A 72,089-nucleotide genomic window follows, 5' to 3' on the forward strand; every position below is an offset into this window, starting at 1 on the left:
ATCTGAATCGAATCAGGGGACCAATTAAAAGGTCTGAATCGATTTGAAGGTCTCCGAATTGATTCGGAGAGGTTCAGTGATTCGGACAGTCCCCATCCGCTGTGGCAGGGAGCTGGATCCAAACTCTGAGCTGGTAAGTAGGGGGTGGGGAGGGGGCTGCAGGAGGGGGAAGAGAACCATAGGGGTACCCCTGCCAGGCCCCATCCCCTTCCTGCTCCCCCAGCCCCCATGAGTGCCTCCTACCCCCACCTGCTCTTTTGTGAGCCCCCCAACCTCCACCTGCTCCCTCATCCCCCCCCCATGGCTGCTTTGCCCACCCCAGCTCCTGGCCCTTTAAGAAAAAAACCTCCAAAACATCTCAGACTCACCGACTCCTCCCATGTGGCCTCGGGGCTTCTGGGGGCTTGTGTAAAGACCCTATGCAGTGTGGGGCAGTGGGGATCACCCCCCCCCGCCAGGCAGGAGCCAGTGAGCCAGGGCTTTTTTTGTTTTTGCTATTGGTTTTTAAAGGGCCAGAGCTGGGGCAGGCAGGGCAGCCATAGAGGGGGGCCTGGGGGAGTGGGCGGGGCTCAGGGGGCTCACAGCAGAGCCCCCATGTGGTGTGGGGCAGCGGGGATTACCTCCCCCATTGGGCAGCAGCTGGTGAGTGGGGGCTTTTTTTTTTCAAAGTGCCAAAGCTGGGGTGGGCGGGGGCAGCCATTGAGAGTGGGCAGGGGTTGGGGCTTGTGTGATTTGGAGATTCGGCTAATTTGGCAGCAGTCGAATCTCCGAATCAGGTTTGGCTGAATCAGTTTGGGACAGAGATTCTTATCACAGAATCAAATCACCGTCCCCCAAATCAGCCAAATCTGAAGTAAATACTAGCTGCTTCGCACAGACCTACTAATTTATCATTTATGTACTCCCTCCCTAATATCTTACAAGTAGTTTACAGTTACTGACTTAAATGATATATTTGGCTGAGAGATTTCCACATGAGATGTTCTTTCTTGGGCCAGTCTTGCATTGCTTAAACAAATGCTTAAATGAGCTCTGCTTTGAAAAGAATGGCACTGGGGAAAAAAAGGCCCTAGTTCTGTTTTAATTAATCTGTCCTGGTATAATAGAATTTGGTCTATTGTACTAATTTATTTTTTAACATGGTCAATTCATCCTATGAGGAAACTGCATATCATTTGTATGATGTATAGTTATTTAACAGTTGAAGTTTTCTCCTCATGAGCTGAGAGAAACAGGGAAAGTTTTTAATTATAAATTCCAAATAATTAAGTTTATTCAGGATAATGTTCATGTTATTATTTATGTAATGCAATAAACAACTTTTGAGAGTTATTAAACGCCAAAGTGAACTGAGGCATTTAACTGAAAATTGTTTTTTACTGGAATTGTGGAATACAACAAATTCTCTGAATACAAACACAATTAATTTTTGCCATCTAAGGAGGAAAAATGTTAAAACTGTTTATTGGGGGCATAGTCAAATGCTATGGAAATTATTTATGTTATACAACGTAAAAAGAGCCAATATTAAGAAACCACAAAATAAAGCACAGTAAAACAGAAAACATGTTTTTCATACTACCAGTCTTTGAAAGTTATGCATTATTGCTTTCTTGGGGATAAAAATTCCCACCCCATGTTTTACCCTTTATGCAAGACAAAGTTACTGCAAAAAAGTGTCACAGATTGGCAGCACAAAAACATTTAATTCTTCTTTTCAGGAAAGAAGAGAGATTGGGATTTGTGGAGCACACCATGTAACTCTGCCTTCCAATTACCAGACATATTATATTAAAAATAGTACATGTTTATTGCTTTAAGCACAGTAGAAAAAAAGGTGGTTGTGTCTAGTGTTTGACCATTCAGTTAGTGTCATTTTAGGGAGACATTGCTTTAGCCCCTGCTGAGCAAAGTACTAAAAGGTATATTTAACTTTAGCCTCATGAAGCAAAGTATATCAAGATAATGGGTAATACCCCGCTCCACATTTACTCAGTATAGCTGAGATCAGCATTTGACCCTAATTTTTATAGCTATATTTGTTGAAGATTAAATATGGATAAACTTTTAGTCCTTCATTGACAATCTTGTGCAATGACTATCTCTCATATAGTTATAAAGTTGATGTGTGGAAAATAAATTACGGTTTGCAATTGAAACTATATAAGGGGATTAATATGCTTTCAGTAAATACTGTTTAGCATACAGTTACTGTACACCATGCAGTCATAGTGACCACCTACATTTCCAAGAAATAAAAGACAAAATGTATGAACAGTTCAGGACAATATTTTTTTTTGCTTTCCTTTTCCTCAAAAAATCTATAAATACATTTATATTTTGAAGACTATCAGTGCATAGAAGAAATAATTATTATGACGTACTATGACAATATGACAATAACACTAGGTCACGATGACAGTGTCTGGAGTAAGAGCTGAAACAAGAATAAAAAGTTTAATATTAATCAATACTATCAGTTTGATTATTAGATCAAAATTAAAGATGATAATGCTGTTATAGTAAAACAGTGTCTATATCCCAAATCATTTTGTTTCATTTCTTGTGTAAAAAATGCAGCCAAACCAATAACAAGCTATTATCAAAAACAGTCTTTCTTGATAAGCTTTCTCATTTTGGGAATATCCATTACTCTCTTGGAGCATGAGATATTCTTTTGATTATTTTCTTCCCAAATTCTGCTAGACTTCATGTTATCTATGGATAAGGGTCATCTTGTATGATGGAGTGGGTAGGTCTTTTTTATCACACTGCCCTTGTTTAATTAATAGTCAGATGAAACAGGCAGAGTTGTATGAAATTATGTTTTATTAACTATACTGTTGTTAAACTAATGTTAAATGTTTAGACTGTTGTTTTTGCCCATGTTATGTCCAGAAGCACCTCCTAACCTCTCATTGTTAGGACTCTAGACTCACATCCACTTAAACCTTCTGAAATTAATTTTCTCCAGTTCTACTTATAATAAGACAACCCTAAAGGAAGACCAGTGGATCTACTGGTAGTTTCTCAAGTGTTATAACCATTATAAAATTTAAAATAATTCCCTAGTATTCCTTTGCTTTGGGGCATCACAATGATATTTGGTATGTTTCTTAGGTTATATTGTTATATTCTTATGTTGTGTTACTATGGCAAAGGTACTTTGCATTCTATTCTCTTTCAAACAGTAATCTGATTCACATTTACTGACATTTTTTCAGAGTAAAGTGTTAGGTTCCACTGAAAAAGGACCAAATACTTTTCTTTTACCATTATGCCTATAGAAGTGCTGCACAACACATAAGGAATCTGTGGTCCCAGAGAACTTCCATATCTAAAGCATTTTCCAATTGTATTTATTCACCTATATGGTTATAGCTGTAAACTGGACATAAATGCTAGGAAAACAGGCCCTTCAAAGTATGTGATCTTGTGATCACACAGCTTAATCCATAATAAGGGGTTTCCTGTGTGTCCTCTTTTCCGTTTTTTTCTGAATGAATGTTTTTCATAGATAGTCCCCAAAGGAGGAAGCAATTTTGAAAAAGATCCCCTCGCTCCCTTACACTTTGAGAAATTACTCTGTTCACTTGTGTTTTTAAATATAACAGGGTAAAAAAAAATCTCTTATCAGTAAATAGAAGTCAGCTGATAAGTCTATACAAGTGGGCCAACACTCTCTCTCTCTCTCTCTCTCTCATGAATACACACACACACACTGAGCCTAACCTACAGTTCCATATTTCCAGATTGTAGACAGATGAATATATAGATTTGTGGTGGTGACAGAGAGGAACTGAACAGCTATTTTTGGAGTTATTACAAAATGATGCAATTGATTTTTGTCACATTTCCAAATTACTCAATAAAGCAAAATTATATGACTGCAAAATATCACAAAGTATGGGGTAACTTTTGTTAGATCTGATATAGAAACTCTGCAATTTTGTGTGTGTCTGCTGTAAATGAAGGTACATTCCTCCCATGTTTATCATGAAATAACAAGGGTAATGGCTACACAATTTATTGCATAGTTACCTGTTTGTCCTGCAGATAACATGTCACTATGTAGTTATCATGAAGTTCATGCATAATATTTGCTATCTTGTGTTATCTATGTAAATCAGCAGTTTGCATAGTTTTTCCTGCTTTAAAAGACAAAAATCTATTTTAAAAAATGACAAAAAAATTTAATTTGGATTTTTATATTATTATTTGGGAAAAGATGATGACAGATGAAGTATTTCACTTCAAAGGCATATCAACCTTTTTAATAACATGCCAGAAGTAACCTTCAAAATCAGTAAATGAAAAACATGTGAGGACTTTTAACTCTTCACCATTTGATTAATAACTAAGACACAGTGTGAAACCTTAATGTGTACCCTGAAAGGGTGAAAGGGGAAATATGACAGGTCTTGGCATCATCTTTGTTAGTTTATTATATAATTTGATTAGACAAAAAATAAACAAATCTTTGTTGCTAGTGACCAAACATCAATACCATTCTATGGCCACAATTTCCAAATTTGGGGCCTCAAACTAGACTTCTCAATGCATGTTTAGGCACTTCAGTACATTAGTTTTCCAGAAGCTTCCAAGCCTTGTGGCTCCTGCTGAAATCTCTCAGTGTTACTGATGCTCTGCTTCTCTGCAAATTCACAAGTTTGATTGGACACCTAGATTTAGAGTGTAACTACTAGAGCCTTAAGAGGACATGCTTAAGCTGCTTCCATCCTATGGTGGAGGTGCAAAACAAGGCAGAAGGAGAACACTGACACTCTCACAGATAGACTAGGTGGGATACCCTTATTACAATGCCTACAGCACTGAAGGCATATTTCACCAACCTGCACAGAGTGCTTCTTGTAGGCATACTTGGGGTTAGGGACAGTTGAACAGAGAAGTATGTGAAACAATGTAGAGTCCCCCAGATGTTCTTCCCAAGGGAGGAAATGGTCCCCTAAGGTTTCTACTATGGCATGATAATGGGGGGAAGCCCATTCAGGAGTGATTTGCTACTGAATGCCCAGTCATGCTGTATAATGTAAGTATCTGATGCCTAGTTAAGAGAGACAAACACCATTCTGGAATGATGATAAAGGAAAGGTTGCAGGAGGACTGAGCCCCATTGGTGACTGCAGATGTCACTTGGGAATTAAGACAAGGGACTTATGGTGGACCACTCAGTGGACTCTGGATCTAGTCTGCTAGTAGAGGGTAATAGAAGGCTGGAATTGGCACAGCTGTGACTGTGTGTATTTTTGTTCGGGTACAGAGGACACAGGGGAGGAGAAAAGCAATCTCACCAAGTCTATCTGCCAACTGGTGCACTGAATTCTATGGGCCCATCCAGATGAGCGAGCATATGCCTGTTGTGGCGTCTCAAAGCAGTTTGAGATGGCACGAGAGGCACGCTAGGAATGACAAAATGTTATGCCGCACGGACTCTAAATTTGATATTGGGAAATCCTGGTATAAAAAAAAGCATGCAAAAAAAGCACACTCCTGGAGCATGCCCTGAAGCAACCAGAGGCTAGGTCCTCCATAGAGATGCTCTAACACCTGCCAGAGCATCTCTATGGCTGCCCTGTGTCCCTGTTTCCCCAGCATGCCACCTCACTGTGCTGGAGCAACTAGGAGTGAGGCAAGGCTGCAGCAGTGGATCAGAACCAGTCTCTGCCCCAGGTACGTGTTGGGGTGGGGGGCTGTGGGGTTTGTGGGTGGCTATGGGGGGGATGTAGGGTGTGTGGCTGGGTATGGGGGGCTGTAGGGTTTGTGGGGGACCATGGGGGGTTGTGATGGGGGCTGCCACCCCCCCACCCCCTGTGGTGCATAGCCCCAGCATCGGCAGCAGTATCCAGCTGAGGCATTTGGGCACCCATGACCCACTACAGGCACAGCCCTGTGGCAGCATGATGCCACCTGACCTGGGGTCTGTACATGGTGAATGGACCCAGCCCAACCCAGTCTGGCCTGGCCTGTGCACCTTTAAACAGGAGCCGCAGGTTGTGGCAGGAGCTGTTCTGGTTTTGTCCAAAGATGCGAGCTAGCAGGGTGGGCCAGGCCATATTAGGTCGGCTCCATTTGCCATGTGCAGACCACAGGTCAGACAGCACCACACCACTGCGGGGCTGTGCCTGCAGTGGGTCATGGCACTCCAATGACCCAGCTGGCTCCTGCTGCCAGCACCGGGGGCTGTGAGCCACAGAGGGTGGGGGGGGGGTGTGGTGACCCCTTCAAACCCCACACCCACAAACCCCCAGAAACCCCAGAAACCACCCACATCCCCTCACCCCCAAGACATCTACCCACAAATCTCACATCCTCAACCCCCACACACCCATCCACAAACCCCACACTACTACCTACACAAAACTGTGGGTGCATCTACATGTGAAATTAATGTGCTTATTGCTTCAGAGTTTATTGCTTCCAAGTGCTGCATTTTCATGTGCACTTGGGACAGCAACACGTTGAGTTGAGTTGGAGCAGCCTTGGCTGGCAAGGGGTCCAGGTGGTCAGCCAGTCAACCTGGGGCTGCTTTTCTCAGCTTAACACGCTGTAGAGGGGCTGGCTGGGACACTAAGGTGATTCAGTGTGTGGCTAGCCAGCAGGCAGCCCTCACACTGAAGCACCCATATGCCCCAGCCAGACAGGGCAGCATCTATACATGCACTGCAGTGGAGTAAAAAACTCTGCAGCAGGACTGTATTCACATTTATAAATATGATCCTGTTGTGGAGTAAATTTACTTACTCTAGCCTAATAGGAGCACATGTGTAGATGCATGATGTTTACTGAAGTGCTAATTAGTCTACTGTGCAGTAAACATCTTGTACAGATGTGCACTGTGTAATTTAGATTTCACCTCTGGCTTTTTGAATGTCTGTACCTAGCCCATGTGACCCAGGAGTGGTTAACATGAGGTGAACCATCCTTCTTGATATCCTAAGTATATTCAATTTTGCTCACATCCTGAGCTTGAAACACCTGCATTTGTTGTCCAGTATAGACATAATCTCTTGTTAAGAGTAATTTTAACAACAATTGTTTCTCATATCCACAGATATAGAATATTTCATTCCACAAAATGTGTGTAATTTATCAGAAATATAGCCTACAACAAGTATAACTAATTGTCATTGTTTCCAACACATAAGTTAAAAACTATTTTACATCATTTTTCAGAGGGCAAATGGGTTAAAATATTAACATAATTAACATATGAGCAGGGTTTTTTCCAGTGTACGGGCAAGAATATCTAGGAGAGAACTGAATACAGAATACATACACTGTACTTCCTACAATTTGAACCCTACATTTAATGCCTGTATCCAGGGAATACCTAAAAAAAATGTTTTAATGAAGTAATTGAAACAATCTAGGTTTTCCTTGGACATAATGTAAAGCAATGGTCTCTGTTATCTGAATTAGCTTCTGTCTCAGAGCTTGTCGGTAGCTTTACTTTGAAGAGAGTATGCCCAAAACACTGGTCATCAAGAAATGAATCACTCATTGCTTTGAAGTTCTGCTATGTTGATATAATGGAAAAGCTTTTCAGAATAATTCTCCTGTACGAAAAGGTTGACAAATGTAACAAAGTTTCAAATTTAAAGAAAATCATGAAAACTTTTGATTTTGTCTTGTGTTCCAAATAAAAATTCTGGAAAGGGTAAATTCTGTCTCCGTATGTCTATAGTTTAAAGATATATGCTTAGATAAAGCCGCAACATTACTTAACAACATAATGGTTAGCTTATGTTGCTTCAAAATAATTTTGAAGAAGCCAAAAATGTGCCACCAAAATGTTGTAAAAGTGGGGTGTGAAAATTCAATTTGAATTGAAATGTGGAAAGAAAGTGAAGAAAAATACTTTGATGGATTATGTGAGAATGAAACATTGAATGATGCTGAAAGACATTTTAAAGATAATGTGTTGCATGGCTATTTGGATATATTTTAGCCTAGCTGTCAAATGATTGTTATAGTTTGGATCCAAGCATTACAAAGTCAAATGTTATTCTACTGATGACACTTGTGTCAGTAACTGATGAAAAGCTGTACAAAGAAGCTGAAAAATTAGTGAAACAATACAACAGGGACTTCTCTGTCACCGTGCCTTGACAACTGTTTGAATTTAGAGCATGTCTGAAATAAAAAATGTTGAAGTTACTTACAGTGGGATATTTGGCTAAGTTACTGATTGTTGATATCAATTCTTTGTCACCAAGTTTTCTGAAGTATGTACAATTGTGTTGTTTTTAATCATCATTGTCATAAAAATATCAAGGCTGAATGTTCCTTCTCAAAACTCAAAATAGTTAAGAATTACGTGTACATCACAATAGGAAAAGACAGGTTCCAAGAATTAGCCTATCAATACATTGTCTATTAAAAATGAGAGGACTAGGAAATAAATTGAGACCAGAGTATTGATGATTTTGCAGAGAATAAAGATCTAGTATAAAGATAAAGTTCCAGTAGCAGTAGGGAATGGAAAAGAAATTAAATATTTTTTACATGTGTATTAACGCATGTGTTGGTGCATTTTGTATCATTTTATCAGTGGCCCCAAAATTATGCTTTGACAAGGACTCATCATTCCTTAGTTCAGCTATTGGGTTAACAAGTGGCCCGTGAGCTCTGGAAGCTGCCTCTCATGCTGCTATACAGCAGGGAAGGACCTGGGGATCCACACACCTGCACAACCTACATGATCAGAGCTGAGGCCTGCTTGCTGCCAGTGCAGTCCATGCAGTGGGAGGGCAGGGGTTTGCATGTTAATGGTGGGGGTTGAGGGGACTCCTGGGGGGAGCTGCCCCTCACCGTGCAGCCCACATAATATGTGCTTCATGTGGTGTGTGGCCCAGCAGCTGAACGCTATCTCTGCATGCAGCCACCTGGCCATACTGAAGATGGACAGCTGTGGTCTAATGAACTGCCTAAAAAGATCAATTGTATGTCTTCTGGCATTGTTTGGTGTGTGTTGTCTAATGCTTCTTTGAACTTGCATTATTTGAAGAAATGTTCATAGTTTCATAGTAGCTAGGGTCAGGAGGGACCTGAACAGATAATCTAGCCTGACCCCCTGCCACAGGCAGGAATGAATGCTGGGTTCACAAGACCCCAGACAGCTGATCATCCAACCTCCTCTTGAATTTGCCCAAGGTAGGGGCGAGGACCACTTCCCTGGGAAGTTGGTTCCAGATTTTGGCCACCCTAACTGTAAAATATTGCCTTTTGATCTCTAACCTAAACCTGTTTTCCATCAGCTTATTACCATTGTTCCTCGTTACCCCAGGTGGTGCTGGGGAGAAAAGGGCTCTACCTATTTGTTGTTGATCTCCCCAAAGGAGCTTGTAGGCAGCCACCAGGTCCCCCCTCAACCTCCTCTTGCTGAGGCTGAACAGGTTCAGGTCCTTCAGTCTCTCCTCATAGGGCCTGTTCTGCTGCCCTCTCACCAAGTGGGTGGCCCTCCTCTGAACCCTCTCCAGGCTGGCCACATCCCTTTTGAAGTGCAGCGCCCAGTACTGGACACAGCAGTCCAACTGCGGCCTGACCAAAGTCGCATAGAGGGGGAGTATCACCTCTCTGGACTGGCTTGAGATGCACCTTTGGATGCATGACAAGGTATGGCTGGCCTTGCTGGCTGCAGTCTGGCATTGGTGGCTCATGTTCATCTTGGAGTTAATAATGACTCCAAGATCCCGTTTTCCCGCTGTGCTTTCAAGAGGGGAACTCCCCAGCCTGTATGTATGCTGCGGATTCCTTCTCCCAAGGTGCAGCACCCTGCATTTATTTATGTTGAACCCCATCCTATTCTCATCTGCCCACTTTTGTAGTCTGTCTAAATCTATTTGCAGCCTCACTTTCCCTTCAAGTGTGTCCACTTCGCCCCACAACTTAGTGTCATCAGCAAATTTGGACAGCGTGCTTTCTGCCCCCTCGTCCAAGTCGCTGATGAAGATGTTAAACAGTGCAGGCCCGAGGACCGAGCCCTGGGGTACCCCACTGCTCACATCTCGCTAGGTTGAGTACGACCCATCCACCACTACTGTCTGGGTGCGCCCCCATCAGCCAATTTTTTACCCATCCAACTGTGTAGGCATCAATGCCACAGTTGCTTAATTTATTGATGAGGATGGGGTGAGAGATAGTGTCAAAGACTACGTCCACAGTGACACCATCATCCAAGAATTTAGTTACTTGGTCATAAAAGGCAATCAGGTTGGTCTGGCAGGACCTGCTTTTGCTGAACCCATGCTGTTTGCCCCTGAGTATGATGATGATCCTCTCCAAGATCTTCCCAAGCACTGAGGTGAAGCTTATAGGCCTATAGTTACTTGGGTCCTCCTTCCTCCCTTTCTTGAAAATTGGGACCACATTAGCCAGTTTCCAATCCCCCGGCACCTGGCCAGATGACCACGAATGCTCATACAGCCGGGCCAAGGGCTCTGTGATGACCCCTGCCAGCTCCCCCAACACCCTTGGGTGGAGGGCATCTGGACTTGCAGATTTAAAAATGTTTAGCCCTTCCAGAAGATCCAGAAGATTTTGTTAATTTTATTTTAAAGTACAAGTCCAAGAGACTTTTAATTGGACTTTTAATTATATCAAACTCAAATTTTGGGGAATTATGAATTGATCACAAAATCAGATCAGGAAACTATTCAAAATATTAATTGTACATCATCATAATAAACACATTGGGTTCCCTGTTATTTAGAACCATCAAAAACTGCTCTTTAAATTGATTTATTTCATAATACTGATCTGCTGTCATACAGGTGCTATGAAGAATCAAGCCTTCTTTATTACCAGGGCTGATCTGGTATTATCTTATTTTCAGGATGCCATTAGGTGTCTCATGGGAAGATTGCAGTACAGTAAAATTACTAGGAATTAACTGAGCATCAAATCTTTTTGGGAGAAGAGAGAGAGAGAGAGAGAGAGAGAATTAATTTGTATGTAATTTACAACTTAGAAATACTGGTAAGAGACAGAATCTTATATGCAAATATTGATCTCTGATTAGCAGATTTTTGGATCCTTGAAACCAAATTATCCTGTATCCAAGCAGCTAAGAAATAATCTCTTTGTTTTGAAGGCATCCAAGTTCCTTTACTAAGGTTGACGCATACAATTGTTGCTTTATGTCTATAGCCAATAGCTTTTCCACTGAATGAAGGTTGAAGGCATTCCTGACATTCCAGGCTGCTGGTGAGATCCATCTATTGTGAATCTCTCCCCTAACAGTTATGCAATGAATGCCCCCATCTTTCTGCACAATTTCATCAGAAAGCTGAGCTCAGACTCTGACGTTACACAACAGCAGACTTCCATACCATTTATGGGAACACAGACTTCATTCTCTGCCAAGCATTAGGTGGGGTGGAATGCATTTAAACATTATTTTATAGGTTTCTAATGATGTAATCCAATGTGTCCATCTCTTGAGTTTGGCAGTGAAACCCACTGGGCTCTGATTTGCTTTTTAATTAAGATGGAAGTTATTTCAAGCTGCTTAAGAAATTCAGAATTTTAACATTTTTCTCCGAATTATAATCTGCTAGCATGGGGTTTTAAAAAGAGATGCCCTGGATCAATGCTGCAACTTTTGTTTCAATTATTTTTTTCAGACAATGCCATTATCCAGAAACAAACAAGCAAACAAAGAATAAAAACCTGCTTTCACAGTAAATAAGGAATTCTATCTTCTGAATACTCTAATGACATTACAAATAATTTGTGTTGTTTAGTATGTTAAGTTCTTTTCAGAATATTGTTTACAAATATGGCCTGCTAATAAAATGAGTCCTGATCCTGCAATGGAAATTTGTGCTTCTGTGTAAAGTCATGGATTTCAATGAGGGTTTGGAAAGTCATAAATGCCCAAGTGTGTGAATCCACTTACATGCATGTCACCTATTCCAGTTTAGAGAACTGAATATGGGTGCATGTAAAGATTCACTGATACCATTTTGTTTTGCTACTGCTGCACCAAAATGCACATAAAGCTGTTTACCAGCAAAGAGTACTTGACATTGAATAATACATATATATAGTCTTGCCCCATTTTGACCTGAGTGGTTAGCCTACTGGAAGGGTACATTTGTAATGCATCCAAATCCTTCTTTCATGTGATCCTTTTTATTTACAAAGACTGTACAAAATTCTATTTTTTTCTGAATGCAACAGAAATCCAACGACGAGAGTGCGTCTTTGCTGACATTCCCAGGCCCTTGTCCAATCAGTACATAGCCCAAAACCTCTCTCTCTCTGTCAGCTTTTTAAGAGTCACATTACAGGTACTTCTGTTCATTACTTTGTTTTTTTCTCCATTTCACTTCTCTGGTGTTTTCTTGTGCTTTTCTCTCACACATTCAGCAATAGCTACTAAAACTGCTCCATCCCAATTGACTTTCATAGGTTTAAGTTTTCAGTGGTGCTATGTTGTTTGTGTTTGAGCGGTAGGCCATTCTTTTTCGTACTGTCTGATTCCACAATGGAGCTTAAGGACTTCTTGCAGTTATCAAGAATGAAGGGCAATGGTTATACTCATTTCATAACAATACCTTCCAATCTTCAAACTGCCATTCATCTAAAATCACTTGTGGCATCATATGTGCAATCTTGAAAGATGACTTCAGACTTTGTGAAAGGACAAAACAGAATTATTGATAAGGAAAAAAAACTTTGTATGTGTCTGATTTCCTGCCAGCTGATAGCTCTACTGACTGGACCCTCTTACTAGCATGTCTATAGGTTGGCTCACAGGAGACTTAACTGAAAAAGAGCTTCCTCATAAAGGATTTATTAGCATCTAAAATATTTAATGCTACCTCCGCAAAAGTCAATGGCAGGATGTAAATTAGCTAAACATGAATTTAGTTTTTCAAGGCTACATGACACATTTAAAATTGTAATTTTACTTACAGACAAATTCTAGCAGTAAGTGCACAAAGATGCTGTTCAGCCCTAGGAGGATCTAGTCCTCTGCATTATTTTGGTAAATAGAGGGTTTGCATTTTTAAAAGGGATTTATAATGCTCCTAACATTAGGTTTAAGAATATAAACTAAAAAGGGCCACATTTCCTTGTGGTGTTTCCTTCCTATGACCTCAGAAAACGTATTCTGTCTTATAAAGAGAATTTATTAATTTCAGTGAGGAAGATACAAGACTGATAGTGACAAAGTATATTTAAGTGATGCTATGAGAAACAGATGTAAATTGTCTAATGAAAAATGCTGAAAACTCACTCAAAACACTTTAAATCTTTGACTATAAAATCCAGGTTTTGTTATGACATAAAGCATTTAGAATATTTTTAAAATAATGACTAAAAACAGATAAAATATATACTGTTTTTGAAATGATGTTTTGTCTTACTCTTATCTTGTACTCTGTCTGTTTCTTCATATCCATTTTTGTATTCATCTGTTGTCTCTTGCTTTAGATTGCATGATCCTCTGGGAAGGAATATTACTAAGTTCTGTTTAGTGCCCAGGAGGGCAGAACCATAGTCTGATAGGAGAGACCCTGGGTAACATGGTATTATAATGTTATAATATTATTATAAAACAAGTATGCACACATTATAATCATGTTTTAATTAAGAAGGTAAATGTACAGTTAGGCAATTTAATGGTAATATTTTCCTTTACCATGGCTTTATTAAATCTGTGTCCCATAGTTGTGTGTACATACAACATATAGACTTTAATGTGAGACAGCAGGCATAAACAATGAACAGAAGAACAAAATAAAAATGGAAGTATGCAAACCAATATGATAAATGAAAGCCACAAGGTGTTCTTCTTAGTCCATTTTTAGTTAATATGGTTCCTTGAGAACATATTTTTACTAAATGTAGCCTAATTGTGAGAACTGGGATATGTCTATACAAGATATGTTAATGCACCTTAGGCTAATTTATTGTGCAGTATAGGCACATGTCTAAACATGCAGGCCCTTACTGCATAGTGAAAATGGCTAATTGTGACTAAATTTGATACCTGCATATGCAATTTGATACCAAATACAGGTATCAAATTTAGTTGTGATTAATTAAAGCACAGTAATGCATGTGTAGATGCAAACTGGCACTAAATTTAATAATGCCAGGTCTGCCCTGCCACTGGGAGCCTCTCCTGGCCTAGGGCTGGGCTGCCTCTGTGGCACGCCCTAGCTTTAGGGTATAAAAGTCTGCAGCCATTTTATGCCCCATGGCACACTGCACAGGAGCCTGGGTGAGCCTATTCACTCCCCAGGAGCACTGTAGGCCCTGTGTGCCCCCCTGGACAGGACACAGGTTTCCTCTGCTTGTCCTGTCACCTATCCAGAGCTGCTGCTTGGCCACAGATGGGTGTTACAAAGGGCTGTAGCCTGCTGCACCCCCTTCCAGCCCTGATATCCCCCCACAGCTGCTGCCTGGATGTCTCTGGCAGCAGGGCCAGCACCTGCTCCCTGCTGCTGCTCACCCCCAGCAGTCTGTCCTGTGCTTGCAGGTGCTGTGCTGCATGGCTCCCATTCCTGTGCTGTTCTCTTGTGCTGGGTACTGTTGGGTGCTGTCCAGGGCTGGCAACAGTGAGACAACTGCATGGTGGCCCAGAGAGTTGACATGGGTTACTGTCATCCTCCTCCTCCCCATCAAGGTCTGGCCCTGCTTATGTGTCCATGCCTGTGCCATCCACCTGGGCCCCCAACTGGATCCAGGAGGAGGTAGGTGACCTTGTGACACTCTGGGGTGATGCAGAGGTGCTGAGGCAGTTTAAGCAGGATGGGTGCTCAAACTCCCACATTTGAGGCCCTGTTGCAGGAGTGCAGGCACTCCCAGTTAGTGTAGCAGTGCTGCATAAATGTCAAGGCCTTGTGAGCACCGTGGGTGACCAACCACAGTTGTAAGTCTGGTCGAACCCTCAAGACCATGCCCCTTATGTGGCAGCTGACCAGGATTCTGGCACTCTGGGACCCACACTGCAACCCTGCAGTGGTCACCAGCAGGGGTGGCCTGCCCAAGCTCCTGCCCTGCCCTGCCCTGCCCCCTCCAGTGACACATCACTGGAGGAGGGACCCTCAGGTGCTCAGTGCCCTGCTCTGCCCTGCCCTGCCCACTTCCCCAGCTGCTGTATGTACTAGCAGCTTGGGGAGCCCTGGCCAGAGGCTGCCTTACCAGCTTTGCAGCCCAAGACCCCACCACGAGGAGTGGCTGGCCATGACACCACCAAACACCAGCAGCACCAGCTCCTTCCCAGGGTGGCCCTGGTGGGGTGCTGGCCACCATGCACTGTGGGCTGTGGACACCAGGCACAGCTGGATGCTGTCACTGATGGGGAGGCCTGTGCTGAGCTGCTAGCCTCACCAGCCCCAGACACATGGTAAGTTCTGCACTGAGGGAAGGCCCACCTAGCCCGAGTCCCCCCGCCCTCCTGCCCCTCACTGCTGCCCCTGCCCTTGCCCCCCCTCCCCACCCAGCCTGCCCACACTCCCCTGGCCTGTGTCTGTGGAGTTGGGCAGGCAAGGGCATCTCATGCCGAGGAAGACATCAATACCGGCAGTTTTCCTCCTTAGCAGTGGGCAGCAGGGATGTATAGCACCGCTACAGGTAGCCCTCCAGGTGGTGGCAGAGATTGTGGGACAGCTCCCCCCCAAGCTGTCTTAGCTCCAGGTCCCAAACCAGAAGTGCAGGTATGCCCGGGGCACCAGGCAGATCAGCAGCAGCAGGGTGTAGTGGCTCGGGCATCCCTCAGCCAGCAGAAACAGGTCACCATGCACTGCACGGGCACACACAGCAGGGGCATGCTTGGGGCTCAGAGGTGGTGCACTAGGGAGCTGGCCCTGGGGCACCTCACCTCCCCAGAGAGGCCCCAGCAGGGAGGGTGGGGGCATGGCCCCCAAGCCTGGGCACCATGGGCTGGGAAGCAACACAGCAGAGTGGTTGGCTTGCAAGGGGTGTGAGAGGGAGCTGGGTCCGTAACCGCAGCAGCAGGTGCTGCCAGGAGCCTGGTCTGTCCTGCCTTGGGAAGGGGGCAGGGGAGGCAGGCTGCCCGCAACCAGCATCCAGTGTCCTGCCAGCTCCAGGGGAGAGCACGGGGATGGGGGGCTTGGCTGGCAGCCACCTGGGCCTACATGGCCCAACTTATCATGGTACCTGGGCACCCGTGCACAGCCAACCCCCAATCTGTGGCTCGGCAGCACACAGCCCTGGGTACAGACCATCTTATTTCTCAAATGTTGCAAACTCTCACAAAAGGCTTCTGTCTCTTGCCTCTGCAGAGCCAACATCTGGATGCAGGGGAGAGCCCACTGGCCTCAGTGGGTGTGCCACCTCCAGGTTGCTACCACCCAGCATTGGAGTCCATCGCATGCACCAGCTGCAACAACGGCACATGCAAAACAGGACCCTCCTGTTCCAGCACCTGGTGGCGCTGGCCAGGGCAGCCAGGAGGATCAGGGGACCTTATTCCTGGCTGCCAGGGCCAGGGGCTGAGGCAGCCATAGCTGAGGACTGCAGATGTATGAATGCTTTTATGAATAAAAGTGCTTAGTGTAATTTTCCCTGATTTGTGGAGTCCTATTGTTATAGTTGAACATTTTTCCTGCTGCCAGGCATTCCTGAAAAATGTCTGCTAATCATGCAAATTATTTGAATTTTACCTCAAATATTTGTCATTTGAAAATTCCTGCCAAGGATGCATTTAGACTATTTCAGTCATCCATCCAGACAACAGAAATAATATCACGTGATTTAGGTGACCAACTACAAAAATGACTATTGAGCCATCATTGTGAATAGTGACAGGCTGACAATTCTTCTACCAGAGTACCTAACAAATGATTCCAAATGTCAAGTTCATCTGAAGAAACTGGGAGAAATGCATAAATGATTTCTAACTGAGAAAGGGACTAACTCCATAGTGAATATTGATGCCTGCTTTTTTCTGACATCAGTGTCAGTCATCCCTGCTTAGTAGTCAGTGATTAGTAGCAGATGTCTGAGGCATTGCAGGTCAGCTTTCCAGTAGAGGAGAAATCAGTGATGTGGACTTTTGTGTATACCAAGTAGTTTACCTGCTTACATCAGTCTGAAAATGAGGAGGTCAGGCAGCATGCAGAGAAATCTTTTCTTCCAGGAATTTCAGCCCAAAACCAATACCTGGCTTCCAGGGAGCAGCACCACCTCAAAAATGAAGTCTAATCAAAGTCCAAGGCAGAGGGCAAACTCTCCTGCTGCTTGCATAAAATCCTCTTTCTTGAAGCTCTGTCTACACAAAATTCTTGCAAAAACCCCAAACAAACAATGCAGCCTATCTTCCCAAGAACCAAAATATGTTTGTGAACTGAGAAAAAGAATTTGAAAGATGATGCATAACAGTAACACCTGGTTATCCAAGGTTTTCATGAGAGAGCCACCACAGATGTTTTTCTAGAGGAAATCCTGTCCTGTCCTTGTGATGATACAATCCTGACTCAGTAAAGTTGCAGTCATTAAATACTTTTCTCCATGTTCCTGTCTAGTAAAGGTGAATGTGTAACAGGGAGAATCAATGGATATAGACAGAATGTTAAACCAACGTGCTAATACTGTGCCTCCACCTGTTTCCAAAATCAACAAAGGGTTAGTATCTTTGGGACGAATGGCCTGTTCCTCTTCTGAAATGGCTTCCAGGCCTTTCTCTACATTTCCATTTCTGGAACAATTCTGCCAAAGCATGACGTTAGGCCAGCCGTGAGGCTATATAATGAATGTTATTTTGTGACAGGCCTTTTTGTCATGTTAGACATGAAAACAGGCCTGGAAGAAGAACATTTAGGAGAAATTGTAAACAAATGAAAACAAGCTGTCTTTACTCAGTGATCTGGAATGCTTTGTCACTATATTTATCTCATTAAATTGGGTCATCCTGTATCATACATGAAACCGATTCTCACACAGTGTCTCTCTACATTGTGAGCCTGTGGAATTTGGAGAGCTTACCTTCTGTAAAGAAAGTCTTTCTCCCCATCCCCCACAGTTCATTCTATGTGAAAATTTACAATGGGTAACATGCTGATGGGAAGATCTTCCAGTGGGTACTCAGGGGTGAATAATGAAAAGTTCCTGCAGGGGGCAGTTCCAATAATGAAATCCATAGAGCGGAAATCCTTGTTAGTAACAAAAAAAAATCCCTCAAAGATTCTTACACCCACACAGTGTAAACCGTTTCAGAGTTACTGATTCATAGGTCCTCAGAAGAATGGTTATTTTACCACTATCATTAACACTATAGTTTTATCCCTACTCTTTTCATTGCTTCATTTCAATAGCCTCGTTATATTTTATTTTTATGCTTTATTTCTCACCAGCTGTGGGCATTTAATACTATGATGCTGTATACTAGGTTCAAATTGCTCCAAGTGGTATATTTATTTTTCATTGTGTGCCTGGAGCTATAGATCGATGTAATGCATTGTCTGCTTCTAAAAAGAGATTCAGTGATAACTCTTTGCCAAGCTCTTTATGTTTAAAGTAGACATTTTTACAGACCAAGACCAAATATACTACTCTCTGATCTGACATAGCCTTCTGATGCCAATAGAAGTCCTGAACACTCAGAACAAAACTCACATGAAAATCTTTGCATTCAGTTTCACAAAACTGAAAATTGGGCCTAGAATAATGAAAATGTTTTCTTGCTATCTTTGGCATGTGCCTGAGATGAATTTCAAGTCAGCCCAGATGTATTTTGAGTGAACATAGGCATATTTCTGATTTTGCATACAGTAATTTTCCTCCCAAACTGTACAAGATGTAAGTTTTCTGTTTATTTTCCAGTAAACATGAATGCAAAATTCAGAGGTTAAAACCTGTGAAAAGTGAAATAGAAAGTATAAAATTTTGATTCAGGCTGCAAACTGATACCACCAAGTTTTGCACAATTTTATTTTTTCCACCCTTTTCCCTCTTTTTTTTTGAATATGAACTGCAAGCAGCATGCCTAGAGAACACATACACTCACGCATATTGTGTCTTTGGAATAGGGAGGAGATAAAACATCGATAAAATACCCTGGAGTTAAAAAAAAGAAAGTGAAATTGTTCCATATACATTGGGCATACTTCAAAGCTCATTCCAGTTACAGTTACAGTGACATACCCTGATAATCAGGGTATTCCACATTTATATATAAGCAAGGTCTCTAAAAACTACAGTATTTTTACAATTAAATCATCATCTTTTTAAGTCCACTGAATCTCCATATTAAGCCAAATATACAATATGCTTAACTCTTAATATCATTGTGAGTTGAGTTATCTGGAAACTCCCACAGTAAGTTGTGTTCTGGTATTTATTCCTCCAGGATGGAATATGAAAGATGACAGGGACTACACACTTGTCAACAGGGCATGGTTCTGTATATAATGGGCATGCCTACATGTTCATTAATGCACCGTAGTTACGGTGCATTAAGTTTAGTACTTGGTTAACCACGTACTAAATCAATGTGCAGTAATTTGTGCTACTGCACAGTAGTGCCAGCTCACAGGTTTTTAGTGATGCTTACTGTGCAGTAGCCTAATACTACTGCGCAATTGCATATTAGCGCGGTTTTTGCGTGGCACAGTGTTATTAGGCTACTGCACTGTTAGTGTCTCATGTATATGTGCCCACCAGATCTGAAACTGAAGGCATTTTAATCCAGCAATCAAAAGCATAGCAAGATTCATTGGCTGGAAACTGACGTCTATAAAGTTCATATTGGAAATGAGATAATGACTTTTAATTGTGAAGGTAGTCAGTCATTGGCACTGATTATCCAAGGAATTGCTCAGCACTATATCACTTGGAGTCCTTAAATTAAGCCTAACTGCCATTCTAAAACACAGACTCCACTGTAAATTGTTGGATTTGATGTAGGAATCACTGGGTGAAACATCATGGCCTATCTTATGCAGGAGGTCAGAACTGATGACCATAATGGCTCTATGGCTTTGCAATGAAATCTATGATAATATAAATATAAATACTCAGTCCAGTATATAACAATTTCTTCAGGCCTTGGGCTCAACACTTTAAATTTTCTGTTCCCTTTTGAATTCCTAAGGTCATTTATATCAGGCCAACTTCTCATGATTACATGTATTTAAAGTTTGTCTGCCTGGTTGTCTTCGGTCACATGTCTAGGCTTTGCATTGCAGTTCAGTCCCCCTGAGAAATATTCATATTCATGTTTACCACCCTCTTCCTTCCTTTATAAGATCTTTCCATGAACCTGAAATTCAAAAACATCCCCCTCCTGCTCTCCACTGAAAGGTCACCACCACAAACCATCCATCACGACTTCAGTTCACCCCTTGAAAAGTTTTCTCTGCTGCTTTATAGAAGCCACGTTTTCAAGCAAACAGTTCAAGCTCCATTTCTCCCCATTTCCCAGGAGAGGTGGAAAATCTTGCCCCTCATCAAGTGTTCATTTACATTTTTCCTTGCTTCAGAAGCTGTGCAGAAAATGAGAGCTCAAAGAAACACCCTGTCCCACCCCTCTGACCCCCTTGTAGTCTCTCTTTGGTCATTTTTCACTGAGCTGCTCTCAAGCTATTTTGTTTCTTTGGGAACAGGCTGTATTGTGGCCAGATTCACCAGTCCTCTCCCTTGTCACACACCATTGTTCACCTGCTGCTTCAGACTTCAAAAAGGCTTTGTTTGTTTTTCTTTGTTCTTTCCCTGAGACAAGAAGCAGGACTCTTGGGCAGAGTGGATAGAAACATGTAATACCAGGCTCTGTTATATCCAGAAATACCGTGTGACTGCTTTTCTTTAAACGTTAGTTTAATAGGGATGTTAAATTTCACATTCCAAGCTCAGATCTGTTATACTGTAAACTGAACTTCATGATGGCAGGGATACAGTTACATTAATCCCATGTTTTGCAAATTAAGAATCTCATTCATAATGGAAATAGGTTACTTTAATCTACACTGTATACTTTAGTACACTTATACAGGGACTGATTCTGCAAACCCTTAACAATCGAACTAGTCTAAATAATTCTAGTGGGATTGCACATATGTGTAATGTCTATACAGATGGGTAGAGCTTGCAGATCAGTCCATTGGTTTTTATACCTCATAATTCTATTATGGTTTGAGTTCTAACATTGTAAAATTTTAATAAACTACACTGTATGATATATATATATATGATGAGTGGGAGATGGCAGAGTTTTTTCCCCAAATGTTTGGGAGGATCCCATTACTCATTGAGGCTTCTGCCAAAGAACAACATGCAGGTCAGTGCAGTACAAAAAGAAAAACCCCATGAATCACATGCCATTGGTTATGACATACCATTGTTCCCTAGAAACTACACAGAAAATCCTCAAACAATTGCAACACATATTAAAAGAGGACCCAATTCTTAAAGAGATCTCTCCAGAGCCACCTATGCTTGCCTTTAACCAAGCACCAAACCTCACCAATCACATCACCAGAAGCAAACTTCCTATGGCCCAAAGCATACTGAATGGATCCAGACCGTGCCATGACAAAAAATGTAAAACCTGCCAACACATCTCCACCACTCCCACAATAACTACACCCCACAACAGAACCATCACTGTTCCTGGGTCTTACACCTGCACCTCCAGAAATGTAATATATCTCATCCAGCGCACCACATGCCTTGATGGAAAATATGTAGGAGAAACCAAACAACAACTGTGTACCAGAATGAATACACATTGAAAATCTATCAAAGGCAAAAATATCCAAGTACCTGTGGGTGCTCACTTTCCACAAGAGAACAACTCTCTCAGTTCTAATCCTCAAAGGGAATCTACAAGACACCTTTTGTAGACAAGTCCACTAACTTCACTTTATAAATCTACTGGATACAAAAAATCATGGACTAACTATAGACATTGGATTTATGGCACATTATAACCTGCCTGCCATCTGATATTGCAGGTAACCTGTCTGCATTTTACCAGCTACATTCTATCACCAGGTCAACATTCTTCCCTCCCTTCCCACCTACCTGTCTCTCACCTCTTGTGTCCCATTCCCTCTGATCCTCACTGCCACACATTTGCATTTTCACAGACCTGCATTTTGTATATTGACTTCTATTCTACCCAGGAGAGCACACAAATACCAACAGACTCTCCCTATGCCTGAAGAAGGGTGTTTGTGCTTGCAAAGAACATTTTTTCCACCTATTTAGTTGGTCAAATAAAAGAACCTTGTGTGCCTACTTCCTTAGGCCAACATGGCTACAATCAACAACGCTTTCACGCAGCAATCATTATTAGTAATATTTCTCAGTGTTTAGAGGATTCCCACACCAGCACTCACCAAAGTGTTCAATATGCTGCACCCACCATTCCCTCTAAGATGTGTGGCATGCACGGTTGTGCAGGTGTGCCTGGCAGTGTAGCATGAGCATGCCTGTGAGGCTACGCATGCCGCACAGCTTAGAGGGGATGCTGCCTGCACCACAGGTTCATTACAAAACAAATACAAGTAGAGTATAATAAAAATACAGACTCTTAATCTTTCAAATGGTTAGGGTGATAAGGATTTCTTAGGGTGGTATCTTTTATTGGACCAACTGTTTTGTTGGGATAGAATTAGACAAGCTTTTGAACAACACCTTGCATTCAAGAATTGTCTAACACCATCCCAGCTATACAGTTGATTCAATAAAAGATATCACCCTAAGAAATCCTTGCTTCTCACAAATGAAAGACATAAAGGGGCCTAACACTATAATATTCAACAAAGGATGGAAGTAAATATAATAAATATAAATCCAGCAGTGATGATAATATGCTTAAATTTTTTTTGACATCCCCCTCTTAGGGCCTGCAATCAGTAGTGTTACTAGGGCACAGTGCCCGGGGCACCTACCCTTGGCGTGGACTTGGGGTAGGTGCAGAAAATAACTTACGTCACCATTGCCCCCATGTGTCACAGCCATCCTGGTCACCTGACTGCATTGCTATGCCTTTGTCTGCAATTCTCTATGAGGCTGAGGTGCAGAGATGAGGACTTTAAAACTTGGTGTAGGCATCCACCCAAAAGAGGCTTAGAGAGCAAGCAATGAAAAAATGTGAATGCCCCCTCCTACAAATCCTGTTCTTTGTTTGTGCCACATATAATCTATTAAATCTGTTTTCATCCTGAACAGAATGAAATGTCCAACTTTGTCACAGAACAGAGAGTTTAGAAAACTTCTGGTTCAAAAATGTCAGGATGTTTGGTTATCAACTAAAATTAAATGTTCAACATTACCAAATCCAAATGTTTGATTTTGTTTTATTTCAGTATTTTTCTGTGTCCCCTTGACAGGTTATGTGCTATGCGGGAGTTATAGTTTGGGTGCATTATGCCCCATTTCCTCCAACTAAATGGGCTAGATTCTGCATCAAGCCTGCCATTGTGTAGAAGAGCATCTCTGAAGCTAGAGTCAATATTTTTTATTCATTTTATGAAAGCTTTGGTTCTGGAGTACAGAATAAAACCACGGAGGAAAAATACTCATTCATCAACCCCCATCTAAACCCAGCAAAAATCAACTTGTTCCAATGATCAAAAGCTCAATAGTGGTAATAGATGGGTAACTCAAAAACTGAGGTAATGAGCGATGAGAAATGTTATTACTTCTGGGAAAAGAAGCAAATTTTCAGACCCAGCCTCTGAAAACAATTATTGGTATGTTCTACAGGTTTCACTCCTGGTCTGTGGTCTGAGCTCTGCTATGGGCCACATGAACTCTTCTTTATTCTGACAGGCATGTAAAGAATTTTTATTTTATGCTAACTACTCACTGCTTTAAAATACATAGTGGAAGAACAGCACTTTCATAATAATCTTTTAATAAGAGAGAAGTGTGGCTGTGTTATCATATAGATTTTATTAAAATGTATTTAAAATCCATTCTATTTGTTAAATCAAATTATGGAAGCAATTCTTGTTGGAGGATTGTTTATATTTCCCAAAGCATTCATAACTCACTGAATTCAGCCATCTACAAGTGTTTAATTACAGACTGTCTGTTTCACATAAGAAGTGCTTGCCAGAATCCTTTTGGCAGACTAAAGAGTGAACTTTGTAAGGGAAAACTGAGTTGCTCATCAGCACCAGTGGTGGGGAAAAGAACCTCCCTGGGGCTCCTTGTAGATTTTCAGTTACTGGTTTCTAACATGCTTTGGTTTATTAAATATGAATTCAGCTGGAATTGTGAAAATCTTGCACGGATATATATTGCTTCCATTTGTATGGCTAGGAATGCATGTGTACTTAAGTATGGTATCTCATATCTTAAGTTTATGAGTTTACCATCCTGCAACACACGAGCAGCATAAAGCAAGGCCAGAAAAGGCACTAAAATTTGGTTCAAGAAAAGAAGCTTTTGCTGTGTACTTTTCAAAGAAAAATATAAAGCATTAATATATTGTTAAAGTAAAGGTATATCTCCCACTTTGGGAACACAGAACTGAAAGGGGCCTCCTGAGTACCTGAACCTAGTCTGCAGTCATAACTAGTTTCCATGTGATCCAAAAAGACCTCACAAGAATATCCATTCTGGCTGTTCCTACCCACCACAGCCACAAAATGCCCCATAACAAAGACAAGGATTTTAGCACAAAAAGACAGAAAGAAAAAACCTCCTACAGTATGCAACAGCAAGAGAGCAGGAGAAACAGGGGTACCACCAAGATAACTGAAGGGAATTGCTTTACAGATGGTAAGAATACCATGTACAACAGAGCTGTTTGGAAAATGGAGGGGTTTTTTCCATAGAAAATTCCTGGGAATTTTTTTTTTCTTGTTTTCATTCAAGTTTTCCATAGAAAAACAGTGAATTTTCAATCAAGTTAAAAATAGAGAACCAAACATAATTGGTTATAGATTGATTATGGTGGAAAACTTTCAACAGAAACCTGAGTATTTTTAATGTTTCTATTTTGATTTGGAAATGGCTGCATGTGACCTTCTGGCAGATTCAACTTCAGTGTTCTTTCTGTGTGCTGAAATATGTGGCTGGACTCTGTCTGCTGCTACAAGCTCCTAGTTTTCCATCAAAAAGCACTTTATTCCAGTAGCTGAAAAATGTCTTTATCATTACCATGGACTTGGTGTTGCATTCCAGCACCACTCTCGCCTTGCTCTCACTTACATGTCTGAGTTTACTGATATCACTTCAAGAAAACTCATGCTCGTTTGTTGATAGGAGTTAAAAGTCATCAGAATATATGGAAGCTTATTTGAGGAATGGCACTATCTTATCTCTGTCTGGAAAAGGAAACATGGGATTTTTAGAGTTGTATTTACAAAGAAAGACTGAAAGGGAAAGCACGTCATCTTAACATTACATTTTAACTAAACTTGTGCATGGATCAGTGAGGAACCACCCTGCCCACACTGGCCCTGCTGAAGCACTGGCATGCCTGAAACAACCTCATGGAGATTCAGTTGGTAATCCTGGGGCAATCTGATAGATCCCTTTTCTCGCTGGTAGTCTGTGCCCTTTTCAGAGTGGCTACTGCTCCAAGGTGCGGTTTCATGAAGCAGTCCCTACATTCAGACAGGAGTGTGGGGACTGCAGCTCTGTCTCCAACCCATGTGAGGAAGCACTGAGACAAAGGTGAACTCTCCTTCACACTCCATCTCCAGCCAAAGACAAAGCACAAAGAAACTAGCAAGCACATACAGTGTCTGGTGTGTCTCCGAGAGCAGCATCAGAGGAAATGGGGCTCATGAAGTCTGCTGTTTAACAATCACATGTTCTCATCATTAAAGCACTAGAAAGGTCAAGAATGAGTAATCATGTTGGAACTACTACCTTACTATTGTTGTCTGGTGGATGTTCCCATAGGCTCACCTGGCTTGAGTTTATTGCTTGCTTGGCTGATTTCATATCAGTGACACCTCAGGGAGGGGAATGGCACCAATGACTTCTTACAACAGAATTTATCTTGTGCTCCAGAAAAAAAATGAGTCACCAGGAAACAGAATGGTAAAAAGATGCACAACATTCAAAAGTTGTGGCAAAATTTTTAAATGCATAACGTTTTATCCTATATGGTACTTCATGATTTATTGGCTGTGAATGTATAGCACTGTATGTGGATGGATGCAAACTGGAAAAACCTTATTAGGTGAAATCAGTTTCATACGAAAGACAAGTGACAAATGAATTTAGCATTACCGGAAAGAGTACTCTCTAAGGGTTAAATTATGACTGTTCAGTAAAGGGACAAGGCATTTGGCTTTTTTCCCTTGTGGCCGGGAACATTGACAACATGAGGAGCAAGAAAAAAATTCTGTGAAGCCACTCTCTCCCTTCCTGTGCATGGGGTTAGGAGACAGGTGGTATTGATCTTTTTTTACTTACAATGCACAATGTGTGAGTGCAAATGAGCAGGCATGAAGTGGCTCTAAATTCCTGTCTGATTTAATAATATTTTAGTAATAATTTACAGTGTTGTTTGGTATAAGTGACACTTTACACTTGCCTACATTTTCACTGATCTTATTTAGGAACATAAACAGAGGTAAGGTCTTTCATTAAATACTTGCTGGGTGCATGCTACATGTGCCCCTACAGTGCCGTTGTTACTGTGCTATCATTTAGTACTTCCAAAAGCACTTTTGGAAGTACTAAATGATGGTACAATAACAGCCCATGCTGCACCATGACAGTAGTGAAGTTATTTTAGCCCCTACATTGCCCTAGCATATTGCTGTGGCGGTGCAGCTGCAGCATGACAGTTTGCGCCCGCTGACGCTACGTTGCTGTAGTTCACTGCTATGGCAATGTAGTGTCACATGTAGACGTGCCTGCTTTAAAGTAATATGATACTTTAAAATCATCTTAACTTGTACTGTTAATGTCTTACTATTTATTATTTACAAATATAGTCTGATTGTTGCATGCATGATTCTGTGTGTGTCACGGCAATAATTTTAGAAGACAGATGTGTCTGACATTACTGACATTGTTTTATAATCATGAAGTCTATTATGGACAGTTTATCACTCTAGTGCCAGAAATATAGGAAATGGCCTGGAACAATTCATTTTCTCAGTTTCTTCTTGGAACATTGTTTTTCTTAATTTTTTTGTGTCTTTCATCGTTACATACTTTTCTTAGAATTGGTCCTTAGCATTCTGAAGATAAAAATGTGGAAGCCATAGCCAACAGAACTGGAAAACTCAGATATGGACTATAGAGTAAAAAAGATAAGGATGCTTTAGGGGTGCATACACAACAAAATGTAGGAGGTATCTATATGTTATATACATCTATTTATAAATATGTATACATGTACACAGACCAGACATGCCTGTAGGGGCTCATTTGTGTATGCATGTATTTCTATACTTATTTATCTGCAGTCATCACAAGTGCTACTTTAATCACTGTCTTCTGAGTCTTATTTAATGCAGACAGAAATAATGCTATCTGTGTAAGAATGCTTGGTTCCAGTCAGAGGAAGAGGATTTCACTGTTCAGTATTTTGCTATCAAAACCACAGGGATCCAATGGGATAAGAACTACTAATTTTGAAATTGGGGCTGGTCAGAGTGTTCCAAGCAGTCACTCTGCTTTTTGGCTTCTTTTCCTGTGTTTGTTTCTAAATGTATGTGAATGTTTCTGGGAATTTACATGCACTTAACCACAAAAACGTTGGAAATTACTCACTTTCAGGTACAAGTCAAGGCATTTATACCAATCATTAAGGGATTAATCCAAGGTCAGGTACAGACATTACACAAAACGTAGTCTAAGTGATAAGAAATTGATCTAAACCCATAACTATTCAGAAGTTTGACGCACACAGGGTGCAGCTACATGTGCGTTTACAGTTTTTAGGCTGGTGTCTACATGTGCATTTGTTAAAGCACAGTAACATTGTATGTGGACTGACTTGGGACTGAAGTTAGTCCCAAGTCAGTCAATACACACAGTGTCACTGCACAGTAAGTTGTCAACACATGCATTACTGTGCAGTAACTAATCAGGCATAAATTTGGTAACCCGCATCATGCAGGTTATCATATTTATATGCAAGTCAACTTAAGTCACCATATTTACTGTGCAGTAAGGGTGTGCATGTGTGTAGGTGTGCACCCTTACTGCACAGTATTTCAGTAAATATGGACATGTAGACGCACCCACAGACAGGTCTAAAAATGATGGAACCTGGGCTAAGATAGAACTGGTTTGATGTGCACTCAAATCTAACCGATTTAAGTTAGACCAGTGAATCAAACTTCTGCACCAGACCCCTACTGATTCATGTTGCATTGCTATCCTCTGGCATCTCAGCTTCCTTCACAGCTCACTGCAATTTTGCCCCCAACCCCCTCCACATTGTAGCACTTGGCCCATGCTCAGCTGCTTCAGCCAAGTGCCCAGAGGGCCCCACCCCCAAGCTCTTCCAGAGCCAAGCTACCATGGAGCATCTCTCCAGCCCCACCTCCTCCCATCCAGCCATCTGTCATCTGCAGGTTGTGGGGCTGAGAGGGAGTGGAAGGGAGGCATCTGTGTCCCCTGCACAAGCCCTGAAACCTAGGCACCCACATCTCCAGACTGTGACCTTGAACCCTGTCATGAAGCATCCCATGATGTACACACACACCTGACAGTGAGCCCAGGAGAACCTCTGCGCTCAGCCACTGCCTCATGGAGTTTGATCTTGGTTCTTGCATACCCAGCCAGGGAACCAGCATGCCCCCATGCTTGGGCACAGCCCCAAAGCACTTGACTATGGCTTCCACATACCACATCTCAGTGGCCAGAGCCAGGCACCCTACCACCCAGACCCCAGCATGGACCCCTCCTAGCAGGAGCCAGTGCCAGCAGCTCGTCTCTTGTGGGTCAGGGCAAGAGGGGGCAGAACATCAGAAGTGGGTGTGCATGGAGACTACCCTGTGACCTCTGAGGCTTGGCCACTGCCTGCAGGTACCCAGGCCATGGGCATCTGGGACACTGCAAGGCTTTTCAGCCTGCAGCTACAGTGTCTCAGAGTACTAAGGCAAGGGGGATGTGGGGGTGTGCTTGCCTATGCCTGGCAGCCAATCAGGATGGCCCTGGCACTCAGCAGTCCCTGACAGCCCACGGAGCCCACAGGACATGCTAGGAGGCATGCAGGAGCAGTCCCAACTTGAAGGCCTCAGCCAATGAAGACAGCTTGTGTGCCCCCTCCCAAGGTGTGAACGTGAATACTGTTTGCTACTTATCTAACCTAGACTGCTTACAGAAAACTACATAACTTAAGATTGATTTTGCCCTCAGGCTTTTTGAATGTCTATACTTAGTCCCAAGCTCCTTAATTCAGGGAAGCCTTTTTATTGACTTCCAGGGATCTCAGATGAGGCCGTAACTAACAGTTGTAGGTCTGAGCAAAATGTAGGTCAGTTTTTGAACCATTTACCACCATACCATTTGAGATCAGGAGATTCACCTTTTTCACACAGTTTCTATATCTGAGGGCAAGACATTCACAGCAGAGATGCCTCATGTCTGTAATTCATGCTTCTCTCTAGCCTGTTATCCTAAATATTTTGACTTGCAGGGCACAGTTAACTCACCTATTTTTTCAAGTTTTATAAGTGGAGGGAAGAAGTGAGCAATGGTTCTGCATAATTTTGGACACCACTAAGAACGAAACTGAAATTTTTAGGTTTAAATTATACTGAATAACAAGTTTCCTTATTGTCCATTAATAATCTGTGCTTTTGCACTCAGATACAAAAAGGTAGCCGTATTTTAAACTGTCTTAAAGATAAATAATTCTGAACATTAGTGGACTTACCAAACCACATTCAAACTTCTCAGCCATTACTATAATAATTTGATTTATGAATCATAATGCATATAAATCTGTGTTTAAAGAAGAATGTTTAAAATATAAACATATACACAATGAGTTCTTGGGCTGACATGTTAGAGAAGTTTTGTGATGTCTTAGCAGGTAGAGGACTAGGAATCAGGTGAGCTGGTGCCTATTCCTAGCTCAGCTATTCATCTGCTATGGTGATTATGGCAAGTAACTTCACCTGTCTGTACCTCTGTTTCTTCTCATACTCTTTTATTCCTTGACTACCTAGAGTGTAACCTGTTTGAGACTAGCTGTCTAAGTGTTTTTACAGTACCTAGCACAAGACTTGATTTCAATTGGGGGGTTTTTGGTTACAGTTGTAATGGAAATATTATTTCTCTTCACAAAGCAATATAACAATAAATTAAAAGCACAGCCTAGACTCAGCACCAGATGAAAGGGAATGGTATCTATGTCTCTTACTCTGGTGGGCTATTAGAGAAGTCTTAAGATGTAAAGACTGAATCATGCAGAGCACATCACGATGATGTTTAAGTACATCATCAAAAATTAATTGTTACTAGATGACTCTTGTCTTATCAGAGTTCCTTTGCTGGTGAGGTAAGGTTGTCGTATGTGAGCTACAGTGCATTTTTGGCTAGCCATGGTTTCCATTTGGACTGATTCCACCTGCATCAATACACTATGTATTCACTTGAAAAGCCAATGAACAGAAATATTGAAGAGTTCCCTTTATAATGGAATGAAAGCCTAGTTCTAATTGTCCAAATGCCTGGTGCCAAATTACCTGACATTATATTAGACAGCTCAGGAGTACAGGATGGATGGGAACCTTTTCAATGTTTCTTGCCTCCATGCCAAAAAACAAAGTTACATTGGCCTTGATTGTGAAACTTTAGTATGCTGATGACTGTGTTGTTGTTGTTGTACATATTGAGGAAGACTTACAAGTGATGCTTAACTGCTTCTCCCAAGCATACCAATGCCTAGGACTGACCCTTAATGGCAGAAAAACAAAGGTGCTTCAGTAGCCTGCTTCAGGCCACTTAACTCCCTTGGCAAAGATCCTAATTGACGGACAAGAGCTGGAGAACGTCGAACACTTTGCATACCTTGGAAGCCATATTTCAAAGAAGGCCAACATTGATGAGGAAATCCAGTATAGGATCCGATGTGCCAGCTATGCCTTTGGAAGACTGTATCATCATGTGTTCAATGATCATGACATCAGAACTCAAACAAGGCTCCTATAAGGCTGTGGTAAACCCAACTCTTCTCTGCAGCTGTGAAGCTTGGATGACCTACAGGAACCACCTAAAAAGCTTAGAATGCCTTCACCAGCACTACCTTTGGAACATAAAGTGGGAGGGTCATTGCACAAATGCCAGTGTCCTTATTAATGCTAACACCGTTAGTATGGAAGCATTGAGTATTGAACATGAGCTGTGGTGGATAGGGCATTTTGTGTGCATGTTTGATATATGTATACCGAAACAATTGTTATACTCCCAACTTAGCCAAGGACAAAGGACATGCAAGGGCCAGAGGAAACACTTCAAAGACACCCTCAAGGCAAGCATTAAGAAGTGTGGCACTGACATCACAAATTGAGAAAAACCAGCCTGGGACAGGGCTACTTTGAGGAAAACCATCTTGCCCTGGAGAAAGAAAAACAACAGAAATGGAAGGGAAGGAAACAAAACTGAGAAATCTGCAGTTCGACCCTCCCTTTAACCACCACCTGTGGTGTCTGCCAGAGTCTGCAGCTCTAGGATTGGCCTTAGCCATTAGCGGACTCATCTACAACCCTTTATTAGACCCGTGGGAGTGATCATCCCTAATCATGAAGGATCACCGATGAATGAACAGTTTCCTGGAAATTCTAGCTGTGAAGATATTTAGAAGAACTGGAATGGCTTCAAGTCTATAAACACAACCCAAGATGAACAATCTGCCTCTAATAACTTCAAAACTTTTGGTTATGTATTTCGTACATCTAGAACTAAAACAACTAAAAAGTAGCATGATTAAAAAGGCAAGGCAGCAATAAAAAATCTTATTTGACTCTAGGGAAAGTTTCAGAGACATTGTGGTAAGAATTGTCTGTATTATATCTAAAGTTGCAAAAGAAGAATGTTCTTTATTTTGGATTGGCTTGGGAGAAAAGCAATTAACATTTTTAACAGAATTTAAGACAGTATCTAAGTCTTGGAGCTAGTTTAGTTTAAAGGAATTTGATATTTACCTTAGTTTTTTTTACCACGATTGTGACTGACGCACCAAGAGCTTTGCCTTGTTTATTGTATGTTACTGAATACTTTGGTTACTTATTTTCATACAATTTAAGAAATGATGCCAGCTTTTGGGACCCCACATAGTAGTTTCATAGTTTCATAGTTGGTAGGGTCAGAAGGGACCTGAGCAGATCATCAAGTCTGACCCCTGCCATGGCAGGAAAGAGTACTGGGGTCAAACAACCCCAGTGAGGTGTTCATCCAGGCTCTTCTTAAAGACCCCCAGGGTAGAAGCCAGCACCACTTCTCTTGGAAGTTGGTTCCAGATCCTAGCTGCCATGACAGTGAAGTAGTGCCTCCTGATATCTAGCCTAAATCTTTCCTCTGCCAGCTTGTGACCATTATTTCTTGTTACTCCTGGTAGTGCTTGGGGGAACAGGGACTCCCCCAATGCCTGCTGGTCCCCCCTGACTAGTTTGTAAATGGCCACTAGATCCCCCCTCAGCCTTCTCTTGTGAAGGCTGAACAGGTTCAGGTCCCTTAGCCTCTCCTCATAGGTCCTGCAGCCCCCAGAACTAGATGCAGTACTCCAACTGCGGCCTGACCAGTGTCTCATAGAGGGGGAGGATCACCTCCTTGGACCTGCTTGAGATGCATCTGTGGATGCATGACAAGGTGCAGTTGGCCTTCCTGACCGCGTCCCCACACTGTCGGCCCATGTTCATTTTGGCATCAGTAATGACTCCAAGATCCTTTTCTGCCTCTGCACTGATGAGAAGGGAGTTCCCCAGCCTGTAGGTATGCTGCTGGTTCTTTCTCCTCAGGTGCAATACCTTGCACTTGTCAGTGTTGAAACCCATCCTGCTCTTATCTGCCCACCCCTGTAATCTGTCTAGGTCCAATTGCAGCCTATTCCTCCCTTCTAGCGTGCCCACTTCTCTCCACATCTAAGTGTCTGTGAATTTGAACAGGGTGCTTTTTACACCCTTGTCCAAGTCACTGATGAATGCTCTGTGCTCAGTGGAAGCAGAAGTACTCATCTTCTCCCACTGGATTTTGAAGGGAGCCAGGTACTTCTCATTCTTTTTGTTATATCAAAAGACCCATCTGGATTTGGGAACCATATGGCCAGGATAATGCCATAACATGGATCCTTCAGAAGAAGAGTGACCAAATGGGGTTGGAGATGCCATTATCCATTTTATTTTTTACCTCCTGAAGCAAAACAAAACAGTCAAAATCTTGAAAGATCCCATAAACCAAAAATCTCCCCCCTAAGTCAGTTTCCATGTCCATTGAAACCTTTAATTAAATACTATTGAAATATTTTTTGTCTGATGTTGACTGCTTTCTGTGTGTTTACCAAGATTTTAAAATTAAAAACATTTACTGAAATGGGACACTACAACAATTTCAAAACTTTTTTTTCCTCAAAATGTCTCTGAGTTAGGAGATTCATCTAGATGAACCCTGCTTTGTTAACAGTTCTGGGTTTTGAAAATTGATAATTTTTGGTGGGGCAGGGGGAGAAACTTCATCAAAAATTTCTGAACAGCTAAATGGGACCACATAAATATCTGGGAAGGAGGAATGAGACACAACTATGTGCTTCCTGGAAGAATTATCAAAAGGATTACTGAGTCCCATAGTTGTTAAGGAAATCTTAAACACTGTAAATTATAAGTTTATTTTTGTCAGGGGTAAACTACTTCAATTTAGCTTCCAGTTGTTGAGGGATAAATGGAAACTTGGCAAGTCTACACCCCCTCTGCTTTTAAATTTGATATAATGTATTTGTCTACCTATACCATCTAGCCCATATGCTCACTCAGCATACTAACTGCCAGATCAGACCAAATCAGATCAGATTGAGGGCTCATCTACTTCATTACCCTATTTCAGAAACTCCCATGGTTTCTGAGGAATGCCAAAAGTCCTATAATACACCAGTTACTTCTAGAAACAGAAATGTTTCTTGTTTGCCTCCCCTCCTCCACAGGCAGCCATTTTATATCCCAAAATCCAAGACTCAGTTACCATTATCATTACTACAATTTACCTAAAAATGTTAGCAATAGTTGAAATATTGTGTAAAGCATTTTAAAATAAAGCCAAGTATTTGTCTCAGTGACCTTCTCCTGACAGTGAATACCAAAAATTATCTATATTCAGTGTAACAAATTCTTCCTTTTCCAGTAAAAGGAAAGGAAATCCTTTAAGTCTTAATATACAAGATAGAAAAAGTAAAAAAGACATCCCAGGGAATGCCATGGAAAGAAAAGGTTGATAATGAGAAATGGAACAATCTCTTTGCTGTCAGTTTCAGTTTGATCAGTCTAGTAACAAAAAGCCATGTTGGAATGGCTCTTTGATCCATCATTAAATTTGTTTCTACTTTCTATTTTCAAGTACAATGGCAAAATGGAGCAAGGCTAGTACTACTTTATTCCTTACTGGGCCAGTACCAGAAGAAAATAAACTCTTGAGTATAGCTCACATGCCAATGAATCAGCAGGGCATCAAGAACAAATATTTTAATTTGTTAGCCAACAGCAAGTTATGCGATGACAGAGCTGATCACAAAGAAAATACGTGTGTGTACTGTTAGTAGTAGTTTCCAAAAGATTTGATGGTTAAGCCAAAGCCACTGCTTTCACTTCACCTCCTGTCCCTGTGAGTCACCAAGGACTCATGCTTTCCCTCTACTCGAGATGGTTGAATGGAACTCCGTAGGCACAGGTGCAACCACCTGTTGGGAACTACTTAATTTTTTACAACCTTCATAGCATTTCCTAACCTTTGAATGTCAGTTTCTTTGAACAACTAAATATTATGTATAACTGTAGGGGGTACTTGTATGGTTATTGAAATAATTTGTAATTAACTTAAAATTGTAGCTATGTAAGATGCCAAGGTTTTATGTTTAAATGAAATACCAAAATGTTGTTTTGGAGCTTCATAAAATTATAGAAGGTTAAGATAGGAAGTGAAAACTGAGCAAGATTTTCTTAGAATCATAGAAAATTAGGGTTGGAAGGGACCTCAGGAGGTCATCCAGTCCAACCTTCTGCTCAAAGCAGGACCATCCCAAACTAGATCATTCCACCCAAGGCTTTGTCTAGCCAGGTCTTAAAAACCTCAAAGGATGGAGATTTCACAGCATCTCTGAGTAACCTGTTTCAGTGTTTTACTACTCTCTTAGTAAGAAGGATTTTCCTAATATTGAACCCAAGCTTCCCCTTCTATGACTTGAGAACATTGCTCCTTGCTCTGTCATCTGGCACAACTGAGAACAGTCTAGCTCCATCATTTTTGGAACCTGCCTTCAGATAGTTAAAGGCTGCTATCAACTCCCCCAAGCCTTCTCTTCTGCAGACTAAATAATCCCAGTTCCCTCAGGCTTTCCTCAGAAGTAATCTGCCCCACCCCCCTAACCGTTTTTATTGCCCTTCACTGGATTCCCTTCAATTTGTCCACATCCTTTCTGTATTGAGGTACCCAAAACTGGACACAGAACTCCAGATGTTGCCTCACCAGTACTAAACAGAAGGGAATAATCACTTCCCTTGATTTATTGACAACACTCCTACTAGGCCTGTGTGAAGTGGCTAGTATTCACTTCAGATTCAGCCAATTCCGAATGCCCCACCTGGCCTCAGCTCCTGGCTCTTTGAAAAAAACGCCTGAGTTCACTGGCTGCTGCCAGATTCTCATTGCCCCCCACTACCGCACAATGCGTGAGGCACTCTGCCATGATCCCCCAGAAGCCCCAACAGCTGCTGCAGCAGCCAGTGATTCTGGGGCTTTTTTTTTTTAAGACCCGGGAGCTGGGGTGGGGAGATAGCCATGGTGGGAGCTAGGAGAGCAAGTGGGAGTCAGGGGCTCATAACAGAGCCCCTGCATGCAGTGTGGGGTAATGTGGGGGTAGCAGGGATTTCCCCCTGCCTGGCAGTCAGGAGCTGGGGTCAGGTGGGGGAGCCATGGGGGGGCTGGGAGAGTGGGCGGGGGTCAGGGGGTGCTCAGGGGGGCTGGGGGAGCAGTCAGGGGATGGGGCCTGGCACGGTTCTCCCCATTGTCTCCTTCCCCCACCTACAGTCCTCCCCTCCCCCGCCCCCTACTAACCAGCATAGAGTCTGGATCCAGCTCCCTGCAGCAGCGAGCGGGTCTACTCGAATCTCCAAAGCTCTCCGAATCTTTTCTGAATCAATTCAGAGAGCTTTGAATAGGTTCAGACTTTTTAATTGGTCTCCTGATTCAATTCAGATTTGGATTTGGAGATTCAGCCACAGAATTGGGCCAAATCTCCTCCAAATTGAATCAGCATCCGAAGCTTCACACAGCCCTAACTCCTAGGGCTGTGCAAAATTTTACTGGCCATTTTGTTTCAACGCCATTTTGACTAATTTCAGGTCAAAACAGCAAAATCAGAATGAAACAAAGGCTGTTGAAATAGCCTCAAAACAAAACGAGGCTAGTCGAAACGTTTTGAAAGTTGGAACATTTCGACCATAGGCTGGGGATGGGAAGTCAGTCCAGCTGGGTTGACTCCCCATCCCCTGTGCTAGATCCCCATCCCCAGTGCTAGATCATGCCAGGGGCGGTGAGGCAGCTTTCCCATCCCCAGCACTAGATTACGCAATGGGCGGGAGGTGCAATCTAGAGCCAGGGATGGGAAAGCAGCCCAGCTGGGCTGTCTCTCGCCCCCCACATGATCTAGCATGGGGGCTGGGGAAGCAGCCCACCTGGGGTGCCTCCCACCCCTAGTGTGATCTAGCGCAGAGGATGGGAAAGCATGCCAGCTGGCCTGCCTCCCTCCCCCAGCATGATCTAGCATGGCGGATGGGAAAGCAACCCAGCTGGGCTGCCTCTCACTCCCCATGCTATCTAGTGCGGGGGATGGGGAAGCAGCCCACCTGGGCTGCCTCCTGCACCGGCACAATCTAGATGGGCTGACTCCCCATCCCCAGCGAAACGTTGAAACAGCATCAAAACAGCCTTTCTGTTTTGATGGAACAGAACGGAACAGCTGTTTTGACTCGAAATGGAATTCAAAATGGAACGGTGTTCCATCGAACAATTGAAACTCGAGATGAAATGGAACGGTGCCATTTTGCACAGCCCTACTAGCTCCTACCAATGCAGCCCAGTATGCTGTTATCCTTCTTGGCAACAAGGGCACTCTGCTGGCTCATATTCAGCTTATAGTCCACTGTAACTCCCAGGTCCTTTTCTGTAGAGCTGCTGCCCAGCCTGTCAGTCTACAGCCTGTACTGGTGCATGGGATTGTTCTGTTCTAAGTGCAGAACTTTGCACTTGTCCTTGTGGAACCTCATGAGATTTCTTTTGGTCCAATTCTCCAATTCATCAGGTGTCTCTGAATCCTAACCCTACCCTCTAGCATATCTACTACTCCCCCCAGCTTGGTGTCATCTGCAAACTTGCTAAGGATGTACTTCATCCTATCTTCCAGGTCATTGGTGAAGATATTGAACAAAACCCTCCTCAGAACTGACCACTGGGGCCCTCCATTTGATACTGGCTGTCAACTAAACATTGAGCCATTGACTACTACCCTCTGAGCCCAATAATCCAGTCAGTTTCTGTCCACATTACAATCCATTCATCCAACCCATACTTCCTTAGCTCACCTGAGAGACTGTATCAAAAGCCTTGCTAAAGTCAAGGTACATCAGATCCTCAGGTCCCCCTACATCCACAGAGCCAGTCATTTCATCATAGAAGGCAATCAAGTTGGTCAGGCATGATTTGCTTTTGGTGAATTCATGCTGACTGTTCCTAATCACCTTCTTCTCCTCCAAATGCTTAGATATGGATTCCTTGAATAACTGCTCCATGATTTTTCCAGGGACTGAGGTGATACTGACCAGTCTGTAGTTCCCTGGATCCTTCCTTTTCCCTTTCTTAAGTATGGGCATTATATTTGCCCTTTTCCAATCATCTTGGACCTCTCTTGATTGTCATGAGTATTCAAAGATGATGGCCAATGGTTCTGCAGTCACATCAGCCAACTCCCTCAGTATTCTTGGATGTATCCTATCCACCCCCATGGAGAGCTGACCTTGCTTGTGAAGACTGAGGTGAAACAGGTATGGAGTCCTTTAGCATTTTCTGCATCCTCTGTCACTAGGTTGCCTCTCCCATTCAGTAAGCTACCCACACTTTCCCTGATCTTCCTCTTGTTACTGACATAGTTGAAAAAACCTTTATTGTTACCCTTCAGGTCCCTTGCTAGCTTCAACTCCAGTTGCACTTTAGTCTCCCTGACTTCATTCCTGCATGCCTGAGCAATACTCTTATATTCCTGTCTAGTTGTCTGTCCAAGTTTCCACTTCTTATAAGCTTCCTTTTTGTGATTTAATTTACTGAAGATTTCCCTGCAAAGTCAAGCTGGTCTTCTGCCATACTTACTTTTCTTCCTGTACATCAGGATGGTTTGTTCCTGTGCCCTCAGTATGGTTTCTTTAAAATACAGTCAGGTCTCCTGGATTCCTCTCCCCCTCAGACTGGCTTCCCAGGTGATCCTGCTCATGAGTTCCCCGAACAAGTTAAAGTCTGTTTTTCTGACATCTAGTGTCCTGCTGCTCTCCTTCCCTTCTTTCCTCAGGATCCTGAACTCAATCATCTTGCAGGCACTGTTGCCCAAGTTGCCATCCACTACTACATTCCCCACTGATTTTTCCTTGTTTGAGAGCAGCAGATGAAGAAAAGCATGGCCCTAAATTGGCTGCTCCAGCACTTGGACCAGGAAGTTGTCCCCAACACTCTCCAAAAACTTCCTGGATTGCCTGCACAGTGCTGTAGTGCCCTCCCAGAAGATGTAAGGGTGATTGAGGTCCTCCATGAGAACCAGGGGCTATGTTCAGGAAAATTCTGCTAGCTGTTTGAAGAGAGTCTCATCCACCACTTCCTCTTGGTCTGGTGGTCTATTGCAGACCCCCACCACGACATCACCTTTGTTGCTCTCCCCTCTGACCCTAACCCAGAGACTATCTCCAGTTTCATATTGGAGCTCTGAGCAATCATGTGGCTCTTTTACATAAAGTGCAACTCCTCCTCCTCTTCTCCCCTGCCTGAACTTCTTGAATAGTTTGTACCCTTCCATGACCATGCTCCAGTCATGTGAGCTATCCCACCAAGTCTCTGTTATTTCAATCATGTCATAGTTCCATGACTGTGAAAGGACTTACAATTCTACCTGCTTGTTTCCCAGTATGCATTTGTGTCTAAGCACCTAAGGTAACTAGCCGATTGCCCTGATTTATCAGGAAGAATGAGAATGTTTCCTCTGTTGCCCCCTCCTGCTTGCATTTCCTCCTGGTCACCCACTTCCCCACTTACCTCAGGGCTTTAGTCTCCATCCTCCAGCAAACTTAGTTTAAAGCCCTCCTCACTAGGTTAGTGAACCTGTCTGTAAAGATGCTCTTCCCTGTCTTCATCAGGTGGATCCCATCTCTTCCTAGCAATCCTTCTTCTTCAAACATCATCCCAGGGTCAAAGAAGACAAATCCCTGCTGGGAATATCACCTGTGCAGCCATGCATTAATCTGTAGGATGCACACGCTCCTGCCTGGGCCCTCTCCATTGACCAGAAGGATGAAGGAGAATACCACTTGAGCCCTCATCCCCTTGTTACCATATTTGCCCATTACTTTGGGGTGAGCTCATTTATTAGGGATACGTTTCTAGGGTCTTGGTAATTCTCTCAATGTGCTGCTTGCGTTACTTGTGTTTCTATACAGAGCTGTATATCTCCCTTCTGCAAGTACTCACCCCCAATGGAGCTATCTTGCAGGACTCAGTCTTAATGGGGCTGGGTTCCTCCAGTCACCAAATCAGTCATACACACAAACACACACAAATTAATGTGACACGCCTGACCTGGCCGGGTTGATCAGCATGGACAGGTTGACACCCTCATATGCCAAGAATCAGTTCATCAGAGCAACAATAAACTGCAGTCAGACACAAGCACACAGGTGAACAGAATCCCTCTGAATTCGGCTGGGTGTCCAGTTGATACCCTCATGGGCCAGCATTCAGTTCATAAGGGCACGCCTGAGTCAAACTGGGTCAATCAGCCTGTACAAACTGATCCCCTTATGTGTTTCAAACTCAGCACATCCCAATCTTTGGCCTCTTGATGAGCAGACCCCACAGTATTTTTGGGCTTCACAGGAATCTTTAGCTTAGGTAAAAGAAGCATTGTTGCAGAGCATGGGAGGAAAGAGAAGCAGAGAAGGAAAAATATACCCAGTTACTACCAGTTTGACTATAAAAGTTATTTATTGCTAAGCATGTGAAATATATAATGGTACTAATAATAATAGACATGCAAAGGAAAAACAAACACAAACAATTACAGTACTACCCTGGTTTCACTAAGTATTTGGGGAAACTTAGCTCAAGCTTAACTAATACAGATCAGGTTCAGAAATTTATGCCTAGAGTGAAAAGAGAGAGAGCGCTGGGATCTCACCAGTCCAAGGTACTCAGGCTGCAAAGCTGACAGACACAGTCCATAGCACAATCCTTGAAGAGAGAGACGATCTGTTCTTCCAGCGTCCCAAGAACAAAAGGGGATGGTGTCAGCACGTGTTTTTTTCTTCTGAAGCACAAACACTGCTGCTTTTTACAGATTTTTATACCCTCAGTTCAGCTGCTTCAAAGCATCCTCAATAGTGTAAATCATTGTCTTTTCTATTGACAAGGGCTTATCTGGTTTGGAACATCTCAACAAACTGATTGATAATCAGGAAACACATAAGATTAGGAAGTAACCAAATACTTGGGAGCCAGCTTGAAATTCCTATGGATAGCAGATATATTGATGGGATATCTCATGGTTTCTTCAGAAACAATAGATAGCTTGCAGCATCAGGATTTTGGATTTTTACTTCTTGTGCACAAGCCTCAGCTTAGCATGACTTTTCCAGATCTTACTATAGCCTTTTAACAGACTTAAGACAATTATTGGGGTGTTCATAACCTTCTGTGGAGAGGACTTCCACCAGTCGTCTCGGGAAAAGCATGACACCTGTGATTAGGGCTCCAGCGGGCTGGACGCTGTGATGAACCCTTAACCATTGTTCAAATGTTGCCCATACCCCCTCTGACTCGGTCTCTTTGCCTCGGCATTCCCTAACCCGGCAACCGAGTTTTAGTCAATCAAGTTTAAATAGGCTTCCCATAGTGGGACCGGGGAATGTACGGCCTGAGATGCCTATTAAACTTAGAGGGGGGGTGGGGGGAAGTCCTTTGTAAATCCAGATTAGAACTGGTCTGATAAATGCTGAGCTGGTTGTGTGTGAACATGGGTTAATTAACATTTGGAGCACAGATGCCCCATCATGCAGTGCTCCCTTGCTTCTCTGGTCCCAGAATTCACTGCAGTCTCTGCTTCAGGCTTTCTGTTCTCCATCTCTCATGTAAATGAATGGTCATCTGGTTCCATCTCAGATGCAAATGAAACCTAGGGCAGTTGTTTCACTCTTGTCACCCTTATCTGGAGGATCTTAGGTGAGTCTCTCACTGCATCTTAATCAGTTTCATTTATGTAGAGGAGGGGAGGGAGGGGGAAATTCTTTGTGTGTCAGACAGACTGCATCCTGTGTCAGGGTTCCCAAGAACACACAGCTGAGACATAACACCCTTCACCCTTGCACGCAGAGCTGTGTAGTCACTTTTAATCTGCTCGCAGTCTTCCCTGGAAGTATCATTGGAGCCCACATGAATGAGCAACATGGGATAGAAGTCAGAGGGCCAGATGAATCTTGGTAATCCCCTTGTGACATCTTGGATCCAGGCTCTGGGAAAGCAGCAGACCTCTGAAGACAATAGGTCAGGCCAGAAAATGGATATTTCTATCCCACACAGAAGGGAGTCTCCAACCACCACCATCCATCACTTCTTGGCGGTAGTGGTCTTGATCCTTCCCACCTTGGGGAGGCTTGGCCTGTCCTCCTTCAACAATGGAAGATGCTTCCCCCCAAAGAGTAAGACATCTGTAAGTGGGGAGAACGAGGTTGCCTAAGCTAAATAGATAGAAATGCTAAGTCAAGGGGCACTGCCTAACTCCTACTCCTTTGAAGTAGGTAGGCATCTACTCTATATAGGAAAGAGGCACCTGTCTCTACTTGGGATTCATAGCTACAAATCCACTTCTGGATAGGCATCTAAGCCAGGTCTATTATTTCCCATGAAACAAAGTGTCAAACTCAATAGCTTGGTACTTAGGGCAGTACCTGGGAGGACAGTTCCCTAGTTTATCTGATCTCAAGCAATAATCTGAATCCGAGTCTCTACCACATTCTAGAAGAGTACTGTGCTGTAAACTCAGTTTTCCAGCCTTTCCCCCACACCACCACTTTGTCTCAATAAATATTTAAGCACTTATTCAAATTGGAACAGCTTTGATATGAGAAACTGTGAATAATTCTCATTAGAATGCTCAATAGCTCAATGATTGGCATAGATTTTTGAGATTTTGGAGACAAATGTTCAGGTCTCTGCTGCAAATCAGACACAGTGAGGTTTTGAAAACAGGCCTGTCACCTCCTCAGTGAATGCCTTGGCCACTGGGTATACTGAACAGTCTCTGCCTAAGCTCCCCTTCTACTCTCCACAAATGAGTTTGTGGCTCTAGGGATAGCTTTGAAATCAATGTGAGTTAGACATCTAAATATCTGTAAAAGTCTGGCCCCTAATCTTTAATATATCCCAATGCCAGTCTACTGTTATGTTTTAATGGTTTCCCCAGTGTTTTGTCTAGGCTGGTTTACAGGTCTTAAAGAATGTAGTTTCCAATACTTAGGAGACCATTCTACTTTCTCAATAGAAAGGCAAAGGAAAAAGTTAAGATCTGAAACTGAACCTTGTTTTCAAAATATACTCATATTCAATAATCCAGTGATCAATTTGACCTATGCTTAACTCCAAGCATATTCCAAGTAAGATCTTTTGTATTTGTGATCTGGATATTAGGTCCCAATTTGATCATCTCTCTAGTTTGCTATGACTATTTTAGAACATCTTTACTCTCTCTACTGAGCTAAGTGTTAAATGACCAAAACCAAGTGTTCTTCCAAAGCCAACATTAACTGAACAACATGGACAAGAAATACCACCAGTACAAGTATTATGCAAACACAGACAGAATAATCCCCACCTAATCACAGGGAAGGAAGAATTGTTAGTGCAATTCAGGAAAATGAAAAAGAGTCGGACCTCTAGATAGACTATTTGCACTGCTAGGCAGGGGGGTTATTATTTCTTGCCAACTGGGATTACTCTACCCTTTTCCTTCTGCAATAACTGTTAGTAGGTGATTTCTTTTCCCTTCATAACTGCCACCCCCACAAAAACAACACTGGCTCTGGATGTCAGCAGCTCACTACCAACATTTGAAACAGCTAATCTCAAATATGGTGTTATGAGTTTTAAATACTGTATTTTATGAGCTCTCTGCTGCAATACCATTTCTTCTAGCTTGCTATAGAGAATCAAATACTGTACACTGGGGAGAAGGGAGGCATATGGGGGCAGATCTTTCAAAATCTGGCTTGAAACAAAGATTAATTTAAATTTCTTTAAACTCAGTGAAAACATGAATGGCTGATCACTTTCCCTCTATATATATATTTTACACTCATTTATTAGTTTTACTAATATTTCCCCTCAAATTAAAGTTTCAATAAGAAAGAATAATGAAACAAATCCATGAAAGGATATTTTGAATCAACAACACACAGTGCAAGCATTCTTTAGATTCTTCCTATTATTTTTTTCTTGGTGTGAATAAAGTAAAAGATATTCCTTCTAGAAGCCACAAACTATGCAAATAATTCTTAAATAGGTTACAGGGAAGCACCTGCACATGCAGTAAAATCATATGTAACCAAATGTAACAGAGTATGGCTCAAAAGCTCTTTATTCTGCATAACCAGAAGGTTGTGGTAGTGACACAAGTGGATCAAAAAAGGGCAATAATGTTTCATGAAAAATTGGGGAAAAAAATTCTTCCACAAAATATTTTTTTAAAGAAAGAAAAAAAAAATGTGATTTTAAAAAAACCAAATATTGTCAGTTTGAGGGTTTCAAGTTATAATTTCTTCCCTTCCCCTTTCTGCTGGTTGTCTCCCTTTCCTCCCTTTATTTCCCTTTGTCATTCTGTCAATGAAAAAGATGATAAAAAGAAGAAAAGGCATAGGCAAGAAAAAATGCTCAATAACTAACACCTCCCATTCCAAGTGTCAGTACTGGTACATGATTAGCTTGTTAAAGAGATACCTCTTTTTAGGTAAGTATTGGTGTTTAGCTAAAAAATAATGTACCAGTAGATGGAGCTCAAAAATATGCAGCATACCTCACAACACATTAGGCCTTAACTGATTTGCTATTAAATAGTTTGGCTACCAAACAAAAGAATCTGTTCTGACTCTACATTGTTGGGCCCAGTCTTGATTGTCCTTCCTTAGATGCCATTTCTTCATTATACACCAATCTAAAAAAGTTACTAATGTTTTTATTTTAGTTACTTCTCTATGAATATATATCATTACATACTTGTGTAATACATTGGTGAGGTTTGCCAAGAAAAGAAAATTGATCTGGGTTTGTAAAGGAAAAGGCCCAAAGATTGCAGTGGTTCCAAGTTGGGGTTTATACTATTTCTACAATGTATGCTTCATTTATTCTCTTTCCACTTCAGCAGCTGCCAGAACTCCTTTTCAGTGCTCTGGAAATGGAATGGATTTTTGCCACCTGTGCCTGTTTGGATTGGGTGTTTTAACTGTGATCTTGTTCTGAGTTTAACTGAAAAAATCAACTTCTATGGTTTAAGAATATAGAAACAGAATAAGATAAGCTTTATTGCATGATTTACAAACATCTCAACTTAAATGCAATCTCCTTAGGTCTCAAAAGACTTTTCTTCCCTATTTTTTGGTTTACAATGTGGAGCCTAGTATCTTCTTCAAATTCTGACAATTACCAGAGTGTGAAATCACACCTATTCTACTAGTGATGAAATATTAAGGCCTTGACTTGCCCCTCCCATGGACAAGGCAGCTGTAGTGGGACCAAGCATAAAGGAAGAAATTCCATGGTGGAGCTGCATAAAGACTGTCCCAGTGGAGATGACAAACACTGACAAACATTAAATTAAAGATGTGACGGGCTCTGATGTGCAATCCCAACAGTTGCACTTTCTGTTATGCCACATGTGCATGGCAGGAGTCTGACTGTGAGATCAAGCATCATATCCCATTGTGCCACACTGGCAAATAGCAAGTTTGACTTCTGGTATTCTCTCAGCTGGGAGCCCTGATCAGCCGACCAAGGCTTCCAGCTGGGGAAGCCCAGGGGAGCCCTTTTCACCAATGCATTCCTATGGCTGGGAGCCCCGGACAGGTGATTGGGAATCCCAGTTGAAGGAGCACATGGTGCCCACCACCTGATCAGAGCTCCCACCTGGGGGAGCACAAGGGAAAATTGAAGGGCTTAGAACACCAGCTACACATTCAGATTAAGATATGATAGGAACCAGCCAAATAAATGGTACACATATTTTGTGGAATAACTAGGAATCCTGGTTTTCTTTGATAAAAATCCAAAATTTTCTGATTTAAAAAAAAAAAACACAATTCACATTTTTCTATGATATATAGTGGCATTTTGTTTTAATCATGGAAAAATGTGGCTTTGGGGGTGGATTTGGGGGCATTAATCAGAAAATTTTGATTTTTTTTTTATCAGAGAAAACCAGGATCCCTAGTAATAACTTTGTGACTTACTCATTGTATCACACCATTAATTGAATGAATGTGTGGCCAGATCACTACTTAAGAAGTGATTGACCAGGCAATCAGGTCTTAAGTTTAACATCTATCAGGGGCCTCTGTAGACTGAGCAGCAATTCTGCCCTAAATGATTAATTTCTCTCTTACTGTGCTGATAATTACTTTATAAATAAAACAGGAATATAAATTATGAGGCCCAGCTTTTAGGTAAAAATCCCTAGATAATTGTTTGACTGGAATATATTGGCATTGGATTTTAGATCTGGAAAATATTCTGTACTTAGATCAACAAAAAGAAAGGAATTCTGTACCTCTAAAGCACTGAAAGTACTGCTGAAATTTATTATTTTGGCATGGAGGCATGGCAAACCTTTGTCCAAATTCTGTGTGTATGAGCTGTCAGTAGATGACCATATCATCATAAATAGGAGGCAGTTTAAAGATATTCAAAGCAAATTTGACCCCCCACTCTTAACATGCCAAACTCCTCCTTGACCAGCTGAATGAAAATCAAATCTGCAGTGTTAAATTAGCAACAGATAAATTTAGTCTCATTTTTTAATTTGTGAAAGTTTATAGATTTGGATTCTTTTTTCACAAATGATCTGTTAATCAGCACCTTTGTTGAGATTTCAGTGATAGTATGTTGAAACATAATGGTAGAGAAAGTGAGCATGTGCATTATTTAGTCTTGCTTACCCTCTTCATTGATGGAAAGAGCAATTTGGATCATTTATCCAAGTCAAATAATATTTTTTGGGGGTGAACCAATGCAATTAGATTTAAACATATCCCAAAGAGTAGTCTATTCAAACAACTATTCAAAAATGTATTTCATTTGAAGGACAAGACTGACTGAGATTTAACTAAAAAGTAGTTTGAATCCAGTTCCATTTGGTAAGGAGGTCAGCCAAAAGTTATCACAGGATTGTTTTTCTGACTGCTTATGTGAAATAGTTGTAGTTTCAGTCCAAGTGTTAGTGAATAGGTGTCTATATTCCCCATCAAACCCCACAATTGGCACCTTCATTGCTAGTTAAAAGGGCAAGGGATGTATGCTGAACTGTGCCAAAACTTTACTTATAGGGAAGTAAATGTATCTTACAAACACATTTGCCCTCCCTAGTTTTCAGGATTACTGAAGAAGTACATTAACTATTAAGAGAAAATGTAAACTTACTAATGCAAGAAACAGCAAGTTCTATATTCATTGTTTTCTCCCTTGCTCCAACTGTAATCATTTTCAGCATAAGCTATACACTGGAGACAATAGTGAAAACTCAGTGAAATTAGGATCTCCAAGTCTCAGCATCACCTTATGCTAACTGTACAGTTATGTAGTCAGCATGTTCTGCAGAGTGACAGGTAGGGGAGGTATGACTTCTTTTGCTTAATTCTGGAGCCACTTAAACATTCAAGCTAGTATTATTGCATTAAAACTCAAAATAACATTCATTTATCTTGCTAGAGAGTAGAAAGGAGCAGAAGTAGAATAAAGAAGATAAAATCTAATAAAAAAACAGTTACACAGACACAGAAAGGGGAAAATCCATCTAGCTTTAATGTGTATTGATTTTACCCCTAGCTTTGTGTGTATGTTCATGCATATTTTAAACTAAAGAGCCCATGGGTTTAAAGTAGAGGAATAAGCCTTTCACTTACAACCCAAAATACAACTTGGGAACAGTTGAACTGCACAAGACACCCAACCATTTTGGCTAGGGACAGACATTACACATAAGCTGGGTTAAGTGATCAGAAATTGATTTAAACCTGCAACAGAACAGATGTTCACTGCATATAAACAAGTTTGAAAATGGCTGAAACTGGTTTGAGAGAAACCTGGTTGAATGTAGTATCAGACTTAACTCATTTGGGTCAAACCAGTTTATGCAATGTCTGTCCCAGATCCCTTGCTGGTTTAAGATAAACCAGATTCCCCCAGCATCCCAGCATGCTCTCTGGGCTGGGCTGGGCTCTCTGCTCCACAGCAAAGCTGGTGCCTCCCCTCTGTTCCCTGACGAGCTCTAGCAGAGACTGCAGGTACAGCAGGGTCTGACTGGCTTCCCCCTGCCCTACTCTCCCTCTCCCCTCACTGCTGAAGCAGGGATCCCCCACTCCTTCCCTCCCATTTCCCACAGCATGTACCCCAGCCTGTCAGTTTGCTGCAGATACTATAAAGAAGCAGGGAGCGAGAGGTTGAAAAGCTCTGCATCGTCAACAGATGCATGCACTGCACACCCCACATTGTCTCAGAGTGCTAGCCCGGGGCTGGGGTCTCACAACACTTCTGCCCCTTGACCAGCCAGTGGGGTAAAAGCCTGGGATGGTGTCGGCAGACCTCCCTAATCAGAATGTCCTACTGAGGCCTGGCCATAGCCCCTGCCCCCAAATTGACACTTTGGAAGGGAAGGGAGGGAGGGCTGCTCTAACACCCCCTGGCTTCTAGCTTGAGCCACTGCAGGCATGTGCCTGAATATCCTCAGCCCAGACAGAATGTCTGTCCAGTTACAAACTGGTTCAGCCTAACCAGGTTAGACTAACCTGCAAAGATTGAATCAGTCCAGGCTCAGGATTTTTGAATGTCTGTCCCTAGCTTCTAGGATTTTTTCTGATCTCTCTGAGTATTGAAATTAACTAAGATAGACATCATTTTGATCCTATTCTAGCTGGCAGCTTCAAAAAATAAATGGTGTTCCAGAGTGTAATTAAAGGATCCTTAAGGACACCTACAAATCAAACTCCAGTGTGTTAGGTGGTAATGCAAAATACATTGGAGACACAAATACAAAAAGTCACTAGATAGGTTTTAACATGGGCAACAGGTACTATGTACTTTTTATGATTCTGTATTTTACTTTCTGTTCATTTATCTCTTCCCCACACCCCATCTAAGATATCCTAGGCAAACATTGGGATAATACAAGTGGAGGGGCTTTATATTCCATAGGTAGAAATGAAATTAAAAGAAATAATGTTTAAAAACAAAACACTAAATGCTAATAAGCACTGTTCCGGAGGACAGGGAACAGCTGCAAGCAGACCTGGACAGGTTGGACAAGTGGGCAGAAAACAACAGGATGCAGTTCAACAAGGAGAAATGCAAAGTGCTGCACCTAGGGAGGAAAAATGTCCAGCACACCTACAGCCTAGGGAATGATCTGCTGGGTGGCACGGAAGTGGAAAGGCATCTTGGAGTCCTAGTGGACTCCAAGATGAACATGAGTTGGCAGTGTGACGAAGCCATCAAAAAAGCCAATGGCACTTTATCATGCATCAGCAGATGCATGACGAATAGGTCCAAGGAGGTGATACTTCCCCTCTATCGGGCGCTGGTCAGACCACAGTTGGAATACTGAGTGCAATTCTGGGCGCCACACTTCAAGAAGGATGCGGATAACCTGGAGAGGGTCCAGAGAAGGGCCACTCATATGGTTAAGGGCCTACAGACCAAGCCCTACGAGGAGAGACTAGAGAAACTGGATCTTTTCAGCCTCCGCAAGAGAAGGTTGAGAGGCGACCTTGTGGCTGCCTTTAAGTTCATCACGGGGGCACAGAAGGGAATTGGTGAATATTTATTCACCAAGGCGCCCCTGGGGGTTACAAGAAATAATGGCCACAAGCTAGCAGAGAGCAGATTTAGATTGGACATTAGGAAGAACTTCTTCACAGTTAGAGTGGCCAGGGTCTGGAACGGGCTCCCAAGGGAGGTGGTGCTCTCCCCTACCCTGGGGGTCTTCAAGAGGAGGTTAGATGAGCATCTAGCTAGGGTCGTCTAGACCCAGCACTCTTTCCTGCTTATGCAGGGGGTCGGACTCGATGATCTATTGAGGTCCCTTCCGACGCTAATATCTATGAATCTATGAATCTATGAAAATAGAGGTTGAAATCAACTAAGATATTCTAGGTTTACACTGATGTAATTGCGATCAGACTTTAGGAGAGTGTATTCATTTCTATGTGACAATGACTTGAATATGCCCTTGAATATGCAAGAGACAAGGATTTTTTGGGATGATAACTTTTATTTATTCCAGGAGAGATATATACTTAGGAGAGATCTTAAGCAAGCCTTCAGGCACATGGTAAGTGTTTTCAGAAGGGCATCTTGTTCCTGAGAGCTTGTCTAAAGATCTCTCCTAACTATACAGTTGGTCCATTAGAAGATATCACCCCCAAAAAATCCTTGCCTTTGTCATATTTCCTGGACTATCATGGCTAAGTATCACTCCAGCATTATCTCTTGAATACCTTTATTGAACCACATGTATGCTAGAATTGAAATCAAAGTAAAAAAATGAATGCTGCTTCCTTATAAGAAATTTCATTTTGTACTTTCTATTCTAGCACCTCACTGAAAATCAAAAAAACATGGCCTGGAATTTCATTTTGTCTTACATGCATTTTAGAGAAGTGTAATGGTATTGTCTTCAGTAAACTTGTGTGAGTCACATCTATTAGGCAAAAGCAAAATTAGGCCCATGGAATCCTACAAGGATAATGAAGATATAGGATTTCCTTTTCATTAGTAAGAACTGTTGGATAATGGCTCCCCTCAGAGGTAGCCTAGAAAGCGCGCACCAGTCCAAAATCTGCCCTCTTCCACAGTACGTCAAGTTGAAGAGGGAATTGTGTGTCATAACTGATAATGGAAAAAAACACCAAAAATTCTATCCTGTGTAGGAGGTAAAGGAGGCAATCCAATCTAGTCCCCTCTTCTTATGTAGGAGTGACTGTAACTAATGAATAAAATCTGTTGTAATGAATCATGGAAAAATGTGTAGGATGGTGGAAAGAAAAAAAAAAACAGTATCAAGGGTTAAGCTTCATTTTGAAAATATAATACTGGTTTTAAAACTGCAATATATTGTGCTTTATCTGACTGATGTCTGATGCTTCAATTGACTTCAGAAATGTTAAAAAGAAAACCTTGAAATAAAGTAAAATAGCCAATAAAAACTTTAACTGAATTAAAAGACTTACCTACAAGCTAGAAATTTTAACATTTGACTAACCAGATGTTTAGACTGGCTGAAGCCCAGACTTGGCTATACTTTGGAGGTTTTTCTATGTCCCTATAGTGCCTTGTCCAATCCCTTTAAGCTTATTAACAAATCTTTTGCCTCAGATCTAATACTTAATAGGATACATTACCACATATTTTACTGTATACCTGCTTGAGATATTCACATATACACACATATTGACACTTTTATGAGCTACATAAAAACATTCTTAAACTGTCTTCTGAAAATTATAGCTCAGGGTTTTGTATTTAATTTCTCATGGTTCTGCCATAATGACCATTGTGGAATTTGGTATTTTGCCAAATGTCTTTTCTGTCACATCCTGTATGCTCTCAAGCAACATTACAGGAGAAAGAATTATTCAATTGCTCATCTCTCATTTCTGATGGACTCATTTCTGTCACCAATTAAGTGAAAGGAGAATTAGGCTTATGAAATGCTACAAGGGTAACTGAGATATAAGATTTCCTTTTCATTAATAGGAATATTTCTTCAAGATACATAGCTACATACAACACTTGCATCTGCTTCACTGGTGACCAAATATAAGCATGTTTTGTCAGTGTACATAATTACCTATTCTGCATGTGGAGAATATGAGCAAAAGGGGGTATCTGCCAATTCTGCATCATTTTAGGAGGTCTGTTTGAAAATATGAGGGTAAATATTTCAGAAATACAGTATTGACATGTTAAAGTATTTACAGTTCTATGTGCCACTCCATTTTGAATGCCTAAGTAAATTAGTTTGATATTTAAGCTTAATTCCACCTTGACAAGACCTTGACAAAACCGCTACAGATAATTTTGCATAACTACCTTTGCCTACTTAAGAAAGTGAAAGGAGAATGAAAGGGTAGGATAGTTTTTGTTTTGTGAATAGGTACAGGGATTAGAATATGGCATAGTGTAATTTTCAGTGCTACTAAGTAACCACACAGAAATACTTTATCCCTTCCACCATTTATATGGAGCAGGCTAACTGCTGTTCATGTGTACTGCTGAATGTGGAGGGATTAGAAATCTGTTTTGGACACGAGTTGGTTGTAAGCATTTCAACCTAAACTAGCTGAATGAAAGGTCTTGCATAGACTAATGCTTATAATTTTTATATCAGTGGGATTGTCTCCTAGCATTATTTCAGCCTCCTGAGTTAGTATTGGTGTAACTGGTCTAAGAGTCAACCCTGATGAAAACTTATCCTATAAACCCTTTTGCTTAATCTTTATATCTTCAGTTTTCTTTTATAGTTCCCAATTCCCATTTAAAAATTCAGCAAATGAAGTTTCAAACAAAATGCAGGACTTGCAAAAACACAGAACATAGAGCTATATTTGAATTCAGATTTTTCCTAGGAACACAATAAAATATATCCATTGAGCAAGGACAAAGGTTTTAAGACCCAACAAATATAAATCACTTCTCTCTAAATTGCTCTGTATCTTTTACTTTATTTAGTTCACTTGAACAATACTGTAATTAGTATCCTTGCCATAGGAATTTGGAAAAAAAGAAACGTACTCTATTTTATGTGTTGCAAACCTCCTGAACTTTACTTATAGGTATAGCAGAGCATATCCAATTACTCCATTTATTCATGTCTCCCTGAAGAACAGAACTTGGTTTGAAAGGATACTTGGAAAGAGTTCAGAAATTGTCCACTGAAGAAATCAATGTGGACCTAATAAATATTAAACAGCAGGTGACAGGTATCCCAAAAATGCTTTCTGGAAAGAAAACAAATTATTGTGAATTTTTCACAATATAATTAACTTTTTTAAATAGTGTAATCTTAGAATAAGTGTAGCTCCTGTTCTTTTCCAAGTACTTTGGCTAAGGATATTACTGTTAGACTATCTATAACCTCTCACATGAAAGAGTTAGGGCTAATCTGTCATATGCTATGTGTAACAAGTGCTCACCCCAGGGGTGGAAACAATGGCCCCTTGTGGCTGCTCAGCCCTTGTCTAGTGTGGCTCTTTTTGAACACTCTCCCCATCTTCTCTCCTGCCACACCTTTATACTATTATCTTTTAGAAAATGGGAGGCTACCCCATGGCTTCCCAAGTCATATCTCCTCTCACAGGTGTCTGTGCTCATTGCCTGAAGGGCTATTTATGTGGCTTCAACCACCCTTTATACCATACCCATGCCTTGCAGATGTTATCAGTCATATTGGTCATTAGCCCTCTCAGGCCATGGCCTCAGTCCCTGTGACTCCCTGCCTGGGCAACTCACCTACCTTGGCTACTCCCTGGTGTGATTTCCGGGCTTGCTGCTCCGCCCAGGCACTTCGCCTCTCATGACTGCTCCTGAGTGCAGCCTCTTTGCCTGGACTCCTCACTCAGGTGCTTTGCCTATGTGGGCTACTCCCAGGTACTGTCTCTGCCCTATCAGGTTCTCACCTCCACCCTGTCCTAGGCTTTGGGTCCCTGGCCCCAATCTCTGGCCTTCTTTGCCCTGTCCTCACCTCTCTCTGGGCTTTGGGGTGCTGGCCCCAATCTCTGGGCTACTTTGCCTTGCCTATGCCCCTTTCCAAGCTTTGGCCCCCTGACCCCAATGTCTACCCTATTACGAGGCTCTGGCCTTGCTCCCAGGCTTCTGGCCCTACTCCTGGACTTGTTGGGACCTCCTCTACCCTTAAATCCCATCCACAAACCTCCAGTGCTACTTATCCCAGCTCAGCTGTTACCTAGAAGCCCTGCTATAACCCCGCTGCCCAGGAGCTCTCAGGGTTAACCTACCAGATCCGCTCAGCCCCTGAGTTTATATGCTAATAGCTTGGCCCCTTGCCCATCATATGACTCCCCCGATTGCCACCTGGACTCTTACTGCAGCCTCATCTCCTCCTAAAGTGACAGGCAGGCACTAATAACACAGCCAAAGGAAATAACATGATCTGTTTTGAAAGACAGAGGTTACAAAAATGCCACATATATGGGTCAAGATTTTCTAAAGTAATTAGTGATTTCTAGCAATCTGTTTTGGATTGCCATCTGAGTCATCTTGAAGGGGCTTAACTTCCAAAGGTGAAAGATAACCCAAGGTAACTCCACAAACAGGCAATTAAAATAGTCACTCTCAATATTTTTGATCTGTCACTTAAAATAGCATTGATTGAATATAATGTTTACAAAAGGTGCCTCTGTGTGACACAGGCCTATTTCCACTTTAAGGGGTCATGGGCCAAAACCACACCAAGTGAAACTATACGCCTCTCTCAGAAAGCTTACTGGGAAAGTGGCAACTGATTTCTGGGGACAAATTATAATAAAACAGGGATAGGAATGGTGGGCAAAGGTTTATAACTAGTGTAGCAAGGGGTGGGGTAGGGGAGGGGGACGAGGACACCAAGCAGAGTACACTGGACATTGTCCACTGGCCCTTGAATGAGTCCAAGGAGCCAGTGGACACTGCCCAGTGAAAATCTTCTCAGAAACGGGATTGGAGAAGGGACAGGAAAATGGTCCCACATTCCTCAGGGGTCTGCCCAGCCAGAGCCTCCTTCCTGGTGATATAGATAGCTAGTTTAGCCAGGGCCAAGAGGAGGTTGACCAGGAGGTCCTGGGACTTGGTGGGGCCATGGACAGAGAGCGCATAAATAAAAAGGTGAGGGGAGTAATGCAGCCAGAACCTCAGCAAGAGTTTCTGGAGGAAGCAGTGAAGGGGCTGCAGCCTGGTGCACTCCAGGTAGGCATGTGTCACAGACTCCCTTTGCTTGCAGAAAGGACAGGTATCGGGGGTATTCATGGACCACACCAGATACATGCCTGTGGCAGTGATGCCATGGAGGAGCCACTAGCTGAGGTCCCCTGTGGCTCAAGGTGGAGTATATGCTTGTCCACCAGGGACCTGCATCCTCACTGAGCATGTTCTGCCACTTGGTTTCCAGGTAGGACATGAGGACAGGATGGTGGAGGGTGCAGACCACAAGTGTGTAGAGTTGGCAGTGATGGGTGCTCCAGAAACAGCTTGGTAAGCTCAAGTCTGCTTAGATGGTATGGTGAGGAGCTTCATGGGACCTGCCAAGACAGGGGCCCCACAATGCATTCTGGACAGCTGGGAGATGCTAGGGGGCAGGGACTGCCCTTATGTGGGACCTGATTGATGTAGGCAAGGACAGTGTCCAGCAGAGCAGCTTTGACCTCCTGTAGGAGGTGGCAAATGCACTCAGTGGGGGCATCTCCATGCCCCAGGTCAGTGCAGACGGCTCAGCCCACCACTCCCTGCCATAGTCCAGGAGGTCCCCAAAATGGGTGAGGTTGGCTTGGACCATCCTTCCTTAGGAAGTCCTGGTAGAAATCTAGCAGCTTTTCCTGGTCCTGCTTGGGGAGACCTCACAGGTAGAAAAGCTGCTGGAACCCTCAGAGGCAGAGGAGGAAGGTGTGCCCTAAGTGGCTCCAGGCTGCATCAATACTGACACTGTACAAGAGCCTCTTCAGGGCCCATAGGTGGAGGCAGACCAGGGCTACCTGCCTTCCTTCAAGAGGAAGCTCAGGACCTGTGCAGAGGCCCAGTGCTGTCCTCACCAGAAGAACCCTAGCACCCTAGCACCAGAAGAACCCTAGCTCTCTGGAGCCTGTCCCAGATCCTCCTCTATGGAATTGACTCTTGTCATTTTCCCCGGGGATGGGATTTCTGGTGCAGCCATGGGGAGGTGATAGGGATGGCTTTCAGATCTGCCTCCCTCTTGGTGGGCTGGAGGGGAGTTCCCTCTATGTCAGAGGATCCTAGGCCTCATCCTGTGCTTGTGGGTAAGGCCTGGGTAGGGGATCCTCCTGCCTGAGGTAGAAGGGGTGGATTAGTGGCAGCAAGGATAGGGGAATAGGTGTCCCCTTCTCCCCTCTTCTGCCTGGTCCCCCACCCCCCACCCAGGACCCCACTGGTGACTGAGGATTGGGGTCCTCTGAGCTTGTGGGAAGGCTGGGTGTAATGGCTGGAGTGCCAGGGGTGCCAGTGGCCAGTGAACCCCTTCCTTTGGTGCACCCCTTCCTTTGCAGTGCCCCCGGCTGCTGATCAAGGGGGAATTCCTGGTGCAGGTGCCCTGGTGCATGGTACCAGAAGCAAGTCAAGTCCCCCACCATATAGCAGATCTTAATTAGAACCCCTGGAAGGGAACCCCAAGGGCCCCCTCAGCCTCCTCCCTGGTCCCCAGCACCAGCTAGATAGTCATTTAGTGGCGGAAAGAGTGTACATGGTGGGGGCTGGGGTCCCAGCACCCTTGTGGAACAGGAGTGACCAAGGCAATGACTCTCCCCAGGGTCTGGAGGCATGTGGGGATGGAGCTTAGGACCACCTGGGTCCCCAGCTCCCCCAGGAGCTCAAAGGGGGCATGCTTGCCCCCCACAGCAAGCCCCTTCTCCACCATCTCCTGGGTGGCAGTCTCTGTGGCTAGGAAGAAAACTCCCTTGCCATGGAACCTGGAGGCTGTCATGATCTTGGGGACCCCCACTGCCCAAGTCAGGGCCTGTGCATAGGTACTGAAGTGCAGATCCTCTTTCTTGGGCAGCCATCACCTTACCCTGTGCTTGTGGATGAGGCCTAGGTAGGGGGTCCTGCTGCTTGAGGTGGAAGGGGCAGCATCTGTGGAGAACCAATGCTCCCACTCCTTCATTGCCAGTCCCTGTTGGGGTGGCAGCCCCCTTGGGGTCTCCTGCCATATCATAGGGCTAGAGGGGGGTGGGATGAGGTGGGAGAGGGAGTTTCAGGGCTCCTCATCTGTTCAACAGGGGGACTGAGGGGGTCAAGAGGTTGTCATAGTGGGGACTAGGGCTGAAGGGGCAGGGGAGGGGGGATAGGGTTGGGATGGTGGAAGAGGGGGTAAGGACTTGGGGTTGGGGTTATGTGAGGGGCTGGTTAGACTGGGGCTCAGGGGGAGGCACACATATCAGGGAGGGGGAGACATGCTGCTGGCTTGCTTAGCTGGTAAACAAATATGAGAGCTGGGGAAGAGGAGCACAGGACTCACCTTGGGAAGAAAAGAAGCCAGGTGCTGCCAAGGCAGCTGGAGTGGGTCGTAAAAGTGGAAGTTCCCCACTGGCAGTGCAGGGTCCCCTTGGGCAGCTGGCATGGGTGGTAATGGTGGAGGGGCTCTATTGGCGGTGTGGGATCTCCTTGGGCTGCCCAACTTCCTGACAGTTCAGTAGCAGGAGTGGGAGCCAGGAGTTGGTACCAGGGATGGGTGTGCGTGGGTTGGCCAGCCCCTGCGGGAGAGGCAGCAGCCACAGTGGCGGCAGCAGCAGCAGTCCAGAGGCAGTCTAGGTGAAGCAGGCAGTGGGGGCTGGCTTTGTGGGGAACCGGCAGGAGTCCTCTCCAGTGGGGAGCTGGGTAGGGCAAGCAGGCTCCCTAGAGAGGCTTGACTTGCATGTGGCTCCTGTCCAGCAGCTCTGGCAGCATCCAAGGGGAAATGCTGCTGCCACACATGTTGTTACAGGACCCTGGGCAAGATAGGCCTGTGGTCTGACCCAGTAAATGTCATTTATGTTCTTATAACAGGTTAAAAGCACTGATATATTTAGTAGCCACACAGGAAATACCAAGACAAGTTCCCCACAATTTGTCCTGTAAATATGCTTCAACCTCCAAATCATAGGGTGTTCTCTTATAGTGACAGGGTAGTTTGTTCTCTGTACCAATCCATTATTTGGGAGTAAGGCCAGAGCACATTTGTAGTTGTGATGCTCCAGGATCTTTGCAAGAAACAAGGCTTTTTTGGTTATACCTTGCTTTGAAGCAGCTGTATAATTAGGAGTGATGTTAGGCAAGCTTTGGGGCACAAAATGCCCTTCTTCTTACTCATAACAAGTCACTTTGTGCCCAAACATGTGTCTAACATCTCTCCCAACACTATAACTGGTTCAATAAAAGATATCATTAAAAAATCTTGCTTCTATCTATTCTTTGTTCCCTGTAGTGCCAATTAGTGTTAATGTGATGTCTTCTATCATGTGGAAACTGGATTTAGGTCATTAGTATAGTCACCTTTTCTAGGAGCTTCCAGCCAATCCTTAGTGTGGTCTTTATTTGGTCCTGGTTTATATTGGGTAATCTGACGTAACCCAGAATGCAAGGTTTGTGGTGGCATGGAATCTACATTGGGTTTGTAGTTGGCACTCTGTCACAACCCCAAAGTCAAACAATGAAAGTCATCTTATGGGAGCAAAACTAGCTAGGGAAAGCCTAGAGCCCTCTGTGCTTTAGTTGCCATCCTTCTGCAACAACCTTTCATCCTCTGGGACATGGCATTTCCTCCAAATACCTAGATATATAAGATGCTTGGCAGTCTTTTGCCTTGGTAATGAACAATATCCTCTGGAATTGCCAAATGCAGAGAACTGTGAACTGTCTATCACCCCATGCTTCTTCTGATTTCCACTCTGGGGCCAGACAATTAACAGTTATGCAGTAAAGCATTAGGGCTATACGAAGCTTCAGGTGGTGATTCGATTTGGAGGAGATTTGGCCTGATTCGATGGCCGAATCTCCAAATCCAAATCGAATCAGGGACCAATTAACAGGTTCAGGTTGATTCAAAGCTCTCCGAATCTTCAGAAAAGATTTGGAGAGCTTTGATGATTCAGGCAGTCCCCAGAGGCTGCAGGAAGGAGCTGCAGCTGACTCTGAGCTGGTAAGTACTAGGGATGGGAGAAAGGGGGCTGGGGGAGGGGGGAAGGGACCATGGGGGACCCCTGCCAGGCCCCATCCCCTGCCTGCTGTCCCAGCCCCCCCAACCCCTGCCCGCTCCCCCAGCCCCCCCATGGGTGCCCTGCTTGCCCCAGCTCCCAACCCTTTAAAGAAAAACCCTGGTGCGAGGGGGGAGCAATCCCTGCTGCTCCCCACTGCCCCACGCTGCATGGGGGGCTCTGCACTAGCCCCCCAATCCCCGCTTGCTCTGCCAGTCCCCCCATGGGTGCCCTGCCCACCGAGGCTCTGGCCCTTTAAGAAAAAAAAAGATGGAGAAAAGCCCCGTGACTCATCGCTCCTGCAGGAGCCTCAGGGCTTTGGGGGGCTCATGTAGAGCCCCCCATGCAGCATGGGGTAGTGGGGGGCAGCAGGGATGACACAACCCCCATCTGGCAGCACCTGCTGAGTTTGGGCTATTTTTTTTAAACAAGTCCCTGCAGCCGTTGCCAGGCTGGGGGGTGGGGGGGATGTCCTGGTTGATTCAAAGATTCAGCTGAATCGATTTGGGACAGTCATTCGAATTACTGAATCAAATTACTGTCCCCCAAATCCGCTGAATCCAAATCCGAAGTGAATACTAGCCGCTTCACACAGGCCTATAAAGCATCTAACTTGTAGGCACCTATGTCCTTCATTAGATCTAGCCCTAAAACCAGTGTTACTTGTTCCCTCACTGTTTTCCAATGCTAACCCCTATTTCACCTCCGGCAGGTTGTAGCCTGCAGACAGCTCCTACTTTGCCAAGTTTCCTGCTTCCCAATAGAAGCAGCCTCTGTCCCTTTTGTCAGCTAGCTCACTTTCCCTTAAATCCACAATCTCTCACATAAAAGAGGCAGAACTCATTGAACAATAAATAGGCACAGTGCCCAGTTACACTACAGTAAGCAAAGCTGGGTGTTTTAAGTGCAAAAGCATCTGAACAAGGAGCACATTGCTCTTACTTCCTGATGTAGCTTCAGCAGCAGCCATATCAGTCAGTTTACTGGAGCTGATCTTCACCTTGATGTAAGGGTGTTTTAGAGGCCCATTTGTACAGAGGCGAGGTATGCCATAGGTCAAGTAGGGGAAAGCAAGTTATAGAAAATGAGGTGAATGCTTTTTACTATGTGGTGTCTTTACAATGGTCCTTTACGGAATTCCTGTCTGCATTACTTTAACACTGAGATGTTAGATGGTAATGAATATAGATGGTAGATTGAAATACTCTTGTTTCTCCTTATTTTGATTTGGTGAAAAGAACAGGGGAGATTAAGAAAAGGGCACTAGCCCTTGTAGCACTGAAGTCAATGAATCAGTGAAGATGGACATAGACATAGTACAATTTTAAGTGTATACCTTTTTAATTGTAATGACAGAAGCTGTGCAGCATAAATCTTATTTGATTCTAAATTCCATGTGCTATAGTGAGAAGCACAAAAGGTGCTGAATAAAAAAGTATTTCAGCAAGAATTTAGAAGGGTAGAGCCTACGCTTCTATTCAGCAAAACACTTCAACACATTTTTAATGTTAAGCCTGTGATAGTCCCATTTAGCAGAACCACTCATGAAAACTGCATGACAAATAGACTGATCTAATGGGCTCCAGCACTAGACAATAAGCTCATAAACTTCATCCAAGCTTATGATGAACATTTTCCAAACTTGAGTGTTGAAAGTTGAGCTTGAAATTAATGGCTTAAAATTAAATGACTTAATTTTGAAAAGGGCTGAACATCCAGAAATGTCTGAAGCAGTCCCCAATGCCTCCAAAATAGTCAGCTATTTTTATTCTGCTGATTAATGATGTATTTATAAACTTGATTTTATGCACCCAGGTTTGAAAATTCTGGACTGGACCATTTGGATAAGATGAAAAGATAAGGTCACTTTGGTGCTTTTGACTATTTAAACTTTTGTATCTGTGGTCAAAAGCTTAGGGAGAGATTGGAAATGGAAAACCTTGTCAACATGTACCTGCTACATCTGCCTCACAATTGTCCAACACAGCAATAACAGTCTAGCACAGCATTTAAGCATAGGCTGAAGTTTTAACATATCTGTCATCCAGCTGGTTTCATCTTGCATGCTTAAAGTTAAGTATGAGCTTAAGTGTTTTGCTGGATCGTGGCTTAAGAGCCATTGACTCATTAAATGTGTCAGCAGTAACTGAAAGCTCTCAACACCTTTCAGAAGGTGCTGAGCACCTTGCCAAATCAGCCCTTAATAGCTCGTGCCCTTTTGCAAGATTTGTTCTCATACACTGCTGGATTCTTTTCACACGTGCCATATACAGACAAATAGACTATATGCAACAAAACTCCCCACAATGCCCTAGAGCCTTAGGAAAATACCAACATGAATTCTGTTCACCATCCATTTTATATTTCATACCCAGCTCACAAAATAAATTAAACAAATGACTTAAAGGGGACACAAATATGTCTTTTTGAGAGATATAAATTCTTCTGTTCAATAAAGTCATATTTATTAACCTTCTAGCTATGTTTACAGGTAATACAAGACAAGTAGATCAGAATATAAAAATGATATATTGAAGGTCTCAATCTATCGCCCTCACTTAATGCTGTACTAAATCTGTATTACTTCAGCAATTTTAGTAGCAATTTTGCATCTTTACTGAGATATTTTTAAAGGTCAAGCTTTTGGCTGCCTCTGGACACAAACATACCTCAGAATAATTACAACCAGAATTGTGAGTGCAGGGAGAAACCCTGGAGAAAAAGCTTCTCTGGAGGTTGGCTGTGGCTATTCTCAGGAAGAGGTTAATGTGGCATCACCATGGGATCAGGAAATGTAGCCTGTATGTTTAAGCATGCACGCATTTGTGTCCACAAGATCCACAACAATCTACATAAAGGAGAATTCAAGGCAGCTAATTGTTTACAGGTGAAATAAAAGATGAGAACGGATGAACAGAAGAGCCAGAAGCTAGTCTCGTTCTAACTTAAGTAGGTCTGAGACAATTTGAAAGCAATCAGAGGCATAAAACTCCTCTTCAACCTATCGTTCTAACTTCTACTGACTGGACACACAGAAAATACTCTTCAGTGAAAATACAGAGCAAGATGTGCAATTTCATTTCAACTCAGATATCCACAGAAGCATTATACAGGAAATATAAGCAATAGGACCTACTCTCTGGAAAGCACAGTGGGCCAAATACTGTCCAGGTATCCTTCCTTTCTCATGTCCTTGTGACAAGGTATTTAGCAGAATTTGCAGATTTGTTGGAATCTTACAGGCCACACCATGAGCACTTCTGGGGGGTGAGAGATGCCCATGCCCGTGCCCATGCCCGTGCCCATGCCTGATGTCCCCTTTGCCCTATCTTAGTTATGCAGTCAGGGCTTTCATCTGGGTTAGGGTGTCCACAAGTTTGTTCTCACAATTTGTATCATTCACTGGATAAAGAACAACAATAAACTTGAGACAAAGGTCTGAGCCTCACGACTGACTCTCCTAGTCAAGTGTCCTAAAAACAAAGGTATACATATACAGTCATGTTCTTTTATGCTCCATCTTCTATACTCTTGTCTACCCTATGTTGGATATTGGACAAAGACTTAAACAAAGAAAGCACTAGAAATGCTAGGAGATGTCAGTGATATCTAAAGAGTTATGGTTTAATTTTTAGAAGCAACTTTCACTTTTACCCTCTATCAGCCTTTCACATCTTGATTTTGTGCAAGGTTTTCTCCCACTGTTGATGGCAGAAAAGGTTTTAATGCAGTTGCAGAAAAAAATAATCAACCTGCATGAAAGCAAGTTTGGAGTACGCTCAGGTATACAGCCAATACCTGCAAACATATTTGAGAAATGAGATGTTTATACCCACAAGTAGCTTCACAGACACCTGCACCTCCCATTTAACTTGAAACTGCTATTAAATGACTGTTTAGTGCTTTCATCTCATCCATCCAGAAAGAGATATTGCCAAATGTCACACAAGTCAGACCAAAAGCAAGAATAACAAAGCAGCAGATATGAGAAAAAACCTTGAGAAACTGAGCCTGTAAATTTTCTCAAGAAAACATTTAGTGACAATAATGAATTGGATTCTTTCAATACCTCTAGCCTGTGGCATTACAGCAGCTGTTTTGTTCTTTTTACTTTGAATTTCTATTCTCTCTGTAACCTGTAGCCAATGTCTGGGATGCCATTAGCATAAGGGTAGTACAGCTGGAATTCACATAAACTGGGCATGTCTACACATGAAATTAATTTGATGCAATAAACTCCAGCACAGTTTGCGCGACAGTTTATTGTTCCCAAGTGCAGCATTTACACCCCATGCACCCAGGACCACAGCACATTGAGCTGGGATGGACATGGGCGACTGGTGCCACTTGAGTTGGGGCAGGGCATGTGTCCCCCACCCTACAACAAATGTCACTGACTGAGGGGACGGGGTTCCCCCCACAGCTGATTACACCAACCAGGAAGCAGCTGCAGTGCTCGTGGAAGTGGCTGCGGTGCTCCCGGAAATGCCAGCAGCACTTCACCTGGTGCCCCCACTCCCCGGCCAGCGCTCCTTCCTGCCTCCCCTGCCCATCACCTAAGCAGGGAGTGTGACCTGTCAGGAGGTGCACAAGCACTCTCAAGGGGTGCATGTGCACCCCTTTGCACCCCTGTGTCACCACTGGGGATGGAGCAACTCCAGCTGGCAGGGGACCCCAGGAGTCAGCCTGCCAGGCAGGGGCTGCTGCAACCCAGCTCAACATGCTGCAGAAGGGCAGGCTGGGGCATGAAGACATGCCAATGTGAGGCTAGCTGGCAGGCAGCCCCCACATGGAAGCACTCTCGTGGCTCAGACAGCCCTATCGGCATCAACACATATGTTGCGGGGAATAAATAACTCTGCTGTGGGGTAGTTCTTGTAAGAGTTAATTAGCTTACTCTACCCTAAGAGCAACGCACATGTCTTGAGTATATGCACCCACTGAGTCCTAAATTCCTTCTGTAAGCCTCACATGCAAGTACACAAGGAGATTATAGTTTTGAGTTTGTGAGAGAAGAGAAAAAAAAAATCTACAACTAAATAGGATACTACAAGCTATACAAGGTGCTTAAATTACACACAGGCTTGCAACATCCATAACATGTGGAATCCAATAGAAATAAATGGTGTTACTGTCGAGTGTACTGGATGCATTTTTTTGTCCACATAGTTGCATAGACTGATGATAACATCAGTCAATCCAAAGTGTTATTAGATTTCAAAGGTTTATTAATTTCATATCATGTTAAAATCAAATAGAAACATTGCATAGGCAACCCACCTGGTTGTGTTCAAAGATTTAGGGCCAAATGCAAATCAGCAGCAATCCATGGAAGTCAATATTCATTGTCTCAAACCTCTGGTGGCCAAAATCAATTTGCTTGCCAAGTTATGATGTGTGACGGATGCCAGGATTAAGACCTAAAGACATTCATGGTGAAAGCTAAATTTTGAAAAGCTTTCTGTTCAGGCCCTGTTTTGTTCTGTTCTGTTCTATTATTTTAATTCTAAGACATCCAGAAATTGTATTTATCTTCTGATCATCCATTATCAAGAATATATTTGCATGAATTCTTTATTTCTTATAAAATCTGTCTTATGTTTTTAATTATATCTGGACTCCTTTTAATAACACTATAATCATTTCCACACCAGCTAACTGTTAAGCCAACAGTAGAGAATTAAGAGGCTTTCAGGTAGAAAAAGTCCTCGAGAATAGATGAATTCTTAAAATGTGGGGATCGTGTTCTCATGCACATATCCTAAGTAATAAAAATAAGGGAGATAAATATACGATATCTGGTACATACTATAAGTAGAATCATAGAAGCATAGAAAGTTAAGGTTGGAAGGGATTTCAGGAGGTCATCTAGTCCAACCCCCTGCTTAAAGCAGGACCATCCCCAACTAGATCATCCCAGCCAAGGCTTTGTCTAGTCAGGTTTTGTAAACCTCGAAGAATGGAGCTTCTACCACCTCTCTGGGTAACCTGTTCCAGTGTTTTACTACCTTCCTAGTGAGAAAATTCTTCCTAATATTTAACCTAACTTCCCTTTCCACAACTTGAGACCATTGCTCCTTGTTCTGTCATCTACCGCCACTGAGAACAGTCTAGTTGCATCCTCTTTTGAACCTCCCTTCAGGCAGTTGAAGGCTGCTGTTAAATCCCCTCTCCATCTCCTCTTTTCTAGACTAAATAAGCCAAGTTACTTCAGTCTTTCCTCATACGTCACATCCCCCAGACCCCTAACTATTTTTGTTGCCCTCCACTGGACTCTCTCTAATTTGTCCACATCCTTTCTGTAGGGGGCAGGGGACAAAACTTAACACAGTAAGTCCAGATGTGGCCTCACCAGTACTGAATAGAGGGGAATAAGCACATCCCTTGATCTACTGGCAACACACCTACCAATGCGGCCCAAGACACCATTAGCCTTCTTGGCAATAAAAGCACACTGTTGGCTCATATTCAGCTTGTTGTCCACTGTAACCCCCAGGTCCTTTTCTGCAGAGCTGCTGCCCACCCAGTCAGCTCCCAGCCTGTACCAGCGCATAGGATTGCTCCGTCCTAAGTGCAGGAATTTGCACTTGTCCTTGTTGAACCTCATGAGATTCCTTTTGGCTCAATCCTCCAATTTGTCTGTTACTCTGAATCCTTGACCTATGCTGCAGCATATCTACTACTCCCCCCAGCTTAGTGCTTTCTACAAACTTGTTGAGGATGCACTCTATGCCACCTTCCAGGTGACTGAAGAAGACATTGAACAAAACTGGCCTCAGTACTGGCCCGTCGCCTGCTCCCCTTGATACCAGCTGCCAACCAAACATCAAGCCATTGATTACTACTTTGTGCCCAATGCTCCAGCCAGTTTTCTATCCACCTTAAAGTCCATTCAGCCAGCCCATACTTCCTTAGCTTGCCTGGGAGAATGTTGTGGGAGACCGTATCAAAAGCCTTGCTAAAATCAAGATACATCACATCTACTCATCTCCCTGTATCCACAGAGCCAGCCATCTTATCATAGAAGGGAATCAGGTTGGTCAAGCATGACTTGCCTCTGGTGAATCCATGCTGACTATTCTTAATCATCTTCTTTTCTTCCAAGTGCTTTGAGATGCATTCCTTGAGGATCTGTCTTCCATGATTTTTCCAGGGACTGAGGTGAGGCTGACTGATCTGTAGTTCCTTCCCTGGATCCTCCTTTTTCCCCTCTCTTAAAAATAGGCACTATGCTTGCCCTTTTCCAATCATCTGGGACCTCTCCTGATTGCCCTGAGTTTTCAAAGATGATGGCCCGTGGCTCTGGAATCACATCAGCCAACTCCCTCAGCACCCTTGGGCACATCCCATCTGGCCCCATGGACTTTTACCCATCCAGCTTTTCTAAGTAGTCCCTAACCTGGTCTTTCAGCATTGAGGGCTGCTTGTCTCCTCCCCAAACTGTGCTGCCCCATGCAGTAGTCTGGGAGTGGATTATAAATAGGAGTGGATTATAAATAAATAAATCTAAGTAAAATGGGTCACTTCTAACCTTAAAATATGTGCAATTCCTATTAGAGTAAGGATCACTATATGTATCATTTAGGGAGGAAATAACATCCCCAATATGGTTTCCATCACCAGCTTTTTGAGTTGTAGCCACAAGTGAATGTTAAACAAAGGAAGGGGGAGGAAAAAGAAAGCAATTTAAAAATATCAAACTTCTGAGACAATAATATCGTTTATTCATTGTCATTTTACTACTGTGAGATGCAAATGAAATTTAGACAGAAAATTGAAAAGTAAAGAACATGAAGCTCCCATAGTATTAGTCTACATGGAGCAGAGTGAGAATGTGAAATGAGTTGTCAAGGAAAGCAACAGAACAAACCATGTCAGTTTATGTTACCAGACATTTTGATCCTTTATTTTTTGTGTCCTTGTGACAAGGTATTTAACAGAATTTACAGATTTGTTGGAATCTGACAGGGCTGTGCTAAGAGCTCTTCTGCTATGGCCGTCATAACAAAGCAAGGAGGAGAGGACAAGTGACATTTTACCTTCCTGGAGTATGCATCTACAAGTGCGTTTTAATGTGCATTAGCCTATTATAATTGGCATTAAAATGTCACTTTAAAACCATGGTTTTTGTAGACATGCTCCAGGAGGTGGGAGGGGGGGTGCACTTTAATTAGCGCAGCTTCAACAGCCACACCAATTAAAAGCACCTGGACTGTCACGTGTATCAGCATCTCCACACTGAAAAGTAGCACCGGGGAGCTTTGAACTAAAGCTCATCAAACAAGCTTTAGTTTAAACTGCCCACCACCTTGATCAATCAAGTCTGCTCCGATGCACTGTAATTACACATGCAGGGAGGCTGCTCTGACATGCTGTATAGGAGTCCCATGCAATACAGTTAATGCACAGTAAAATATGCTTAATGCACATTAACCTCTCTTAAAAACCATGCTTTTTAGTTAATGCACATTAAGCCAGGCTAATGAGCATTTTCATAGTACCTCAAATGGAGGTACTAGATTTAATGTGCATTAATTAAAGCACATTAATGCACAGGTAAACACATCAGTCCTTCTGATTTCCTCATTCTCTAGCACTAGTTTCTTTTTCTAATTACCATTTTCAGAGGGCTGCAGACAGCAAAAACTGTTAATTGTTAATTTTAGCTTTAAGATTCCCTTCTAGGAATGAATATGAAGTGGAACTCTGGATTTGAATAATGTGACCCTTTGTGGGTGCTTGGTTCAGGATCTGAATCCATCTGGCTCCAAAAATCCAGAAAAGAACAATTTCTGTTTTCAGACTGGCAAAGAAAAATCAGGAATGGACATCAGCCCATGTTCACAGCATATGTTTTTTGCCTAGATATCCTCTTTCACCACAGATGGCTTCTTGGAGGGAGCATCACAAATTCCCACTTTTTCCACAGGTTCTTCTGGGGGACACTGATGCGCTGCTCCCCTGTTGTTTCTTTCAGATCAGGCCATCATTATGTAAACCAGTGAGCTTTCCTAGGACTTGTTGGGTGTCTGGATCAGTTAGTCATACAAAAGGGGATGGATAAAAATGGGCAGAGGGGGAAAGTCATGGACATGACCCATAAAGGGATGGGTGTACCACATCTCTATGGGGATGCCTTCCCTTTTGCACTGAGGAGTTGTTCTGGCTTTCATTACTGGTACTTCAAATCGAGGCCTGATCCTATTAAAACACAAATGCTCATCATCCAAGCTTGTAGAGATCAAACTGTTTTATTATATATGCTAATATTACACATTTGAATAATAAATTAGTTATATATTATGGAAATATATATGTAGCATATGTGCTCCTTTAGTTCCTGCTCAGAATGTTTAAACACTCTTGATAGAAGTACCAGGCTTAACCACTTCCACACTGCAGTAATAACAAGCATGCAGTTTATATTAGAAAATCTAAAAAAAGATCATTGAAATCAACATTTTCCAAGAGCCAGTGATACAACTGTTCAGGAACATGCACATTCAGATTGGTTTATAGCAATCTGCGTATAATTTGGTAAACATGAAAAATCCTTTCAGAACTGCAGCAAGTAAACAATTGACCTCACCAAAACAGCAACTGAAAAAGGATGTAATAAACTAAAAAGGATGTTTCAGCTCGTTGAAATCTACATGCTTTGAAAAAGCCCCAAAAAACATCAGATTGGACACCTCGCAGTGGACGAAACCCTAACTTTGACTGCTACATTGACTACTTCAGGGAAAGAATGAACAATGAAATAATCAGCAACACACGCCACCACAACAACCTCTCTCTACCAGAGAAAAAAGCCATAGAATCTCTAAGATCTCACCACCAAACAGTAATAAAACCAGCAGATAAAGGAGGAGCCATAGGCATCCTAAACCATGAAGACTACATAAAGGAAGCCAACAGACAGCTCTCTGACACCACCTACTACGAAGAACTACAAGAAGATCCTACTCCCCTTTTCACCAAAGAACTCAACAATTTCATCAAATCATTTCCATCAAGACTACAAGAAAAACTACAGACCTTGATCCCTGCACTTCCTAACCGGGGGACTTTTTACATGCTCCCTAAAATCCACAAACAAGGGAACCCTGGCAGACCTATCATATCCAATCACGGAACCCTAACTGAGGAAATATCAAGTTTCGTTGAATCAATCCTAAAACCGCTTGTCACCCACAAAGAAAGTTTTGTACAAGACACTACAGACTTTCTACGGAAACTTAAAAACATAGACCACCTTCCCAGCAACACATTCCTAGCCACCATGGACGTTACCAGCCTATATACCAACATCCCACACCAGGATGGCATCCAAGCCTGCCTTGTATATCTACCAGAACAAGATTACAACTCAGAATAGAGGCCCAAAGATATTACTAACCTTATACACTTCATCCTCACATACAACAATTTCACTGTTAATAATCAACACTTCCTCCAGATGATGGGAACAGCTATGGGCACTAAAATGGCCCCACAGTATGCCAACCTTTTTATGAGCCACCTGGAAGAAGATTTCCTCAAGAACTGCACCATCAAACCCTTGCTATACTTAAGATACATCGATGACATCTTTATCATTTGGACCGAAAACCTGCAATCTCTGATTGAGTTCCATCAGAAATTCAACAATCGTCATCCCTCCATCCGACTTTCTTTAGAATACTCCAGCACCAACATCTCCTTTTTAGACACAATGATCAGTATCCAGAAGGGTAAAATACAGACCACAGTATACAAGAAACCCACAGACCAACATACATATCTGCACAGAACCAGCAATCACCCGAAACACACCAAAAAAGCTGTGATATACAGCTAAGCCCTCAGATACCACCGCATCTGTACTGAAGAGAACACCTGGGATTGCCACCTCACCAATCTTAAAAAGGCTTTCACCCAGCAAGGACACTCCTGCAGAGAGGTAGATCGCACATTTGAAAGAGCCACCCGGATACCACGTGACGTACTGGTGCAGTACAGAAGAAAAACACCCACAAATCGCACACTGCTGGTTATGACGTATCACCCCTCCCTTGAACCTGTACGGAAAATCCTCAAAAAATTGCAACCCATACTAGACAGACCCTATTCTTAAAAAGATCTTCCCAGAGCCACCCATCCTAGCCTTCAAACAAGCACCGAACCTTGCCAACCTCATCACCAGAAGCAAACTTCCTCAAGCCCAGAACACACCAAAAGGATCCAGACCGTGCCAGGACAAGAAATGCAAAACCTGCCCACACATCTCCACCACCCCCACTATTACTGCACCCCACAACAGAGCCATCAGCATCCCAGGATCTTACAGCTGCACCTCCAGAAATGTTATATACCTCATCCAATGCACCAAATCCCCTGATGGAAAATACGTAGGAGAGACCAAACAACAACTGCGCACAAGAATGAAAGCACACCGAAAATCTATCAAAGACAGAAACACCCAATTACTGGTGGGGGGCACATTTCTCACAGGAGGGCCACTCTCTCGCCAATCTCTCAGTCCTGATCCTCAAGGGAAACTTAAACAACACTTCCCAGAGATGAGCCTATGAGCTCCATTTCATCAACCTGCTGGATACTAGAGATCAGGGACTAAACACAGACATTGGATTTTTGATACATTACAATCTGCCTGGCAACTGACTCCCCAGCCCAGCCCAGCCCAGCCCAGCCCAGCCCAGCCCCTGGCTTCTTTACTTTTCATTCCATCCAGGAAGAGCACACACCAACTACTGAAACCTCCTTAGCCTGACGAAGGGTTTTTGAACCCGAAAGCTTGTTTAATAACTATTCTCCAACTATTCAGGTTGGTCTAATAAAAGATATCAAATTCATCCAAGGAACCTTGTCTGCCTATGTCCTTAGACCAACACGGCTACAACCTAAACCCTTGAAATCTACACGGCATTATTAAAGTTATTTTTTAAAATCCCACTCATTTCATTAGGGCAAGGATCTCATGTATGTTTGTATCTCACAACCATTATTCACTTAAGGTGGTTACAGGTTACCATTGAAACATTTTAAATCTGTGGAAAGTTATGCAGTCATAAATTTAGATCAGTTTCAGAGCAGTTGCAGGTTAAGTCTTAATGCCACCTCAGATCTGCACAACCCTGACTTGCCACTAGAGGGCCTGGCAAGCAAGGCATGGAAGGGAGACAGGACTCTATTCCTCTGCTGGGGTGGGAGGGGGCATGTAGCTTGGCACACTGTGGCTTCCCTCCAGGGGCAGAGCTGTAGCTTCACTCTGCAGCTGGGAGGAGCCAGCTAGTGTTGTGGGCAGAAAGGAAAAAGTCTTGAGTGGGCAGGGTGGATATAGCAGGTTGACAATCAGCTAGGCAGACTTATCAGCCAGTTCCCTTATAAAACTAGCGAGGTCTTAGTTGCAGTCCTTTTATTATCCATATGAAAAAAAAAAAAAACTTCTCACAGAAAACACAATAAGTACACATACATCCCCCCCCCCACCCCAGTCAAACCTCTGGTCTGCACACTTCTTGTGCTTCTCCCCAAGTTCCAGTCTCCTCTCCTACCTCAGTTTAGGAGCTTTTAACTTCCTCTAAACCCAGCCCATCATCCCTGTCAGCTGAGTCAGTGTCTTTAAGCCAGTACGCTATTATCCCCTTAACACTGCAGCTGCATTCCAGCCCCTGAGCCCTGCACCTCCTTACAAGGGAGAAGTAAAGAGAAAGGAGTGGGGGAAAAAAGAATACGCAAAAAAAAAAAAAAGAGAAGAAAAAAGAAAAGAGACAAAGAATATTTTGTATATTCTGCTCCATGGGAGAACCACCCACTTGGGCAGCAGAGTTAAAAATGTTTGCCCACAGAACAAAGGAGTGGGAAGGGCTGGGAATGATGCATCTTGGGATGTTGGAGGAATAAAAAAAATATAGCTTTTTTTCTTCTTCCCAGAGCAGACTACTAATATCCTGAAATGACCTGGGTAATATGGGTCAAAGACCAGCCTTGCTTGAATTGGCATAGCTTTAAAATGTATAAAGGTTACTTAGCACAGGTTAATACCCTTTAAGAGGTGAATGCTCCCTTTTTAAGTGCTTATATCATGGTTTAATGGTTACCTGTATCATCACCCTAAATCATGAAGGTAGGAAATGAGAAAGAAAAATGTGTTTTCTAACTGTTAGAATAAAGAACTATAAATAAAGACATCTGTTTTCTTTCCTTGGTTTTACCATAAATTTGTTTCTTACTTTAAGCATGTAACTTAGCTTCTTCATCCTTCAGTCTATCCATTTTAAAATGTGAAAATTGTTGTCTGTATGACTGGAGTAGTGAGAAACTTAACTGCTGGGAGGTTTGAGATAAAAGTCACTATGTACATGCAACTTACAAATTATTAGTGGGAATTTACTCTCTGGTGCAACAAATGTAAGTGACATGGTCCTTATTATTCTTTTTCTTGGGTCTTTAGCAAATGCCTATAATTTAGTCAAAATATATTTTATTTTT

At 42.8% G+C, this 72,089-nt stretch overlaps 1 long non-coding RNA gene across 1 annotated transcript; it reads left to right on the forward strand.

Annotated features, from left to right (window-relative positions):
• Positions 1-13,447: 13,447 nt before the first annotated feature.
• Positions 13,448-16,570, forward strand: LOC132248788 (uncharacterized). Its single transcript, XR_009460198.1, has 2 exons — positions 13,448-14,729; positions 16,284-16,570. It is a non-coding gene; the product is annotated as an uncharacterized LOC132248788 (long non-coding RNA).
• The last annotated feature ends 55,519 nt before the right edge of the window (positions 16,571-72,089 follow it).

The sequence above is a fragment of the Alligator mississippiensis genome, chromosome 2, assembly GCF_030867095.1.
Source record: "Alligator mississippiensis isolate rAllMis1 chromosome 2, rAllMis1, whole genome shotgun sequence".
In the NCBI taxonomy this organism is placed as follows: Eukaryota; Metazoa; Chordata; order Crocodylia; family Alligatoridae; genus Alligator; species Alligator mississippiensis.